The sequence below is a fragment of the Bufo bufo genome, chromosome 1 (genome assembly GCF_905171765.1).
Source record: "Bufo bufo chromosome 1, aBufBuf1.1, whole genome shotgun sequence".
In the NCBI taxonomy this organism is placed as follows: Eukaryota; Metazoa; Chordata; class Amphibia; order Anura; family Bufonidae; genus Bufo; species Bufo bufo.
Window position 1 is genome coordinate 19,382,528 of NC_053389.1, and position 72,089 is coordinate 19,454,616.

At 46.3% G+C, this 72,089-nt stretch overlaps 2 protein-coding genes across 2 annotated transcripts; one reads left to right on the forward strand and one right to left on the reverse strand.

Moving 5' to 3' along the window:
* The first annotated feature begins 14,414 nt into the window (after positions 1–14,414).
* LOC120992114 (hepcidin-1-like) lies at positions 14,415–39,565 on the forward strand. Its single transcript, XM_040420890.1, has 3 exons — positions 14,415–14,544; positions 28,198–28,254; positions 39,361–39,565. The coding sequence occupies exons 1-3, from the start codon at positions 14,467–14,469 to the stop codon at positions 39,460–39,462; spliced, it is 237 nt and encodes a 78-aa protein (XP_040276824.1). The 5' UTR covers positions 14,415–14,466; the 3' UTR covers positions 39,463–39,565.
* Positions 39,566–41,669: 2,104 nt separating this feature from the next.
* Positions 41,670–49,883, reverse strand: LOC120992123 (hepcidin-like). The gene is made up of 3 exons (XM_040420901.1): positions 49,681–49,883; positions 43,162–43,227; positions 41,670–42,202 (listed from the first exon to the last, which is right to left on the reverse strand). The coding sequence occupies exons 1-3, from the start codon at positions 49,756–49,758 to the stop codon at positions 42,101–42,103; spliced, it is 246 nt and encodes an 81-aa protein (XP_040276835.1). The 5' UTR covers positions 49,759–49,883; the 3' UTR covers positions 41,670–42,100.
* Positions 49,884–72,089: the final 22,206 nt, after the last annotated feature.

Below are 72,089 nucleotides of genomic sequence, written 5' to 3' on the forward strand. Positions count from 1 at the left end.
AGCAGTATTATAGTAGTTATATTCTTGTACATAGGAGCAGTATTATAGTAGTTATATTCTTGTACATAGGAGCAGTATTATAGTAGTTATCTTCTTGTACATACGAGCAGTATTATAGTAGTTATATTCCTGTACATAGGAGGCAGTATTATAGTAGTTATATTCCTGTACATAGGAGGCAGTATTATAGTAGTTATATTCTTGTACATAGGAGCAGTATTATAATAGTTATATTCTTGTACATAGGAGGCAGTATTATAGTAGTTATATTCTTGTACATAGGAGGCAGTATTATAGTAGTTATATTCTTGTACATAGGGGCAGTATTATAGTAGTTATATTCTTGTACATAGGAGCAGTATTATAGTAGTTATATTATTGTACATAGGAGCAGTATTATAGTAGTTATATTCTTGTATATAGGAGCAGTATTATAGTAGTTATATTCTTGTACATAGGAGGCAGTATTATAGTAGTTATATTCTTGTATATAGGAGGCAGTATTATAGTAGTTATATTCTTGTACATAGGAGGCAGTATTATAGTAGTTATATTCTTGTACATAGGAGCAGTATTATAGTAGTTATATTCTTGTACATAGGAGGCAGTATTATAGTAGTTATATTCTTGTACATAGGAGCAGTATTATAGTAGTTATATTACTGTACATAGGAGCAGTATTATAGTAGTTATATTCTTGTACATAGGAGGCAGTATTATAGTAGTTATATTCTTGTACATAGGAGCAGTATTATTGTAGTTATATTCTTGTACATAGGAGGCAGTATTATAGTAGTTATATTCTTGTACATAGGAGGCAGTATTATAGTAGTTATATTCTTGTACATAGGAGCAGTATTATAGTAGCTATATTCTTGTACATAGGAGGCAGTATTATAGTAGTTATATTCTTGTACATAGGAGCAGTATTATAGTAGTTATATTCTTGTACATAGGAGGCAGTATTATAGTAGTTATATTCTTGTACATAGGAGCAGTATTATAGTAGATATATTCTTGTACATAGGAGCAGTATTATAGTAGTTATATTCTTGTACATAGGAGCAGTATTATAGTAGTTATATTCTTGTACATAGGAGCAGTATTATAGTAGTTATATTCCTGTACATAGGAGGCAGTATTATAGTAGTTATATTCCTGTACATAGGAGCAGTATTATAGCAGTTATATTCTTGTACATAGGAGCAGTATTATAGTAGTTATAGTCTTGTACATAGGAGGCAGTATTATAGTAGTTATATTCTTGTCCATAGGAGACAGTATTATAGTAGTTATATTCTTGTACATAGGAGCAGTATTATAGTAGTTATATTCTTGTCCATAGGAGACAGTATTATAGTAGTTATATTCTTGTACATAGGAGCAGTATTATAGTAGTTATATTCTTGTACATAGGAGGCAGTATTATAGTAGTTATATTCTTGTCCATAGGAGACAGTATTATAGTAGTTATATTCTTGTACATAGGAGCAGTATTATAGTAGTTATATTCTTGTCCATAGGAGACAGTATTATAGTAGTTATATTCTTGTACATAGGAGCAGTATTATAGCAGTTATATTCTTGTACATAGGAGCAGTATTATAGTAGTTATATTCTTGTACATAGGAGGCAGTATTATAGTAGTTATATTCTTGTACATAGGAGCAGTATTATAGTAGTTATATTCTTGTACATAGGAGCAGTATTATAGTAGTTATATTCTTGTACATAGGAGCAGTATTATAGTAGTTATATTCTTGTCCATAGGAGACAGTATTATAGTAGTTATATTCTTGTACATAGGAGCAGTATTATAGTAGTTATATTCTTGTCCATAGGAGACAGTATTATAGTAGTTATATTCTTGTACATAGGAGCAGTATTATAGTAGTTATATTCTTGTCCATAGGAGACAGTATTATAGTAGTTATATTCTTGTACATAGGAGCAGTATTATAGCAGTTATATTCTTGTACATAGGAGCAGTATTATAGTAGTTATATTCTTGTACATAGGAGGCAGTATTATAGTAGTTATATTCTTGTACATAGGAGCAGTATTATAGCAGTTATATTCTTGTCCATAGGAGAGGATAGACAGGTGGTGCTGAGCTCCCTGCAGGGAGGGGGCATGGCTTCTGACCCAGGTGGAGGAGAGGGAAGCTGGGCTGATGATCCTGGGAAAGCCCAGAGCCTGGAGTGTGGCCTGCAGCATGGAGAGGAGAGTTTGGAAATGGTGGCTGGTGAGTCTTCTGAATGCAGCAATGTTTCTGACTTAAACTTGAAATGAAGATCCACAGATTAAGAGATGAAATTAGCAAAGAGTCTGATCCTAAAACAAAGCTGATGAAGTGTGAGTGTCTGGATGGTTGCACACGTGAGCTGGCTGTACTGAAGGGGAGTCTGGAGGAAGATAAAAGTATAATATCTAAAATACAAAACTGGGCAAGTGACAAAAAGAAAGAATCTAGAGCCCAAGTTGTGAAAAGGAGAGAAATTCTTAGAAAAAAAGAAACTGAATATGAGACTGGTCGCAATGTTGTGAAGCACAGGAGCCCTATGGTATATGGGGGTGCAGAGACTGGAGGATCACAGCTCTTGTGTGAACCATGTTTGGGGTCTGAGCCATCAACCTCTGCAAATGCTGCAGAACAAAGTGTGCCAGACAGCAAGGGGTTAAGCACAGTGGACTTTGTTTGTAGCACTGATGAATTGAATTCTAGTGTCAGTCCTGTGATTCAGCAAGAAAACTCTTTATGTGCTGATATGGTCAGTGAGACCGCGCTCAGTGCTGCGAGCGACAATTTACCCCTAATTGAACCAATGGCACAGCGTGCAGCAGAGGTTACAGACATTGTACAGGACCCTCAGCTCTCCACAGTGCAGACAGGACTATCTGCAGCTGAGGAGCGGCCGAGTACTGATCCATCTGCTGAAGAACCTCAGTACAGGAGACTGTTCTCTAATGTCACCAGACCGGTGAATCCCCCACCTCAGAGGAGGAACGCAGTCAGAATCAGGTTCACAGGACCAGAGGAGAACATCCCCTCCAGACTGTACATTGGGAAAGTTCTTCTGAAAGAGTTCATGAAGTTTAAGGCTTCTGAGGTGTACGCTCTGATCCATATTCCCTCCACCAGGAATTATGACGTCAGCTTTAAGCTTCAGTACAGTCTGGATTTATTCTGGAGCATTTATAATGATACTAAAGAGAACAAGATTTGGGAGCACCTCAGAGTGATCCAGCTGTCTAGGCCCCAGGTGGTCACGGCCACGGTCCTCTTCCAGTCAGAGGTGGTCGCGCTGGCAGATCTGGAGCTCCGGCTGAACAGACAGTGTATAGTAGAAAGCCGGCCAGCAAAAATCTATGATGGGGAGGGTATATGGAATGGGGGCTACACTGTCAGAGTTCAGCTCGTCCAGCACAAGGGGGTGACCAGCCATCTGCCGCACTCCTTCTACCTGGGCTCTGACAGAGGGATATGTTATTACCCTGGGCAGCCGCGCCTGTGCCATAGATGTGGGGGCAGACACTTCGCCCACAGCTACTCCTTCACCAAGTGCTCATTGTGTGGACAGTTGGGGCATGTAAAGGATGAGTGCACAGGCCCGGTCATCTGTAACCTGTGCTTAGGACAGGGCCACACGTTCCGGGACTGTCCGCACGCAGAACACAACAAGGTCACTGAGGAGATGTTCACAGAAAACATGGAGGAAGACCAGGAGGATGTCCCTACAACTACAGATGTAGTCCCAGAAACTGCCAATCCCAATGATGTTAGAAGGCAAGGAAACAGTGACCCTGCTGTAGAGACTGATGTGCCACCCATGGGTGCTGCTTCACAAATATCACCAGCCACCGAAGAGAAATTCCTTCCAAGAAGCAAAATATTAAAAAAAGTTATGAATGAATTACTAAAACAAAAGCAAAGAACGCCTGAAGAACCAGCTGCCACCAAACCACCTGAAGAAAGGCCCTGCGTGTCTACAGAACCAGCTAACCCTGCAGGGGTCACACGTGTAGAACCAACTGATCCAGCCACAGAGACCATGTCCACAGAGCCAGCTGCTCCAGCCATAGAGACCAGTGTGGATGATGATGGGTTCCAGACAGTAAAAAGGAAAAACAGCACAGTGAAGAGAACACCTGAGCTATCGGTGCTGGAAGTAGCTTCTGGACGTTACAGTGCACTGGGAGAAGAAGATCAGAAGGAAGAGGCACAAATGGAGCAAGTTCATTCACTCAATCCTGAGGATGACCCTCAGAAAGAAGATCTTGTTTCCTCAGTGTCCGCCAAAAGATGGGGCTCTACAGGTCACAGCAGTGGGAGGAGGAAAAAAAGGGCAAAGAAGTTTAAGTGACCTGAATAAGACTGTAAAAAAAAAAAAAAAATCTTAATGTGAACAGTGTAAAGACTAAGAACAGGCGGCAGGCGAGTTTCTTAGGAGAGATCTGATGTCTTCTCCATCCATACAGAAGATTTATCTGAAGAGCAATGCTCATGAGTTTGCAGCCGGGAGACAAGAGGCGTCTTTCTGGTTTTTGTGCTGGAGATAAATGATTGTGTGATAGGATAGAAGTTGAGAAAAATAACTGCAATAATGTGTAGTGGAGGAACATCCATGTGTCAGCATGTGTATAATGTTTGTGATGTAACTTTATTTCATTTATTTTCTATGACTTTATTGTAAATATATTGTAATATTTTGTTGCTTGATTTTAAATAAAAAGATCATTATAGTAGTTATATTCTTGTACATAGGAGCAGTATTATAGTAGTTATATTCTTGTACATAGGAGGCAGTATTATAGTAGTTATATTCTTGTACATAGGAGGCAGTATTATAGTAGTTATATTCTTGTACATAGGAGCAGTATTATAGCAGTTATATTCTTGTACAGAGGAGCAGTATTATAGCAGTTATATTCTTGTACATAGGAGGCAGTATTATAGTAGTTATATTCTTGTACAGAGGAGCAGTCATATAGTAGTTATATTCCTGTAAGGAGGAGCAGTATTATAGTAGTTATATTCCTGTACATAGGAGCAGTATTATAGTAGTTATATTCTTGTACATAGGAAGCAGTATTATAGTAGTTATATTCTTGTATATAGGAGGCAGTATTATAGTAGTTATATTCTTGTACATAGGAGCAGTATTATTATAGTAGTTATATTCTTGTACATAGGAAGCAGTATTATAGTAGTTATATTCTTGTATATAGGAGCAGTATTATAGTAGTTATATTCTTGTATATAGGAGGCAGTATTATAGTAGTTATATTCTTGTACATAGGAGGCAGTATTATAGTAGTTATATTCTTGTACATAGGAGCAGTATTATAGTAGTTATATTCTTGTACATAGGAGGCAGTATTATAGTAGTTATATTCTTGTACATAGGAGCAGTATTATAGTAGTTATATTACTGTACATAGGAGCAGTATTATAGTAGTTATATTCTTGTACATAGGAGGCAGTATTATAGTAGTTATATTCTTGTACATAGGAGCAGTATTATAGTAGTTATATTCTTGTACATAGGAGCAGTATTATAGTAGTTATATTCTTGTACATAGGAGCAGTATTATAGTAGTTATATTCTTGTACATAGGAGCAGTATTATAGTAGTTATATTCTTGTACATAGGAGCAGTATTATAGTAGTTATATTCTTGTACATAGGAGGCAGTATTATAGTAGTTATATTCTTGTATATAGGAGCAGTATTATAGTAGTTATATTCTTGTATATAGGAGCAGTATTATAGCAGTTATATTCTTGTACATAGGAGCAGTATTATAGTAGTTATATTCTTGTACATAGGAGCAGTATTATAGTAGTTATATTCTTGTACATAGGAGCAGTATTATAGTAGTTATATTCTTGTACATAGGAGGCAGTATTATAGTAGTTATATTCTTGTACATAGGAGACAGTATTATAGTAGTAATATTCTTGTACATAGGGGGCAGTATTATAGCAGTTATATTCTTGTCCATAGGAGAGGATAGACGTGTGCTGTTGAGCTCCCTGCAGGGAGGGGGCATGGCTTCTGACCCAGGTGGAGGGGAGGGGAGCTGGGCTGATGATCCTGGGAAAGCCCAGAGCTTGGAGTGTGGCCTGCAGCATGGAGATCTTGGAAGCGATAATCTGGAAATGGTGGCTGGTGAGTCAACTGAAACTTGTAGTGCTTCTGGATTGAGTACAACTGTGACAAAGAAAAGTTTATTTAAACTGGAAAGGCGCATTTCTAAGTTAAGAGATGAGATAAAAACAGAGGCTGATCCCAAGAAAAAGCTGATGAAGTATGAATGCCTGGATGACTGCACACGTGAACTTGATATATTAAAAGATAAACTAGATAAAGGTAAAAACACAATACCTAAAGTGGAAAGGTGGGCAATGGAGAAAAAGAGGGAGGGCAGAGCCCAGAATGTGAAGATAAAAGAAATTATAGAAATAAAAAATAAAAATTACGGCGATGTGCATAATATGGTGAAGGAAGGAACCCCTCAGAGATGTGTGGGTGCAGCGCCTGGAGGGTCACTGCTTTCAGGGTCACTATGTATGGGGTTTGAGCAGTCAGTCTCTGAAAATGCTGGGAATACTATGGAGCAAAGTGAGTCATCCAACAAGGGGTTAATTGCAGTGGACTCAGCTTGTAACTCTGGTGAAGTGAATGAGAACAGCAATCCTGTGTGTGAGCAGGAGAGTGCTTCATGTATGGACATTGTGATTGAGACCCCGCTCAGTGCTGTGGAGGAGACCCCGCTCAGTGCTGTGGAGGAGACCCCGCTCAGTGCTGTGGAGGAGACCCCGCTCAGTGCTGTGGAGGAGACCCTGCTCAGTGCTGTGGAGGAGACCCCGCTCAGTGCTGTGGAGGAGACCCTGCTCAGTGCTGTGGAGGAGACCCCGCTAAGTGCTGTGGAGGAGACCCCGCTCAGTGCTGTGATTGAGACCCCGCTCAGTGCTGTGGATGAGACCCCGCTCAGTGTTGTGGATGAGACCCCGCTCGATCAGCTCTCAGAGGAGACGACTACACAGACTGGAGCAGACATGGAGGTCAGTATACAGGACCCCCAGCCGTCCACAGTGACAGGTACACAGCAGTCTGGAGCAGACCCAGGTGGATCTGCAGGACAATCTGGAGTCAGTAAGCCTGTAGAGGAGAGGCCCAGCACTGATCCTCCTGCTGACCGTCCACAATTCAGGAGACTGTTCTCCAATGTTACAAGGCCGGCTAACCCTCCACCTCAGAGAAGGAACGCTGTACGGATTAAGTATACGGGTCCAGAAGATAGCCTCCCCTCCAGACTGTACATAGGGAAAGTTCTTCTGAAGGACTTTATGAAATTTAAGGCCTCTGAGGTGTACGCCCTGATCCATATCCCCTCCAGCAGGATCTATGACATCAGCTTTAAGCTTCAGTATGATCTGGACTTATTCTGGAACATATACAATGACACGAAAGAGCAGTCAATTTGGGAGCATCTACAGGTGATCCAGCTGTCCAAGCCTCAGGTAGTGAAGGCCACCATCTTGTTCCAGTCTGAGGTGGTGGCGCTGGCAGATCTGGAGCATTGGCTGAGCAGACAGTGTCTGGTGAAGAGTCATCCCGTAAAAATCTATGATGAGGAGGACATCTGGAATGGCGGATACACCGTGATGGTACAACTAGCGCAGAACAATGGTGTGACCAGACATCTGCCGCACTCCTTCTACCTGGGCTCAGAGAGAGGGATATGCTACTACCCCGGTCAGCCGTGGCTGTGTCACAGATGTGGGGGCAGGCACCTCGCCATCAACTGCTCCCGTATTAAGTGCTCATTTTGTGGACAGTTTGGTCATTCAAAGGACGACTGTACAGGTCCAGTCATCTGTAACCTGTGTTTAGGATCTGGTCATACGTTCCGGGAATGTCTGCATGCAGATCATAATAAAGGCAGTGTTGAGATCTTCTCAGAGGCCATGGAGGAAGGTCAGGAGGATGTCACTGCAAGCGCAGATACAGCCCCAGAAACTGGTAATCGTCCTGCTGAAGTAATGCAAAGTACTAGTGACCCTGCTGTAGAGAGTGTTGACCCTGCTGATGCACTACAAGTACCGGCAGAGTTGGAGACTGATAGCCAAACTACTCCATTACAAGTACCAACATCTGCTGAATCACAAGTACCAGCTATTGAAAAGACTTTGAAATCCAGAAATCCTGCTGTGGAAGCTAAAGTACCATCTGTAGCACTACAAGTACCAGCCACTGAAGAGAATTCTCATCTGCAGAGTAAAGTGACCAGTAAACTAGCTGTCAAACCACCTAAAGAACTGCCCTCTACGTCTACAAAGCCTGATGGTCCAGCTGCAGGGCTCAGGAAGCTCAGGAGGTCCTCTGTGGATGAAGACGGGTTTCAGACTATAAAAAGAAAGAACAGCACTACAGCAAAGAAAACCCCGGATCCGCCAGTGCTGGCCATAACCTCCGGGCACTACGGGGCGCTAGGGGAAGAAGAGTCCGAAGAAAAGGTTGAAATGGACTATGTTTCTTCACATAACCCTGATGGTGACCCTCTGGAAGATGAACCTGACCCTTCAGTGTCCACCAAAAGATGGGGTTCTAAAGGTCACAGTAGTGGAAAGAGGAAAAAGAATAAGAAAACCTAAGTGTCCTGGATGAGGCTGAGAATCAGCTCTATAAATGTGAATAGTGTGAAGACTAAGAAAAGGCGAAGGGCGATCTACCAGCGTCTGTCTCAGGAGAGATCTGACATCTTCTTCTAACAGGAGACTTATTTGAAGAGCAATGCTCAGGTGTTTGCAGCCAAGAGAGACTGGAGACATGGAGCATCTTTCTGGTCCTAAGGGCTGGAGAGAAATGATGGTGTGGCGATTCTCTTCAATAAGATAGAAGTTGAGGTGGAGAGAGTCCTGGAGATCTGTCCGGGCCGCTGCTTGATGCTGGATTTTATACTGGACACTGTGTACTATAGAGTCATTAATGTCTATGCTCCTCAGACTAGAAAGGAGAGGAGGGAATTATTCCAGCAGATGAAGCCATATTGTTTTACATCCAGGGTGTTTATAATGTGTGGGGATTTTAATAGTGTCTCCTGTAATGTGGACCGTTCCAGTAGTCATAAGCAACTTAGATATGATGTGAACTTCCTTAACAATATTGTCCAGCAGGCTCATTTAGTGGATCCTTATGGTTTGCGTGGCTCAAATAGAGCCTACACTTACCATAAGGCCGGTAACGCCAGTAGAATAGACCAGGTGTAGTGAAGTTAGGAGCTCTGACTACAGGACGAGTCCCATAGAGTTCTCTGACCATTGTATGGTGAGTGTCACGCTGGATCTGGCCGGGGCCGTGGTCTGTGGTAGGGGCTACTGGAAGGTGAATGGCTCGGTGCTGCAAGATCCAGGGTTTAGAGAGGCATTTACCACCTTCTATAATGACCGGAGGACCACCCAGTGTATGTGTGATGACACAGCGGAGTGGTGGGAGTGTATGAAGGGTGATATCAAGCAGTTTCTGATACGTGCTGCGAGGAGGCATAGTAATGTGGAGTATATGAGGTATTCTGCACTGAGGCTGAAGTTAAGCAGGTTATATGGTAAGATCAATAGTGGTGAGAAGATAGATGGTAAGTACGTCAGCCAGATAAAGCAGGAGATGCGAGAGCTGCAGTACGACCGCCTCAAGTCTCTCAAAGCAGAGGGGCAGTTCGATAATTGGGGGGTTCACAACCCAGACCCCTATATTGCCTGTAAGAACAGGGTTAATAAGAAGCTTATGACCAGCCTGTTAGATGAGGAAGGACAGAGCAGTCAGATCAAAGTAAACTCCACAAGATTATTGGAGATTATTACAAAAATCTGTTTAAAGGACGTCAGATAAGTGGTGACAGTATCAGAACTTACCTGAAAGGCGTCAAACTCCCCAAACTAGATCATGCACAAGCAGATGGCTTGGCTGAGCCCATAACTGAGGTGAAGAGGAGCATTGACTCCTTAAAAACCAAGAAGAGCCCGGGCTTTGATGGTCTGACCAGTGAATTCTATAAGGAGTTCAGAGATATATTAGCCCCAGACCTGGCGCAGGTCTATAATGATTGCCTCTCTGCCAGGGAACTTCTACAGTCACAGTATAAATCTGTTCTGGTTCTCCTGGCAAAGAAAGGAAATCTAAAAGACTTAAAAAACTGGCGTCCATTGTCTTTATTAAACACTGATTATAAAGTCTTGGCCAAGATCTTGTATCACAGGCTGAGTACGGTGGCAGATGACCTGATCATCTCCAACCAGACGTGTGGTGTGAAAGGCCGGACTATAGAGGACTCATTGCTGCTGGTGAGGGAAGCGGTGACCTACATCAGGCAGCACAGTGGAGGAGCATATGTGGTGGGGTTAGACCAGAGCAAGGCCTTTGACAGAGTCCATCATGACTACCTGTACCAGGTGTTGTTGGAGTACGGCCTTCCTGCACGCTTTGTACAATGGCTGCAGGTTCTCTATAAGGAGGCGGTAAGCCAGCCTCTGATTAATGGTCACTTGGCAGAGCCCTTTAGGATCATGTCTGGTGTAAGGCAGGGCTGCCCTCTAAGCCCATTATTGTACGTCTTCAGTCTGGATCCTTTTTTAAGAAAGTTGCAGGATAATAGAAATCTTTTGGGGTTGGAATGTCACCTACAGAGTAAAAGAGTGAACATAAAGTTCTGTGCTTATGCGGACGATGTGACGGTTCTGGTCTCGTCTAGTGAGGACTGTGTGGCCCTACAACAGGAGATAGCAGCTTTCTCTCTAGTGTCGAATTCTGCTGTAAATATGGAGAAGAGCGAGGCGTTGTGGCTGGGGGGTGACCGTGGGGTCTTCTCAGTGCCCTTTAGAACAGTGCAGGGCAAGATAAAGATTTTGGGGGTTCATTTTGGAACTGTAGATGATGGGAAGGTGAACTGGGAGGAGAAGCTGGCGGTGTGTGAGCAGAAGGTGCAGTGCTGGAGGCACTGGAAGCTGACTTATCAGGAGAAGATCCGCCTGCTGAAAAGCTTCCTTCTCCCGCTATTCCTCTATGTCAGTGTGGTGTTCCCAGTGCCCGATAAGTTACTTACCAGACTGACCAATATCTTCTTCCACTTCTTGTGGGGTAATAGGGTGAATATAGTCAGGAGGAACATTGTCTATCTCCCCCAGAAGGAGGGCGGCCTGTCCATGCCCTGCCCAGAGCTGTTCTTTAACCTAATGTTTCTGATGAAGAATTTCTCATTTTGTAAGAGTTTAGAGGTGAAGCCGTGGAGTCGTCTGTTTAAGAACCAGATCCAGCAGTTTGTGTCTGTGTGGTCGGTAGGTGACCCCATTAAGAGGATCTCGGGGCGCATTAAGAATAACGTTTCTTGGTATGCGGTACAAGCAATTAGCAAGATCATTAAATGGAAAATCTTATATGGTGAGGTAAAGCAGTTCAGTAGGAAAGAGATGTATAAGAACCTGCTGATATCTCAGTTTAGTGCCCATATCCAGCTGAGGAACGCCCCGAACCTGGATGTAAAACAGGCTGTGAAAATCCTGGAGGACCCCAGAGTCCCCGCTCACATGAAGGATGTGTCATGGCTGGCATTTCATGGAAAAATGTATGTCAGGGAAAATCTAAAGTGTAGAAATGTGCCAGACAGATCCTGCCCTAGAGAGCAATGCCATCAGGTACTGGAGACCATGGAGCATCTTCTGCTGGACTGTCCGTTCAGTGTCCAGGTATGGGAGGCCGTGTCACTGTCCCTTCAGTTACCACATCTAGTGGGACAGCCGTATAAACAGCTCTTGTATGGAGACTTCCCCCCAGATCTCAGACAATACAGCAGAAGTTCCCTGTATGTAGTGAATGTGGTGACCATGTACCATCTGTGGTGTGCGCGGTGCTGCCTGGTCATCAACAGAGAGCTCCTGACCTGTGATAAAATCTTATATAATATCCTGGAAAGTCTGAAGACGATATATAAGAAAGACATGAAAAATAACCGCAATAACGTCTACTGGAGGAACATCCATGTGTCAGCAATTGTATAATGTGTTGTGATGTCACTTTATATTTATTCTTTTCTATGATTTTATTGTAAGTGTACTGTAATATTTTGTTGCCTGTTTTAAAATAAAAAGATCATTATAGTAGTTATATTCTTGTACATAGGAGCAGTATTATAGTAGTTATATTCTTGTACATAGGAGCAGTATTATAGTAGTTATATTCTTGTACATAGGAGCAGTATTATAATAGTTATATTCTTGTACATAGGAGCAGTATTATAATAGTTATATTCTTGTACATAGGAGCAGTATTATAGTAGATATATTCTTGTACATAGAAGCAGTATTATAGTAGTTATAGTCTTGTACATAGGAGGCAGTATTATAGTAGTTATATTCTTGTACATAGGAGCAGTATTATAGTAGTTATATTATTGTACATAGGAGCAGTATTATAGTAGTTATATTCTTGTACATAGGAGCAGTATTATAGTAGTTATATTCTTGTACATAGGAGCAGTATTATAGTAGTTATATTCCTGTACATAGGAGTAGTATTATAGTAGTTATATACTTGTACATAGGAGCAGTATTATAGTAGTTATATTCTTGTACATAGGAGCAGTATTATAGTAGTTATATTCTTGTACATAGGAGCAGTATTATAGTAGTTATATTCTTGTACATAGGAGGCAGTATTATAGTAGTTATATTCTTGTATATAGTAGCAGTATTATAGTAGTTATATTCTTGTACATAGGAGCAGTATTATAGCAGTTATATTCTTGTACATAGGAGCAGTATTATAGTAGTTATATTCTTGTACATAGGAGGCAGTATTATAGTAGTTATATTCTTGTACATAGGAGCAGTATTATAGTAGTTATATTCTTGTACATAGGAGGCAGTATTATAGTAGTTATATTCTTGTACATAGGGGCAGTATTATAGTAGTTATATTCTTGTATATAGGAGCAGTATTATAGTAGTTATATTCTTGTACATAGGGGCAGTATTATAGTAGTTATATTCTTGTACATAGGAGTCAGTATTATAGTAGTTATATTCTTGTACATAGGAGCAGTATTATAGTAGTTATATTCTTGTCCATAGGACGCAGTATTATAGTAGTTATATTCTTGTACATAGGAGCAGTATTATAGTAGTTATATTCTTGTACATAGGAGCAGTATTATAGTAGTTATATTCCTGTACATAGGAGTAGTATTATAGTAGTTATATACTTGTACATAGGAGCAGTATTATAGTAGTTATATTCTTGTACATAGGAGCAGTATTATAGTAGTTATATTCTTGTACATAGGAGCAGTATTATAGTAGTTATATTCTTGTACATAGGAGGCAGTATTATAGTAGTTATATTCTTGTATAAAGGAGCAGTATTATAGTAGTTATATTCTTGTACATAGGAGCAGTATTATAGCAGTTATATTCTTGTACATAGGAGCAGTATTATAGTAGTTATATTCTTGTACATAGGAGGCAGTATTATAGTAGTTATATTCTTGTACATAGGAGCAGTATTATAGTAGTTATATTCTTGTACATAGGAGGCAGTATTATAGTAGTTATATTCTTGTACATAGGAGCAGTATTATAGTAGTTATATTATTGTACATAGGAGCAGTATTATAGTAGTTATATTCTTGTACATAGGAGGCAGTATTATAGTAGTTATATTCTTGTATATAGAAGCAGTATAATAGTAGTTATATTCTTGTACATAGGAGCAGTATTATAGTAGTTATATTCTTGTAAATAGGAGCAGTATTATAGTAGTTATATTATTGTACATAGGGGGCAGTATTATAGTAGTTATATTCTTGTACATAGGAGCAGTATTATAATAGTTATATTTTTGTACATAGGAGCAGTATTATAGTAGTTATATTCTTGTACATAGGAGCAGTATTATAGTAGTTATATTCATGTACATAGGAGCAGTATTATAGTAGTTATATTCTTGTACAGATTTTTTATTTGCAAGCATGAGAGGGTGTGTGGACGTTCAGCACTCACACTCTGTACCTGTTGCTCTGCTCCACCTCTAGTAGCAGACGCCTTATTCTGTTTAAGTCCTGGCCTCAGCAATATCATGATACCCGCTGAAGCGCAGTTTGCTCACCAAGGTCGACCTTCCTGACTCTTATCATCCATAGCATGACCTCAGCTCTGAAAATTTCCCAGTGTAAGACCTCGAAGAACTGTTACTGTAACTCTTTATTTCCTACTCAAGTGAAAATTTCTTCACCTGGGAAATATGAGATAAACAAAAACCACATGGATTACCGAAAACTGCGCTATGCGGGGGAAGGGGAAGATGCTCTGCAAAGGTGGACAAGGTCTTAAATAGGGCTCCGCTAATGGTGGTGCAGGAAAATCTGATCTTACAGACTGAAGTGAACATATCATCTTATAAACAAAGAGATAATGAAATCCTTTGCTCTCTGCATCATCCTCATCGTTTCCATGCTCTGTCACTGTAGTCAGAGCGTCAGTAAGAATGAGGTATGTCACCAGCACCAATAACATTGTATTCAATTTTATAGTATAATTGTACATAGGAGCAGTATTATAGTAGTTATATTCTTGTACATAGGAGCAGTATTATAGTAGTTATATTCCTGTACATAGAAGTAGTATTATAGTAGTTATATTCTTGTACATAGGAGCAGTATTATAGTAGTTATATTCTTGTACATAGGAGCAGTATTATAGTAGTTATATTCTTGTACATAGGAGCAGTATTATAGTAGTTATATTCCTGTACATAGGAGTAGTATTATAGTAGTTATATTCTTGTACATAGGAGCAGTATTATAGTAGTTATATTCTTGTACATAGGAGCAGTATTATAGTACAGGGAGTGCAGAATTATTAGGCAAGTTGTATTTTTAAGGATTAATTTTATTATTGAACAACAACCATGTTCTCAATGAACCCAAAAAACTCATTAATATCAAAGCTGAATATTTTTGGAAGTAGTTTTTAGTTTGTTTTTAGTTTTAGCTATTTTAGGGGGATATCTGTGTGTGCAGGTGACTATTACTGTGCATAATTATTAGGCAACTTAACAAAAAACAAATATATACCCATTTCAATTATTTATTTTTACCAGTGAAACCAATATAACATCTCAACATTCACAAATATACATTTCTGACATTCAAAAACAAAACAAAAACAAATCAGTGACCAATATAGCCACCTTTCTTTGCAAGCACACTCAAAAGCCTGCCATCCATGGATTCTGTCAGTGTTTTGATCTGTTCACCATCAACATTGCGTGCAGCAGCAACCACAGCCTCCCAGACACTGTTCAGAGAGGTGTACTGTTTTCCCTCCTTGTAAATCTCACATTTGATGATGGACCACAGGTTCTCAATGGGGTTCAGATCAGGTGAACAAGGAGGCCATGTCATTAGATTTTCTTCTTTTATACCCTTTCTTGCCAGCCACGCTGTGGAGTACTTGGACGCGTGTGATGGAGCATTGTCCTGCATGAAAATCATGTTTTTCTTGAAGGATGCAGACTTCTTCCTGTACCACTGCTTGAAGAATGTGTCTTCCAGAAACTGGCAGTAGGACTGGGAGTTGAGCTTGACTCCATCCTCAACCCGAAAAGGCCCCACAAGCTCATCTTTGATGATACCAGCCCAAACCAGTACTCCACCTCCACCTTGCTGGCGTCTGAGTCGGACTGGAGCTCTCTGCCCTTTACCAATCCAGCCACGGGCCCATCCATCTGGCCCATCAAGACTCACTCTCATTTCATCAGTCCATAAAACCTTAGAAAAATCAGTCTTGAGATATTTCTTGGCCCAGTCTTGACGTTTCAGCTTGTGTGTCTTGTTCAGTGGTGGTCGTCTTTCAGCCTTTCTTACCTTGGCCATGTCTCTGAGTATTGCACACCTTGTGCTTTTGGGCACTCCAGTGATGTTGCAGCTCTGAAATATGGCCAAACTGGTGGCAAGTGGCATCTTGGCAGCTGCACGCTTGACTTTTCTCAGTTCATGGGCAGTTATTTTGCGCCTTGGTTTTTCCACACGCTTCTTGCGACCCTGTTGACTATTTTGAATGAAACGCTTGATTGTTCGATGATCACGCTTCAGAAGCTTTGCAATTTTAAGAGTGCTGCATCCCTCTGCAAGATATCTCACTATTTTTGACTTTTCTGAGCCTGTCAAGTCCTTCTTTTGACCCATTTTGCCAAAGGAAAGGAAGTTGCCTAATACTTATGCACACCTAATATAGGGTGTTGATGTCATTAGACCACACCCCTTCTCATTACAGAGATGCACATCACCTAATATGCTTAATTGGTAGTAGGCTTTCGAGCCTATACAGCTTGGAGTAAGACAACATGCATAAAGAGGATGATGTGGTCAAAATACTCATTTGCCTAATAATTCTGCACGCAGTGTAGTTATATTCCTGTACATAGGAGCAGTATTATAGTAGATATATTCTTGTACATAGGAGGCAGTATTATAGTAGTTATATTCTTGTACATAGGAGGCAGTATTATAGTAGTTATATTCTTATACATAGGAGCAGTATTATAGTAGTTATATTCTTGTATATAGGAGCAGTATTATAGTAGTTATATTCTTGTACATAGGGGCAGTATTATAGTAGTTATATTCTTGTACATAGGAGTCAGTATTATCGTAGTTATATTCTTGTACATAGGAGCAGTATTATAGTAGTTATATTCTTGTCCATAGGAGGCAGTATTATAGTAGTTATATTCTTGTACATAGGAGCAGTATTATAGTAGTTATATTCTTGTACATAGGAGCAGTATTATAGTAGTTATATTCCTGTACATAGGAGTAGTATTATAGTAGTTATATTCTTGTACATAGGAGCAGTATTATAGTAGTTATATTCTTGTACATAGGGGCAGTATTATAGTAGTTATATTCTTGTACATAGGAGTCAGTATTATCGTAGTTATATTCTTGTACATAGGAGCAGTATTATAGTAGTTATATTCTTGTACATAGGAGCAGTATTATAGTAGTTATATTCCTGTACATAGGAGTAGTATTATAGTAGTTATATTCTTGTACATAGGAGCAGTATTATAGTAGTTATATTCTTGTCCATAGGAGGCAGTATTATAGTAGTTATATTCTTGTACATAGGAGCAGTATTATAGTAGTTATATTCTTGTACATAGGAGCAGTATTATAGTAGTTATATTCCTGTACATAGGAGTAGTATTATAGTAGTTATATTCTTGTATATAGGAGCAGTATTATAGTAGTTATATTCTTGTACATAGGGGCAGTATTATAGTAGTTATATTCTTGTACATAGGAGTCAGTATTATCGTAGTTATATTCTTGTACATAGAAGCAGTATTATAGTAGTTATATTCTTGTCCATAGGAGGCAGTATTATAGTAGTTATATTCTTGTACATAGGAGCAGTATTATAGTAGTTATATTCTTGTACATAGGAGCAGTATTATAGTAGTTATATTCCTGTACATAGGAGTAGTATTATAGTAGTTATATTCTTGTATATAGGAGCAGTATTATAGTAGTTATATTCTTGTACATAGGGGCAGTATTATAGTAGTTATATTCTTGTACATAGGAGTCAGTATTATCGTAGTTATATTCTTGTACATAGGAGCAGTATTATAGTAGTTATATTCTTGTCCATAGGAGGCAGTATTATAGTAGTTATATTCTTGTACATAGGAGCAGTATTATAGTAGTTATATTCTTGTACATAGGAGGTAGTATTATAGTAGTTATAGTCTTGTACATAGGAGCAGTATTATAGTAGTTATATTCTTGTACATAGGAGCAGTATTATAGTAGTTATATTCTTGTATATAGGAGCAGTATTATAGTAGTTATATTCTTGTACATAGGGGCAGTATTATAGTAGTTATATTCTTGTACATAGGAGTCAGTATTATCGTAGTTATATTCTTGTACATAGGAGCAGTATTATAGTAGTTATATTCTTGTCCATAGGAGGCAGTATTATAGTAGTTATATTCTTGTACATAGGAGCAGTATTATAGTAGTTATATTCTTGTACATAGGAGCAGTATTATAGTAGTTATATTCCTGTACATAGGAGTAGTATTATAGTAGTTATATTCTTGTATATAGGAGCAGTATTATAGTAGTTATATTCTTGTACATAGGAGGCAGTATTATAGTAGTTATATTCTTGTACATAGGAGCAGTATTATAGTAGTTATATTCTTGTACATAGGAGGCAGTATTATAGTAGTTATATTCTTGTACATAGGAGCAGTATTATAGTAGTTATATTCTTGTACATAGGAGCAGTATTATAGTAGTTATATTCTTGTACATAGGAGCAGTATTATAGTAGTTATATTCTTGTACATAGGGGCAGTATTATAGTAGTTATATTCTTGTACATAGGAGTCAGTATTATCGTAGTTATATTCTTGTACATAGGAGCAGTATTATAGTAGTTATATTCTTGTACATAGGAGCAGTATTATAGTAGTTATATTCCTGTACATAGGAGTAGTATTATAGTAGTTATATTCTTGTACATATAGGAGCAGTATTATAGTAGTTATATTCTTGTCCATAGGAGGCAGTATTATAGTAGTTATATTCTTTGTCAATTGTCTTTTTATTGAAAAGCATATCAAAAGAGATGTTTACATACATTGATGCACAAATCAGAGTTATTACAGACAAGTCTAAAGCGTACTTTGACAGTATAGTGCATAGTATACATATGACATATATAAAGTGCATGTCTTCAGAGCAAGGTCATCTAGAACCAACTAATTGACATTTGGTGTGTGACCTGATGTAGGTAGGTCAAACAAACATATAAAAAGGGGGGGGGGAGGATGGGGGATGGGGGGGGGGTGTCCTTAGAACTGGACAGATACGGTCTGAGGCTGTTAAGATAACCTTTGATGATTCCAAAGGGAGGAAGAAGGTTTAGCACCCTCCATTCTCACTAATGTGTCGTTCCTGTCTGCGGGGACATTTTCAAAGTTGTTTGTCTGTTGAAAATTGTTTAAGATGTTGGTGTACCATTCGCATATCTATATGTAATCCATGGGGCCCATAGCTTTTTGTGCTTCTCATGTGCCCTAAGTTCCCAGCCCGCTAGCTCTTCCATACGATGAACGTGATCTAGTTTGCTTAACCACTGAGAGGTGGTGGGGGGTTCTTTACTCAGCCACTTTTGGGGGATAAGTAGACGGGCAGCTTGAATCAAGTGTATAACAAGTTTGTTCCTTGATGGCGATAGTTCTTTTGTTGGAAGCCATAAAAGAACCAACTCTGGGGTTAATGTCAGGTTAGTGTTTAGAATTTCATTAATGGTCCGAGAGACGTCATCCCAGTATCCTCTTATTTTAGAACAGGACCAAAAAATGTGTAGAAGAGTGCCACTCTCTTCCCCACACCTCCAACACCTGTCATGATCACTCAGACCACTAAGAAATAGTTGTTTAGGGGTGAGGTACCACTGTGTGAGGACCTTATATGAGTGCTCTTGGATCTTCACGCAGCGGGAGAAGCCATGCGAGTGTGCGTGCATACGGAGAATATCTGTCTCCGAAAAGGTAACCTTAAGGTCATTAGCCCAGGTGTGGACATATTGTGGAGTAATGCGACGTTGTGGTGAGATCAAGGCCAAATATATAGTGGATATCAATTTGCGTTGAGGGGAAGGGGGGGTTGCTAATTTTTCAAACCATGTCGGGGTCATTACACATGACTTCTGAGTAGTTAGTTGTTTCCCAGCAGATTTTATAGTTATTAGGTCTAGAAAGTTAAATGTACTCCAGGCTAAGCTAAGGGGATGTTGATCCGGTAAAGTGCCGTTTACCTTTCCTATAAAGTCAGCTGTGGAGAAATCTCTTAATCTGTGCCAAATCTGTGAGACCTGAGATCCTGGAGGCTGAATCGAGTGTGGTATGAGATCTGCTGGCATTATACTAGGGGGGTTCTGTAGGAGCCCATGTGTCTTGTTGAGCTGTTTAATGACCAGGCTAGTGCCCTTTAAGAGGACATGTGAATGGAGTGATGCATTTGCCTGACCCCATAGTGCTGCTTTCTGTGGTTGGGTGAGCTGCATTAGTTCCAGTTCCGTGCCCAATGTGCGGTAGACAGGGGAATAAAGCTGCAACCACCTCCTCAGGTGAATAGCCCTGTAATATGTTTGGACATCCGGCAGTGCTATACCTCCATGACCACGCCCCAGTATCAGCCTCTGGTGAGGAGCCCTAGCCTTCTTGCCGCCCCATAGGTAAGTCATAAAAAGCCTGCGAATCCTTGTAAAATATGAGTTAGGTAAAAATATTGGCAACATCTGTAGTACGTACATAATTTTTGGGAGGACAAACGCTTTTAGTATATTCTTCCTTCCCATCCAAGAGGAATAAGGGAGGTGTAGCGATTGGAGCAGGTTTTGGACCTCTGATATTAGGGGAGTATAATTAAGCCGGAATAAATCTTCCGTGCAGGCGGAAATCTTAACTCCTAGATAGGAAACACAGGAGGACTGCCATTTAAATGGTGTATTTGATTTCAAAATGGCTATGGAGCTCGCCGGAGCATTAACGTTTAAAGCTTCTGACTTGGTATAATTCATTTTGTAGTTTGACAGCCTACCATACTCTTTAAACAATGTCAAAAGATGCGGGAAGGCCTCGACCGGGTTAGAAACCATGATCAGTAGATCGTCAGCATATGCCACGTTAATGTATTCTATGGCGTCATTTTCTGTTTTCACACCACGTATATTTACATGGTCTCTAATGGCCTGAAGAAGGGTCTCCATGACCAATATATATAAGGCAGGAGATAGGGGGCAGCCCTGACGTGTCCCGTTGCGAATAGGGAAGGATGGGGACAATGTGCCATTGACCCTGATTCTAGCACTCGGGTCCTTGTACAACGACATGACTGCCTCCTGAAATCTCGTCGGGATTCCAAACCTCAGTAGAGTCCTCCTCATAAAGTCCCAGCTCACCCGGTCGAAGGCCTTCTCCGCATCCACACTGAGCAGCGCCAAGGGGAGGTTTTTCTTTTTGGCCCACTGTATTGCTGTGATTAACCTACAGGAATTATGATTCCCTTCCCTCCCTGGAACAAAGCCAGATTGGTCAGGGTGGATAAGTTTAGGAAGTAGATTTCCCAGACGTGTCGCCAGAAGTTTGGCCCATATTTTTATATCTACGTTAAGTAACGAGATTGGCCTAAAACTACCGCAGAGAAGGGGATCTTTCCCCGGTTTGGGGAGGATGGTTACCGTGGCCTCCAGTGATTGTTTATGAAGGGTTTCACCATTTAGGAGTGCATTGCACCACGTTACCAGGTGGGGTATTAATATATCTGAGAATTTTTTATAATAGCCCACTGGAAAGCCATCTGGGCCAGGACTTTTACCCATGGGCATAGAGGCTAGTAACTTTTTCACTTCTAGTTCGGTGACTGGCTCTAATAATGTGTCACTTTCTTGGGAGGTTATCTGGGGTAGATTGAGGCCTTTTAAAAACAGGTCTGTTGCTTCTGGTATTGATGGATCTGGGTGATTAGGGTCTGACAGGCCGTATAGTTGCTTATAGAATTTTTGAAATTCTTCTGCAATGTCAGCTGTTTTATGCAGCATATTTCCAGTACTGGATTTGATATTGGGTATGAACATGGACTCTTTCCTTTGTTTAATAAGGGAGGACGTCAGTTTAGAACCTTTATCCCCGTGTGAGTAGTGTTTAAATTGGGCATATTGATAGGCCTTTGCGTTTTGAATGTTTAAATGGTCTTTTAGTTGTGATCTTAGCTGGGTCAGTTCAGTCTGGACTTTTATTGCTCTAGACCGTTTATGGACCGCTTCTTTATCTGCTATCTGAACCAAGAGATCGTGTAGGATCTTTTGTTTCTCTTTTTTAACCCTACTACCTAAGGCTATTAACTCTCCCCGGATAACCACCTTGTGCGTCTCCCACAGTGTCGTCTGGGGCATACCTGGTGTCGCATTATCTATAAAGAAGTCCTTTAATTTTTGCTCCAGGATTGAGGTATCTGCTTGTCTATCTAGCAGCGTCTCGTTTAAGCGCCACTGTCTAACTGAGTCAGGCAAGCTGGAAAATCTGAGGGCAGCAGAGACTGGGGCATGGTCAGAGACGGACACAACACCTATGTCAGCCGAGTCCACCATATCCACGGCATTGCTTGACAGTAGGATATAGTCTAATCTTTTATGTGATTTGTGTGGGGCCGAGAAGAAGGTGAAGTCCCTAGTATCTGGGTGGGCTAGTCGCCAGACGTCCAGCAGATTCATGTCTGATATGTACCTATTGATGCACCCCAGTGCTGATTGGGTCAATTGGGAGGAGCCGTCAGAAGCATCAATCAAAGGATTCAGTGTGACATTGAGGTCTCCCCCAATCAATCTAATCCCCTCTGCAAACAGATCTAGTTTACTTAGTGTGATCTTGATCCATTGTTTCTGGCCACGGTTAGGGCTGTACAAACTAGCGAGTGTAACCTTTTGTGTACCTATGAGGCCTTTCACGAAAATGAAGCGGCCCTCAGGGTCCGTCAGGGTAGATATCAATGTAAATGGTACTTTTCTAGAAATTGCAATACCCACTCCTCTTTTTGCTTTCTCAAAGGCACTGAAATACCAGTGTTGGAAGTATGGGTTCTGAATTTTAGGTACATTTGTTTCTCTAAAATGCAGCTCCTGAAAGAAGCAAATATCTGTATTGTTCTTTTTTAGCAGACGGATGACCTGAGAGCGCTTTTGTGGGGTGTTAAAGCCCCTTACATTATACGTTGTACATTTAATTGACGACATCATTGAGAAAATGGGGTGACTTTGGAACCGGAGAACTCCAGTTATTCACATCGACCGTATCTAGGGAGTGAACAAGTAACATCACAACTAAAGTTTCTGTCAACATGACAAGTATAACAGTGCAATGGCTCTCATGCCAGCAACACCGCAGCAGGTCACTTAGCTGCAGTGAAGCGGGCGCGAGCAGCCATTTAATCAGGCACATGTACCAGGTCTGTGCCAAGATAACCCTGGTAGGTAGGGGGGGTACAAAGTGGAACCATATCTTCATAATGGTGTCCACATTGCGCCACCTGCTGAACTGGTGCGGGATAGCACCTTACATATTATGGTCTAGGTTGAATGCAGTAAAATAACATTGCAAAGCAGAATGTCTGCTCTGCAGATTACAACAAGAACGGGAACAATTCAGGACTCATGACAGACAGGTATACTTGCAGACTTAAGATGTGATATAATCAAGTAAGAACCTGTCCCTCTATGATGTCTGTGGAGAACTTCATCTGAGGTAAGATAACTCCTCTGTATAGTCTCTAGGACTTCAAGTGTCTCTAGATCTGTGCTGGTTCCTCTTCTTCTGTGGAGCTTTAAGCCATCCTGAGGCCTCTGGGAGATCTGGCAGCTGTGTTCCCATCTCAGCAGACGGCAGCCATGATGGTACATCTAGTGGATCTGTTTGCAGCAGCTCCCAGGCCGCCTGGAGATCTTGTGGCAGGCGAATGGTGCAGCGCTTCCCATCTACAGCAAAAGTGAGGCCAAAGGGGAATAGCCATTTGTATGGCACCTTGTGATGGCGCAGATGGTCAGTGAGGGGCCGCAGCGCCCTCCTTTTATTCAATGTGGAGGATGCCAGGTCCTGGTAGATGGAGATTTTAGCCCCCTCATATATGATCTCCTTCATATTTCTGGCAGCCTGCATTAGGGCAGCAGTGTCCACATACCTCAGGAGACCGCATACCACGTCCCTGGGGTTCTCTCTCTCTTTTGGCTTCGGCCTGAGCGCTCTATGGATTCTTTCTATTTGAATCTCGGCCGCTCTGGAGCTTCCCAGGAGCAGGGAGAAGATGGCGCTGGCAGCTTCTGGTAAGCCTTCATGTGGGGTGCTTTCAGGCAGGCCGCGGATCCGGAGGTTTTTCCTCCTATTCCGATTCTCCTGGTCTTCTATGAGGGAGTATGCTGTGTCCAGTGAGGCTGCCAGAGCCATGGTGTGATCGCTTGCAGCTCTGATGTAATTCGAGATGGACGCCTGGTTACTTTCCAGTGTTTCCACCCTCGTGCCGATATGCTTCAGGTCAGCTTTAATCTCCTGCAGATCCTGAACCACTGGGGCCAGGGCTGCTGATAGAGCCTGCTGCAGGAACTGCCTGGATATCGGGGCAGCACTTTGTGATGTGGGGCCTGCTGTGTGCTCTGCAGCAGCTTCATCTTCTCCCTCCGAATCCCTGCCCCAGACATCTAGTTCCGGCAGCACCATCTTAGGACCGGCCGACACAGGAGCTGTAGTTTTCTTGTTGAGATATTTATCCATGTCGGAGGCACCACGCTCCGGTTTGCTGACTTCAGGTTTCTCTCTGGGTATATATCTACCGACTTTTCCCATTCTTGAGCAAATTAGACCGCTGAATTTACCAGTTAGCAGAGTGGTAAGGAGGAGAGCTCTCCTACATGTGTCCTGCTAGGTCTGCAGTCAGGCTCCGCCCCCATAGCAGTTATATTCTTGTACATAGGAGCAGTATTATAGTAGTTATATTCTTGTACATAGGAGCGGTATTATAGTAGTTATATTCTTGTACATAGGAGCAGTATTATAGTAGTTATATTCTTGTACATAGGAGCAGTATTATAATAGTTATATTCTTGTACATAGGAGCAGTATTATAATAGTTATATTCTTGTACATAGAGCAGTATTATAGTAGTTATATTCTTGTACATAGGAGCAGTATTATAGTAGTTATATTCCTGTACATAGGAGTAGTATTATAGTAGTTATATTCTTGTATATAGGAGCAGTATTATAGTAGTTATATTCTTGTACATAGGGGCAGTATTATAGTAGTTATATTCTTGTACATAGGAGTCAGTATTATCGTAGTTATATTCTTGTACATAGAAGCAGTATTATAGTAGTTATATTCTTGTCCATAGGAGCAGTATTATAGTAGTTATATTCCTGTACATAGGAGCAGTATTATAGTAGTTATATTCTTGTACATAGGAGCAGTATTATAGTAGTTATATTCTTGTACATAGGAGCAGTATTATAGTAGTTATATTCTTGTACATAGGAGCAGTATTATAGTAGTTATATTCTTGTACATAGGAGCAGTATTATAGTAGTTATATTTTTGTACATAGGAGGCAGTATTATAGTAGTTATATTCTTGTACATAGGAGCAGTATTATAGTAGTTATATTCTTGTACATAGGAGCAGTATTATAGTAGTTATATTCCTGTACATAGGAGTAGTATTATAGTAGTTATATTCTTGTATATAGGAGCAGTATTATAGTAGTTATATACTTGTACATAGGAGCAGTATTATAGTAGTTATATTCTTGTATATAGGAGCAGTATTATAGTAGTTATATACTTGTACATAGGAGCAGTATTATAGTAGTTATATTCTTGTATATAGGAGCAGTATTATAGTAGTTATATTCTTGTACATAGGGGCAGTATTATAGTAGTTATATTCTTGTACATAGGAGTCAGTATTATCGTAGTTATATTCTTGTACATAGGAGCAGTATTATAGTAGTTATATTCTTGTCCATAGGAGGCAGTATTATAGTAGTTATATTCTTGTACATAGGAGCAGTATTATAGTAGTTATATTCTTGTACATAGGAGGTAGTATTATAGTAGTTATAGTCTTGTACATAGGAGCAGTATTATAGTAGTTATATTCTTGTACATAGGAGCAGTATTATAGTAGTTATATTCTTGTACATAGGAGCAGTATTATAGTAGTTATATTCTTGTACATAGGAGCAGTATTATAGTAGTTATATTCCTGTACATAGGAGCAGTATTATAGTAGTTATATTCTTGTATATAGGAGCAGTATTATAGTAGTTATATTCTTGTACATAGGAGGCAGTATTATCGTAGTTATATTCTTGTACATAGGAGCAGTATTATAGTAGTTATATTCTTGTCCATAGGAGGCAGTATTATAGTAGTTATATTCTTGTACATAGGAGCAGTATTATAGTAGTTATATTCTTGTACATAGGAGCAGTATTATAGTAGTTATATTCCTGTACATAGGAGTAGTATTATAGTAGTTATATACTTGTACATAGGAGCAGTATTATAGTAGTTATATTCTTGTACATAGGAGCAGTATTATAGTAGTTATATTCTTGTACATAGGAGCAGTATTATAGTAGTTATATTCTTGTACATAGGAGGCAGTATTATAGTAGTTATATTCTTGTATATAGTAGCAGTATTATAGTAGTTATATTCTTGTACATAGGAGCAGTATTATAGCAGTTATATTCTTGTACATAGGAGGCAGTATTATAGTAGTTATATTCTTGTACATAGGAGCAGTATTATAGTAGTTATATTCTTGTACATAGGAGGCAGTATTATAGTAGTTATATTCTTGTACATAGGGGCAGTATTATAGTAGTTATATTCTTGTATATAGGAGCAGTATTATAGTAGTTATATTCTTGTACATAGGGGCAGTATTATAGTAGTTATATTCTTGTACATAGGAGTCAGTATTATAGTAGTTATATTCTTGTACATAGGAGCAGTATTATAGTAGTTATATTCTTGTCCATAGGAGGCAGTATTATAGTAGTTATATTCTTGTACATAGGAGCAGTATTATAGTAGTTATATTCTTGTACATAGGAGCAGTATTATAGTAGTTATATTCCTGTACATAGGAGTAGTATTATAGTAGTTATATACTTGTACATAGGAGCAGTATTATAGTAGTTATATTCTTGTACATAGGAGCAGTATTATAGTAGTTATATTCTTGTACATAGAAGCAGTATTATAGTAGTTATATTCTTGTACATAGGAGCAGTATTATAGTAGTTTTATTCTTGTACATAGAAGCAGTATTATAGTAGTTATATTCTTGTACATAGGAGCAGTATTATAGTAGTTATATTCTTGTACATAGGAGCAGTATTATAGTAGTTATATTCCTGTACATAGGAGCAGTATTATAGTAGTTATATTCTTGTACATAGGAGCAGTATTATAGTAGTTATATTCTTGTACATAGGAGGCAGTATTATAGTAGTTATATTCTTGTACATAGGAGCAGTATTATAGTAGTTATATTCTTGTACATAGGAGCAGTATTATAGTAGTTATATTCCTGTACATAGGAGTAGTATTATAGTAGTTATATACTTGTACATAGGAGCAGTATTATAGTAGTTATATTCTTGTACATAGGAGCAGTATTATAGTAGTTATATTCTTGTACATAGAAGCAGTATTATAGTAGTTATATTCTTGTACATAGGAGCAGTATTATAGTAGTTTTATTCTTGTACATAGAAGCAGTATTATAGTAGTTATATTCTTGTACATAGGAGCAGTATTATAGTAGTTATATTCTTGTACATAGGAGCAGTATTATAGTAGTTATATTCCTGTACATAGGAGCAGTATTATAGTAGTTATATTCTTGTACATAGGAGCAGTATTATAGTAGTTATATTCTTGTACATAGGAGCAGTATTATAGTAGTTATATTCTTGTACATAGGAGCAGTGTTATAGTAGTTATATTCTTGTACATTAGAGGCAGTATTATTGTATCTTTTTGTCTATAAGAGGCAGATTAATAGCAGGTATATTTATGGACATAGTGAACAGTACTTTTTTATACTTTTCTGTATCTGACGTTTTATTTAGGTAAGTATTTGGACAGCTCAGACAACAGATAAGAGATTCTACAGCAGTTTCATATTTCATTAGGTGCAAACACTTCGTTCTTACAAATTAAGGAATGGATTGGGTGTCAGGAAGGATTGGGTGTCAGGTCTGGTTCTTTCCTGTATTTTAAGGCTTTCTTCTCTATTTGTCTGCAGTGAATGGTGATGAGTGACACAAAGTCTTTCAAATTCCTGCATTGTAAGACAATGGTGATTTTCATTCTGATGAGTGGACCCTTCACACCATTGTCTTTATATTTGTGTATCACTGGATATGTTGTGAGAATCTGCATTGTACGCAGGACTGAATGGATTCCCTGCAGATTTCACACCCTAGTACTGTCCTCATATGATGACATTACTTATACATGGTGATAGGTTCTGATGTTTGATTTTTTGTTCTTGTGCAGAATCGTTCAATGATCTCTTCAGGGAACCTCCCACAGATGGAAGAATCATCTCTTCAGGTCAGATCTTCTATAATGTTCTATATCTGGAGATTTTATATTGCATTTTATAATATTGTAAATGATGATGATGATGATTATCAGGGCTGCACTTTGCCTTTCTGCTGCCTGAGGCAAAAACTGAAAAAATCCCCCCCCCCCCCCCCCCCATCTTCTGGCGACATTACGGAGCTGGTGGATGTTAGAGACCTTGTCCTCCTCCACCTTCCGTTTGAGGAGGCCCCACAGATGCTCCGTAAGGTTTAGGTCTGGAGACATGCTTGGCCAGTCCAGCACCTTTACTCTGTGTCTTTAGCAAGGCAGTGCTCATCTTGGAGGTGTTTGGGGTCATCATGTTGGATACTGCCCTGCGGCCCAGTTTCTGGAGGGAGGGGACCATGCTCTGCTTCAGTATGTCACAGGACATGTTGGCATTCATGGTTCCCTCAATGACCTGTATCCCCCCACAGCCGGCAGTGCTCATGCAGCCCCAAACCATGACACTGCCCCAAACCATGAAACTGACTGTAGGCAGGACACACGTGTCTTTGTCATCCTCACCTGGCTGCCGCCACACACACTTGACACCATCTGAACCAAATAAGTTTATCTTGATCTTATCAGACCCCAAGACATGGTTCCAGTAATAGTCTAGCAGGGTTTATTGTACATCTTCTTTAGAAGCAATGCTGGCAGCACTGGTACAACCTCTGGATATGACGCTGAGCACTGACTGGCTGACCCCCATCCCTGTAACCTCTGCAGCAATGCTGGCAGCAGTCATACAACCTCTGGATATGACGCTGAGCACTGACAGGCTGACCCCTCACCCCTGTAACCTCTGCAGCAATGCTGGCAGCACTCATACAGCCTCTGGATAGGACGCTGAGCACTGACGGGCCGACCCCCCCCCCACCCCTGTAACCTCTGCAGTAATGCTGGCAGCACTCATACAACCTCTGGATATGACGCTGAGCACTGACAGGCTGACCCCCCACCCCTGTAACCTCTGCAGCAATGCTGGCAGCACTAATACAACCTCTGGATATGACGCTGAGCACTGACAGGCTGACCCCCCACCCCTGTAACCTCTGCAGCAATGCTGGCAGCACTCATACAACCTCTGGATATGACGCTGAGCACTGACAGGCTGACCCCCCCCCCCACCCCTGTAACCTCTGCAGCAATGCTGGCAGCACTCATACAGCCTCTGGATAGGACGCTGAGCACTGACGGGCCGACCCCCCCCCACCCCTGTAACCTCTGCAGTAATGCTGGCAGCACTCATACAACCTCTGGATATGACGCTGAGCACTGACAGGCTGACCCCCCACTCCTGTAACCTCTGCAGCAATGCTGGCAGCACTCATACAACCTCTGGATATGACGCTGAGCACTGACAGGCTGACCCCCACCCCTGTAACCTCTGCAGCAATGCTGGCAGCACTCATACAACCTCTGGATATGACGCTGAGCACTGACAGTCTGACCCCCCACCCCTGTAACCTCTGCAGCAATGCTGGCAGCACTCATACAACCTCTGGATATGACGCTGAGCACTGACAGGCTGACCCCCCACCTCTGTAACCTCTGCAGCAATGCTGGCAGTACTCATACAACCTCTGGATATGACGCTGAGCACTGACAGGCTGACCCCCCACCCCTGTAACCTCTGCAGCAATGCTGGCAGCACTCATACAACCTCTGGATATGACGCTGAGCACTGACAGGCTGACCCCCCACCCCTGTAATCTCTGCAGCAATGCTGGCAGCACTCATACAATCTCTGGATATGACGCTGAGCACTGACAGGCTGACCCCCCACCCCTGTAACCTCTGCAGCAATGCTGGCAGCACTCATACAACCTCTGGATATGATGCTGAGCACTGACAGGCGGACCCCCCACCCCTGTAATCTCTGCAGCAATGCTGGCAGCACTCATACAATCTCTGGATATGACGCTGAGCACTGACAGGCTGACCCCCCACCCCTGTAACCTCTGCAGCAATGCTGGCAGCACTCATACAACCTCTGGATATGACGCTGAGCACTGACTGGCTGACCCCCCACCCCTGTAACCTCTGCAGCAATGCTGGCAGCACTCATACAACCTCCGGATATGATGCTGAGCACTGACAGGCTGACCCCCCACCCCTGTAACCTCTGCAGCAATGCTGGCAGCACTCATACAACCTCTGGATATGACACTGAGCACTGACAGGCTGACCCCCCACCCCTGTAACCTCTGCAGCAATGCTGGCAGCACTCATACAACCTCTGGATATGACGCTGAGCACTGACAGGCTGACCCCCCACCCCTGTAACCTCTGCAGCAATGCTGGCAGCACTCATACAACCTCTGGATATGACGCTGAGCACTGACAGGCCGACCCCCCCACCCCTGTAACCTCTGCAGCAATGCTGGCAGCACTCATACAACCTCTGGATATGACTCTGAGCACTGACAGCCTGACCCCCCCACCCCTGTAACCTCTGCAGCAATGCTGGCAGCACTCATACAACCTCTGCATATGACGCTGAGCACTGACAGGCTGACCCCCCACCCCTGTAACCCCTGCAGCCATGCTGGCAGCACTCATACAACCTCTGCATATGAGGCTGAGCACTGACAGGCTGACCCCCCCCCCCCCCACCCCTGTAACCTCTGCAGCAATGCTGGCAGCACTCATACAACCTCTGGATATGACGCTGAGCACTGACAGGCTGACCCCTCACCCCTGTAACCTCTGCAGCAATGCTGGCAGCACTCATACAACCTCTGGATATGACACTGAGCACTGACCGGCTGACCCCTCACCCCTGTAACCTCTGCAGCAATGCTGGCAGCACTCATACAACCTCTGGATATGACTCTGAGCACTGACAGCCTGACCCCCCCACCCCTGTAACCTCTGCAGCAATGCTGGCAGCACTCATACAACCTCTGCATATGACGCTGAGCACTGACAGGCTGACCCCCCACCCCTGTAACCCCTGCAGCCATGCTGGCAGCACTCATACAACCTCTGCATATGAGGCTGAGCACTGACAGGCTGACCCCCCCCCCCCACCCCTGTAACCTCTGCAGCAATGCTGGCAGCACTCATACAACCTCTGGATATGACGCTGAGCACTGACAGGCTGACCCCTCACCCCTGTAACCTCTGCAGCAATGCTGGCAGCACTCATACAACCTCTGGATATGACACTGAGCACTGACCGGCTGACCCCTCACCCCTGTAACCTCTGCAGCCATGCTGGCAGCACTCATACAACCTCTGGATATGGGGCTGAGCACTGACAGGCTGACCCCCCACCCCTGTAACCTCTGCAGCAATGCTGGCAGCACTCATACAACCTCTGGATATGACGCTGAGCACTGACTGGCTGACCCCCCACCCCTGTAACCTCTGCAGCAATGCTGGCAGCACTCATACAACCTCTGGATATGACGCTGAGCAGTGACAGGCTGACCCTCCACCCCTGTAACCTCTGCAGCTATGCTGGCAGCACTCATACAACCTCTGGATATGACGCTGAGCACTGACAGGCTGACCCCCCACCCCTGTAACCTCTGCAGCAATGCTGGCAGCACTCATACAACCTCTGGATATGACGCTGAGCACTGACTGGCTGACCCCCCACCCCTGTAACCTCTGCAGCCATGCTGGCAGCACTCATACAACCTCTGGATATGACGCTGAGCACTGACTGGCTGACCCCCCACCCCTGTAACCTCTGCAGCAATGCTGGCAGCACTCATACAACCTCTGGATATGACGCTGAGCAGTGACAGGCTGACCCTCCACCCCTGTAACCTCTGCAGCTATGCTGGCAGCACTCATACAACCTCTGGATATGACGCTGAGCACTGACAGGCTGACCCCCCACCCCTGTAACCTCTGCAGCAATGCTGGCAGCACTCATACAACCTCTGGATATGACGCTGAGCACTGACTGGCTGACCCCCCACCCCTGTAACCTCTGCAGCCATGCTGGCAGCACTCATACAACCTCTGGATATGACGCTGAGCACTGACAGGCCGACCCCCCCCACCCCTGTAACCTCTGCAGCAATGCTGGCAGCACTCATACAACCTCTGGATATGACGCTGAGCACTGACAGGCTGACCCTCCACCCCTGTAACCTCTGCAGCAATGCTGGCAGCACTCATACAACCTCTGGATATGACACTGAGCACTGACAGGCTGACCCCCCACCCCTGTAACCTCTGCAGCAATGCTGGCAGCACTCATACAACCTCTGGATATGACGCTGAGCACTGACAGGCTGACCCCCCACCCCTGTAACCTCTGCAGCAATGCTGGCAGCTCTCATACAACCTCTGGATATGACGCTGAGCACTGACAGGCTGACCCCCCGACCCCTGTAACCTCTACAGCAATGCTGGCAGCACTCATACAACCTCTGGATATGATGCTGAGCACTGACAGGCTGACCCCCCCCCCCCCCCACCCCTGTAACCCCTGCAGCAATGCTGGCAGCACTCATACAACGTCTGGATATGACGCTGAGCACTGACAGGCTGACCCCCCACCCCTGTAACCTCTGCAGCAATGCTGGCAGCACTCATACAACCTCTGGATATGACACTGAGCACTGACAGCCTGACCCCCCCACCCCTGTAACCTCTGCAGCAATGCTGGCAGCACTCATACAACCTCTGGATATGACGCTGAGCACTGACAGGCTGACCCCCCACCCCTGTAACCTCTGCAGCTATGCTGGCAGCACTCATACAACCTCTGGATATGACGTTAAGCACTGACAGGCTGACCCCCCACCCCTGTAACCTCTGCAGCTATGCTGGCAGCACTCATACAATCTCTGGATATGACGCTGAGCACTGACAGGCTGACCCCCCACCCCTGTAACCCCTGCAGCAATGCTGGCAGCACTCATACAACGTCTGGATATGACGTTGAGCACTGACAGGCTGACCCCCCCACCCCTGTAACCTCTGCAGCAATGCTGGCAGCACTCACACAACCTCTGGATATGACGCTGAGCACTGACTGGCTGACCCCCCACCTCTGTAACCTCTGCAGCAATGCTGGCAGCACTCATACAACCTCTGGATATGACGCTGAGCACTGACAGGCTGACCCCCCACCCCTGTAACCTCTGCAGCAATGCTGGCAGCACTCATACAACCTCTGGATATGACGCTGAGCACTGACAGGCTGACCCCCCCACCCCTTTAACCCCTGCAGCAATGCTGGCAGCACTCATACAACCTCTGGATATGACGTTGAGCACTGACAGGCTGACCCCCCACCCCTGTAACCTCTGCAGCAATGCTAGCCGCACTCATACAACCTCTGGATATGACGCTGAGCACTGACAGGCTGACCCCCCACCTCTGTAACCTCTGCAGCAATGCTGGCAGCACTCATACAACCTCTGGATATGACGCTGAGCACTGACAGGCTGACCCCCCACCCCTGTAACCTCTGCAGCAATGCTGGCAGCACTCATACAACCTCTGGATATGACGCTGAGCACTGACAGGCTGACCCCCCACCCCTGTAACCTCTGCAGCAATGCTGGCAGCACTCATACAACCTCTGGATATGACGCTGAGCACTGACAGGCTGACCCCCACCCCTGTGACCTCTGCAGCAATGCTGGCAGCACTTATACAACCTCTGGATATGACGCTGAGCACTGACAGGCTGACCCCCACCCCTGTAACCTCTGCAGCAATGCTGGCAGCACTCATACAACCTCTGGATATGACGCTGAGCACTGACAGGCTGACCCCTCACCCCTGTAACCTCTGCAGCCATGCTGGCAGCACTCATACAACCTCTGGATATGAGGCTGAGCACTGACAGGCTGACCCCCCACCCCTGTAACCTCTGCAGCAATGCTGGCAGCACTCATACAATCTCTGGATATGACGCTGAGCACTGACAGGCTGACCCCCCACCTCTGTAACCTCTGCAGCAATGCTGGCCGCACTCATACAACCTCTGGATATGACGCTGAGCACTGACAGGCTGACCCCCCCACCCCTGTAACCTCTGCAGCAATGCTGGCAGCACTCATACAACCTCTGGATATGACGCTGAGCACTGACAGGCTGACCCCCCACCCCTGTAACCTCTGCAGCAATGCTGGCAGCACTCATACAGCCTCTGGATATGACGCTGAGCACTGACAGGCTGACCCCCCACCCCTGTAACCTCTGCAGCAATGCTGGCAGCACTCATACAACCTCTGGATATGACGTTGAGCACTGACAGGCTGACCCCCCACCCCTGTAACCTCTGCAGCAATGCTGGCAGCACTCATACAACCTCTGGATATGACGCTGAGCACTGACAGGCTGACCCCCCCACCCCTGTAACCTCTGCAGCAATGCTGGCAGCACTCATACAACCTCTGGATATGACGCTGAGCACTGACAGGCTGACCCCCCACCCCTGTAACCTCTGCAGCAATGCTGGCAGCACTCATACAACGTCTGGATATGACGCTGAGCACTGACAGGCTGACCCCCCACCCCTGTAACCTCTGCAGCAATGCTGGCAGTACTCATACAACCTCTGGATATGACGCTGAGCACTGACAGGCTGACCTCCCCCCCACCTCTGTAACCTCTGCAGCAATGCTGGCAGCACTCATACAACCTCTGGATATGACGCTGAGCACTGACAGGCTGACCCCCCACCCCTGTAACCTCTGCAGCAATGCTGGCAGCACTCACACAACCTCTGGATATGACGCTGAGCACTGACTGGCTGACCCCCCACCTCTGTAACCTCTGCAGCAATGCTGGCAGCACTCATACAACCTCTGGATATGACACTGAGCACTGACAGGCTGACCCCCCACCCCTGTAACCTCTGCAGCAATGCTGGCAGCACTCATACAACCTCTGGATATGACGCTGAGCACTGACAGGCTGACCCCCCCCACCCCTTTAACCCCTGCAGCAATGCTGGCAGCACTCATACAACCTCTGGATATGACGTTGAGCACTGACAGGCTGACCCCCCACCCCTGTAACCTCTGCAGCAATGCTAGCCGCACTCATACAACCTCTGGATATGACGCTGAGCACTGACAGGCTGACCCCCCACCTCTGTAACCTCTGCAGCAATGCTGGCAGCACTCATACAACCTCTGGATATGACGCTGAGCACTGACAGGCTGACCCCCCCACCCCTGTAACCTCTGCAGCAATGCTGGCAGCACTCATACAACCTCTGGATATGACGCTGAGCACTGACAGGCTGACCCCCCACCCCTGTAACCTCTGCAGCAATGCTGGCAGCACTCATACAACCTCTGGATATGACGCTGAGCACTGACAGGCTGACCCCCACCCCTGTGACCTCTGCAGCAATGCTGGCAGCACTTATACAACCTCTGGATATGACGCTGAGCACTGACAGGCTGACCCCCACCCCTGTAACCTCTGCAGCAATGCTGGCAGCACTCATACAACCTCTGGATATGACGCTGAGCACTGACAGGCTGACCCCTCACCCCTGTAACCTCTGCAGCCATGCTGGCAGCACTCATACAACCTCTGGATATGAGGCTGAGCACTGACAGGCTGACCCCCCACCCCTGTAACCTCTGCAGCAATGCTGGCAGCACTCATACAATCTCTGGATATGACGCTGAGCACTGACAGGCTGACCCCCCACCTCTGTAACCTCTGCAGCAATGCTGGCCGCACTCATACAACCTCTGGATATGACGCTGAGCACTGACAGGCTGACCCCCCCACCCCTGTAACCTCTGCAGCAATGCTGGCAGCACTCATACAACCTCTGGATATGACGCTGAGCACTGACAGGCTGACCCCCCACCCCTGTAACCTCTGCAGCAATGCTGGCAGCACTCATACAACCTCTGGATATGACGCTGAGCACTGACAGGCTGACCCCCCACCCCTGTAACCTCTGCAGCAATGCTGGCAGCACTCATACAACCTCTGGATATGACGTTGAGCACTGACAGGCTGACCCCCCACCCCTGTAACCTCTGCAGCAATGCTGGCAGCACTCATACAACCTCTGGATATGACGCTGAGCACTGACAGGCTGACCCCCCCCACCCCTGTAACCTCTGCAGCAATGCTGGCAGCACTCATACAACCTCTGGATATGACGCTGAGCACTGACAGGCTGACCCCCCACCCCTGTAACCCCTGCAGCAATGCTGGCAGCACTCATACAACGTCTGGATATGACGCTGAGCACTGACAGGCTGACCCCCCACCCCTGTAACCTCTGCAGCAATGCTGGCAGTACTCATACAACCTCTGGATATGACGCTGAGCACTGACAGGCTGACCTCCCCCCCACCTCTGTAACCTCTGCAGCAATGCTGGCAGCACTCATACAACCTCTGGATATGACGCTGAGCACTGACAGGCTGACCCCCCACCCCTGTAACCTCTGCAGCAATGCTGGCAGCACTCACACAACCTCTGGATATGACGCTGAGCACTGACTGGCTGACCCCCCACCTCTGTAACCTCTGCAGCAATGCTGGCAGCACTCATACAACCTCTGGATATGACACTGAGCACTGACAGGCTGACCCCCCACCCCTGTAACCTCTGCAGCAATGCTGGCAGCACTCATACAACCTCTGGATATGACGTTGAGCACTTGCACTCGACTTCTCTGGTCGACCATGACTAGGCCTGTTCTGATGATACCTGTCTCGTTAAACCGCTGTATGGTCTGAGTGGTTTTGCCGCAGCTCAGTTTCAGGGTGTCAGCAATCTTCTTATAGCCTCGGCCATCTTTATCTAGAGCAACAATTCTTTTTTTTCGGATCCTCAGAGAGTTCTTGGCCATGAAGAGCCATGTTGGACTTCCAGTGACCAGTATGAGAGAGTGGGAGAGCGATAACGCCAAATATAACGCACCTGCTCCCAATTCACACCTGAAACCTTGTAACACTAACGAGTCACATGACACCGGGGAGGGAAAATGGTTGATTGGGTACAATTTGACCATTTTCAGTTAGGGGTGCACTCACTTTTATTACCAGCAGATTAGACATTAATGGGGGTGTGTTGAGTTATTTTGAGGGCTCGCCCAGGTTACACCGTTATACAAGCCGTACACTGAGTATTGTACATTGTATCAAAGGGTCAGATCCTCAGTGTTGTTCCAGGAAAAGATAGAAGAAAATATTTACAAAAATGTGAGGGGGGCACTGACTTTTGTAAGATACTGTATACACTGCTACTCATATCTAGCTATTTTGCACACTGATGCTATCACAGCTACATTCACACGCAAATTGTGGATCCGCAAAACACAGATAATGGCAGTGTGTGTTCCGCAGTGTGTGTTCCGCAGTGTGTGTTCCGCATTTTGCGTAGCGCACACAGCCAGCCCTATGACAGAAATGCCTATTCTTATCCGCGATTGCAGACAGGATTAGGACATGCTCTATCATTTATGCGGGGCTTCGGAATGGAATACCGTGTGCTGTCTGCGTCTTTTGCGGCTCCATTGAAATGAATGGGTCTGCACCCATTACGCAAAATTGCGGAACGGATGCGGACCCAGAAATACGGTCGTGTGAATGAGCCCTAAGCTGATGTTAACACAGATGAACACTCACACGCACAGATAGCTACTTACTTAAAGGCTGCAGGTTCTCAGTTCTCCTCCTTCTCCGATGGCGTCTGTGACATGATGACATCATCAAAGTTCCTTTGTAGGTATGTACACCTATGCGAATTGCGGCAAAAAAACCGCAGTAAAACCTTGATGTACAATAATTCCCAAAGACACAGATGTCTGCAGAGCTGAGGGCTAAATTGCCGCCCCCTGAGGCCACCGCCTCACATTGCCCCTGACGATTATATCATATTCTATATAGTAGCTTGGAAAAATATGAAACAAATATAGAACAGATCTTCTAGTGAGCATTGGGCAACAAGGAGAATCAAAATGTCAATTTTAAACATTTTGGAGGGTTTACATCGGCAGTGGCTGCCTCTGTGCGGCGAATTCCCTCGAGCAAAAATATCTTCATTTGTCTAGTTCAGTAAGGCCCCTTTCACACGGGCGAGTATTCCGCGCGGATGCGATGCGGGAGGTGAACGCATTGCACCTGCACTGAATCCCGACCCATTCATTTCTATGGGGCTGTGCACACGAGCGGTGATTTTCACGCATCACTTGTGAAAATCGCAGCATGCTCGTCTTTGTGCGTTTTTCACGTAACGCAGGCCCCATAGAAGTGAACGGGGCTGCGTGAAAATCGCAAGCAAGTGCGGATGCGGTGCGATTTTCACGCACGGTTGCTAGGAGACGATCGGGATGGGGACCCGATCATTATTATTTTTCCTTATAACATGGTTATAAGGGAAAATAATAGCATTCTGAATACAGAATGCATAGTAAAACAGCGCTGGAGGGGTTAAAAAAAAATAATAAAAATTGACGGGCCCACTTGATCGTGCAGCCCGTCATCTCTTCTGTCTCCTTCTTTACTGATTGCAGGAAAAGGACCTGTGGTGACGTCACTCCGGTCATCACATGATCCATCACATGATCTTTTACCATGGTGAACGATCATGTGATGGACCATGTGATGAGCGCAGTGACGTCACTACAGGTCCTTTTCCTGCAATCAGTAAAGAAGAAGACAGAAGAGAAGCCGGGCTGCACGATCAAGTGGACTAAGGTGAGTTAAATTATTATTATTTTTTTTTTAACCCCTCCAGCGCTATTGTACTATGCATTCTGTATTCAGAATGCTATTATTTTCCCTTATAACCATGTTATAAGGGAAAATAATAATGATCGGGTCTCCATCCCGATAGTCTCCTAGCAAGTTATAAGCAAAAATAATACAATCTACAGAACACCGATCCCAAGCCCGAACTTCTGTGAAGAAGTTCGGGTTTGGGTACCAAACATGCGCGATTTTTCTCACGCGCGTGCAAAACGCGTTACAATGTTTTGCACTCGCGCGGAAAAATTGCGCATGTTCCCGCAACGTACCCGGACATTTTCCCGCAACGCCCGTCTGAAAGATGCCTAAAGGATCCAAAATATTCTTTCTTCTTTAATTGCTCCCCTATTATAACCCTTTTATTATCTCTTTCCTCCAGGAGCCTCTCGCCCGAGGTAGACGACATCTGGGCCTTTCCCTCTGCATCTACTGCTGCAAATGCTGCAGATACAAGGGGTGTGGATACTGCTGCCGCACCTAGCGGACCCCGGGGCGACACCATAGCTGATACTATATATATATATATTTAATATAAATTTGTACACAATGTCATATTGATTTTTGATACTGTATTGTATTTGAGAATAAATGTAATGAATATATATGTGTGTGTGCTCAGTATTCATTCAGTCTGCGTGCAGCAGGACGACCACAGTGGCTGATAACGCAGAACAGTAAACCGCATTCAACTAACCAGTAAAATGAAAAAGTCCGGACTAATCACAAGATCATTCCATAGACCCAAAAGTGTTATCATTTCTAATCTTTATTGCCAGTTCCTTTCCAGGCAATGAATGAGATGAGAGCAGGCACCACCTGCTGGTGAAACGTGGTACTGCGTGCAAAATCTCTGTCCATCACAAACATGTTAAAGGGTTTCTATCACTTTGTTTCACCTATTTAGCTTTCAGACACTAGCGATCCGCTAGTGTCTGCTTTATCTAACCATCCTAATATAAGAGCTTATTGTCCTGCCGTTTAGCTAAAAAAATAACTTATATAGATATGCAAATGAGCCTCTAGGTGCTATGGGGGCGTGATTAGCACCTAGAGGCTCCGTCTACCTTAACAAACTGCCGCCGCCCAGCGCGTCCCTCCAGCCCGCCCATCTCCAGCTGAAGCGATCCTCTCCGTGCGCGTCTCTGTTCTGCGCATGCGCAGTGAATGTCTGATCGCTTCCCTGCTCAGACATCTCCACTGCGCCTGCGCCGATGACGTCATAGTGCTCCGAGGAACAGGCGCAGTGGAGATGTCTGAGCAGGGAAGCGATCAGACATTCACTGCGCATGCGCAGAACAGAGACGCGCACGGAGAGGATCGCTTCAGCTGGAGATGGGCGGGCTGGAGGGACGCGCTGGGCGGCGGCAGTTTGTTAAGGTAGACGGAGCCTCTAGGTGCTAATCACGCCCCCATAGCACCTAGAGGCTCATTTGCATATCTATATAAGTTATTTTTTTTAGCTAAACGGCAGGACAATAAGCTCTTATATTAGGATGGTTAGATAAAGCAGACACTAGCGGATCGCTAGTGTCTGAAAGCTAAATAGGTGAAACAAAGTGATAGAAACCCTTTAAAAGAGTTTTCCGATTTTTTTTTTATGATGAGTAGGGATGAGAGAATCGACTTGGGATGAAACATCCGAAGTCAATTCGCATAAAACTTTGTTAGAATACTGTGCCGTACAGTATTAGAATGTATTGGCTCCGATGAGCCGAAGTTATTAATTCGCGGAGTCTCGAGAGACTTCAGGTAAAAACTTCAGAAATCAATCTCTTCTGTTAGAAACCTTTTACTGAACTCAGTTTCGGTTCTAATTGGTACGTTGCAACCGAACCCGGGTTCGGTAACAGTTTTTTTTACAGTAGAAATTAATTTCTGAAGTTATTACCTGAAGTCTCGCGAGACTCCGCAAAGTAATGACTTCGGCTCATCGGAGCCAATACATTCTAACACTGTGCGGTGCTCCTGCTCCGTACAGTATTGGAACAAAGTTTTATGCTAATCGACTTCAGATGTTTCATCCGAAGTCGATTCGCTCATCCCTACTGATGATATATCCTCAGGATAGGTCATCAGCATCTGATCGGTGGGGGTCTGACACCGCGGACCCCCGCCGATCAGCTGTTTCAGCTGAGTTGCTCCTTGGCCACGTGATCGATGAACTTGCAAAATACGGAACGGCCGTGTGCATGAGGCCTTATATGGATGAAGAAAATCGTGCACCTCTATAGCCCTGAGAAGACCTGCGGAGGACTTCCACATGCCAATTGCTGCAGAGCAGGGATGCCAAACCTGCGGCTCTCCAGTTGTTGCAAAACTACAACTCCCAGCATGCCTGGACACCTACAGTTATTGGTCTACATTGTGGGAGTTGTAGTTTAACAACAGCTGGAGGGCTGAATATTGGGCATCCCTGCTGCAGAGAATGCAAACCCATTCTGTAAGATAGGGCAGTTCCTCCAGGTGCCACAAGATGGCGCCAAATGTGTCCTTTTTTTTACCTCCTACTCCTGCATATTACCTTCACTACACTCCTGGTTTCCACAGGTTACTAGAGCTCAGCCGCACTACCGCACACAGCCTGGAGACTAGCGCAGCGCTGTTTTGCAGCCATGTTGTTCTAGCCTCAATGCACCCCTTTAATTTGCAGCAATTCTTAAAAATCCATAAATAAATGAATGAGGCTTCTTGTTCTGAAGGTTTTATAGAAAAGTAATGATCCAGTCTAATAAAACGATTACATAAAAATACAAAAAACTATCTGTACAAACATATCATCATCATAATCAAAAACAGCTTATAAATACAGGGCTGGGGGAGGGGAGGCAGTGGCAAGGCCTAAGGCTCCGTACCAAAATGGTGGATGTAGATTCTGGAATAGGGCTTCCAATTGGGTAAATTTAAAAAAATGGAAATTTAATTTAAAAATGTTCATTGCTGGTTAAAACAACAAACTTTCCATTTTCGTGGCACAGATAATTTCCTTCCTATTATCGTTTTCTTCCATCACTTGCAGTACCCCATTTCTCCACTGGAGGCAGCATCTAATTTATATTAAAGCACCAGACATTGTGAATTCTGATATCGAGCCTCTTCATTCTGGGATGGAAATTGGGCATTTAGGTCTTGCAGCAAATTCCGCAGTCCTTAAAATTGCAGCAGTTGCAGCAGAAGCGGCAGATGGACAGGTGTGACCAGCGCTTTGTCCTTTGTCGAGCCTCCTGTAATGAGAAGAAACCAGTCAAGGAAACATTACATGGCTGCTCTGTGTCACTACAGTATCTCTGATTGCTGTACAGTACTGTATGTAATAAAAAGGTGGTCACCCAGGGAGAAGCCAAGTGGTTGCTAGGTAACCTAAAGAAATACACCCTAGAGAATAAGCTACAGGAGGCACGAGAAGAGAAATGAATATGGATTCTGCAGAAATTTATGATGACTAATTCATCTACGAGGGTGCAAGTACTGGATACATGGAGACCAATCTATGGGCATCCCAAGACCTGGAGCTACATGACTCCGTACTCTTCTACCTTAAGGCTTGTGTTGGTCATAGCTTGGTCCATAGCTTGGACGCAACCCATTATGACATTGTCATAGGAAGAAACATCCCCCTCTCCCATTTATCCATTGTTACTGTTGAATTTCCTCTTGGCTTTTGAAGAACCATTGACCTGTCTAGGATCACCCCAAGACTTGCAGGAGGTCTTGAGTTGGTTCTACCTTGGATTATCCTCTTATGGAACTGCTGGTCCTCAGTCGACGTGGGTAGTGGTTTTGAAGAACCATTGACCTGTCTATGACCACCCACAGTAAGGTGAAGAGTAACACCTGGAGAAACAAGGTTCTAGATTCTTAGACTTCAGGGCCTGGTTGGTCATAATTTAGATACTACTTAAAGTTGGATATTTTGGTCCATAGCTGGTCATTGGTGGAAACATCCCATCTCCCCCAATAATTCAGTGTGTGACTACACTCTCATAATGCTTATATTGGCATGGTGCAAACTGATGGAAGCCATCTTCCTTTTAGAAGCAGAATATCTGCCAGTTGTAAAGCTAGTCCATGATATGGAGAGATGGAAGCACTCTACAATGGTTGAAACATTTTGGTGGATGTAATAAGCATCCAATGGCCACAACTGAGCTAAGTTGAGCTACAAACTGAAAGACACACTCACCTCTAGATTTGACTCCACCATGTTTGTGCTGGCGAGATGATCTGCAGGATTGGCAACTTCATTGTGCTGTAAAATTAGATATTGAAGGTTAGTACTATTCATGTCTATTGAGCTCAGAGTCTTAGCACATACAGATATACTGTATACAACCAACACTAAGGGAAGCTTGCAGATCTATACAGTCACTACTAGAGGGAGCTCTATAGCTTACTACATACAGATATATACAGCCACCACTGGAGGGAGCTCAGGAGATTACTACATACAGATATATACAGCTACCACTAGAGGGAGCTCAGGAGATTACTACATACAGATATATACAGCTACCACTAGATGGAGCTCAGGAGATTACTACATACAGATATATACAGCTACCACTAGAGGGAGCTCAGGAGATTACTGCATACAGATATATACAGCCACCACTAGAGGGAGCTCAGGAGCTTACTGTATACAGATATATACAGCCACCACTAGAGGGAGCTCAGGAGATTACTGTATACAGATATATACAGCCACCACTGGAGGGAGCTCAGGAGAATACTGTATACAGATATATACAGCCACCACTGGAGGGAGCTCAGGAGATTACTACATACAGATATATACAACTACCACTAGAGGGAGCTCAGGAGATTACTACATACAGATATATACAGCCACCACTAGAGGGAGCTCAGGAGATTACTACATACAGATATATACAGCCACCACTAGAGGGAGCTCAGGAGATTACTGCATACAGATATATACAGCCACCACTAGAGGGAGCTCAGGAGCTTACTGTATACAGATATATACAGCCACCACTAGAGGGAGCTTAGGAGATTACTGTATACAGATATATACAGCCACCACTAGAGGGAGCTCAGGAGAATACTGTATACAGATATATACAGCCACCACTAGAGGGAGCTCAGGATATTACTACATACAGATATATACAGCCACCACTAGATGGAGCTCAGGAGATTACTACATACAGATATATACAGCCACCACTAGAGGGAGCTCAGGAGATTACTACATACATATATATACAGCCACCACTAGATGGAGCTCAGGAGATTACTACATACAGATATATACAGCCACCACTAGATGGAGCTCAGGAGATTACTACATACAGATATATACAGCCACCACTAGAGGGAGCTCAGGAGATTACTACATACAGATATATACAGCCACCACTAGATGGAGCTCAGGAGATTACTACATACAGATATATACAGCCACCACTAGATGGAGTTCAGGAGATTACTGCATACAGATATATACAGCCACCACTAGAGGGAGCTCAGGAGATTACTACATACAGATATATACAGCCACCACTAGAGGGAGCTCAGGAGATTACTACATACAGATATATACAGCTAGCACTAGAGGGAGCTCAGGAGATTACTACATACAGATATATACAGCCACCACTGGAGGGAGCTCAGGAGATTACTGCATACAGATATATACAGCCACCACTAGAGGGAGCTCAGGAGATTACTCCATACAGATATATACAGCCACCACTAGAGGGAGCTCAGGAGATTACTACATACAGATATATACAGCCACCACTAGAGGGAGCTCAGGGGATTACTACATACAGATATATACAGCCACCACTAGAGGGAGCTCAGGAGATTACTGCATACAGATATATACAGCCACCACTAGAGGGAGCTCAGGAGATTACTGCATACAGATATATACAGCCAGAACTAGAAGGAGCTCAGGAGATTACTGCATACAGATATATACAGCCACCACTAGAGGGAGCTGAGGAGATTACTGCATACAGATATATACAGCCACCACTAGAAGGAGCTCAGGAGATTACTACATACAGATATATACAGCCACCACTAGAGGGAGCTCAGGATATTACTACACACAGATATATACAGCCACCACTGGAGGGAGCTCAGGAGATTACTGCATACAGATATATACAGCCACCACTAGAGGGAGCTCAGGAGATTACTCCATACAGATATATACAGCCACCACTAGAAGGAGCTCAGGAGATTACTCCATACAGATATATACAGCCACCACTAGAGGGAGATCAGGAGATTACTCCATACAGATATATACAGCCACCACTAGAGGGAGCGCAGTAGATTACTCCATACAGATATATACAGCCACCACTAGAAGGAGCTCAGGAGATTACTCCATACAGATATATACAGCCACCACTAGAGGGAGCTCAGGAGATTACTCCATACAGATATATACAGCCACCACTAGAGGGAGCGCAGTAGATTACTCCATACAGATATATACAGCCACCACTAGAAGGAGCTCAGGAGATTACTCCATACAGATATATACAGCCACCACTAGAGGGAGATCAGGAGATTACTCCATACAGATATATACAGCCACCACTAGAGGGAGCGCAGTAGATTACTCCATACAGATATATACAGCCACCACTAGAAGGAGCTCAGGAGATTACTCCATACAGATATATACAGCCACCACTAGAGGAAGCTCAGGAGATTACTACATACAGATATATACAACCACCACTAGAGGGAGCTCAGGAGATTACTACATACAGATATATACAGCCACCACTAGAGGGAGCTCAGGAGATTACTCCATACAGATATATACAGCCACCACTAGAGGGAGCTCAGGAGATTACTCCATACAGATATATACAGCCACCACTAGAAGGAGCTCAGGAGATTACTCCATACAGATATATACAGCCACCACTAGAGGGAGCTCAGGAGATTACTCCATACAGATATATACAGTCACCACTAGAGGGAGCTCAGGAGATTACTCCATACAGATATATACAGCCACCACTAGAAGGAGCTCAGGAGATTACTCCATACAGATATATACAGTCACCACTAGAGGGAGCTCAGGAGATTACTACATATAGATATATACAGCTACCACTAGATGGAGTTCAGGAGATTACTGCATACAGATATATACAGCCACCACTAGAGGGAGCTCAGGAGATTACTACATACAGATATATACAGCCACCACTAGATGGAGTTCAGGAGATTACTGCATGCAGATATATACAGCCACCACTAGAGGGAGCTCAGGAGATTACTACATACAGATATATACAGCCACCACTAGAGGGAGCTCAGGAGATTACTACATACAGATATATACAGCTACCACTAGAGGGAGCTCAGGAGATTACTACATACAGATATATACAGCCACCACTGGAGGGAGCTCAGGAGATTACTGCATACATATATATACAGCCACCACTAGAGGGAGCTCAGGAGATTACTCCATACAGATATATACAGCCACCACTGGAGGGAGCTAAGGAGATTACTACATACAGATATATACAGCCACCACTAGAGGGAGCTCAGTAGATTACTCCATACAGATATATACAGCCACCACTAGAGGGAGCTCAGGAGATTACTCCATACAGATATATACAGCTACCACTAGAGGGAGCGCAGTAGATTACTACATACAGATATATACAGCCACCACTAGAAGGAGCTCAGGAGATTACTCCATACAGATATATACAGCCACCACTAGAGGGAGCTCAGGAGATTACTCCATACAGATATATACAGCTACCACTAGAGGGAGCGCAGTAGATTACTACATACAGATATATACAGCCACCACTAGAGGGAGCTCAGGAGATTACTACATACAGATATATACAGCCACCACTAGAGGGCGCTCAGGAGATTACTGCATACAGATATATGCAGCCACCACTAGAGGGAGCTCAGGAGATTACTCCATACAGATATATACAGCCACCACTAGAGGGAGCTAAGGAGATTACTACACACAGATATATACAGCCACCACTAGAGGGAGCTCAGGAGATTACTCCATACAGATATATATAGCCACCACTAGAGGGAGCTCAGGAGATTACTCCATACAGATATATACAGCCACCACTAGAGGGAGCTCAGGAGATTACTACATACAGATATATACAGCCACCACTAGAGGGAGATCAGGAGATTACTACATACAGATATATACAGCCACCACTAGAGGGAGATCAGGAGATTACTACATACAGATATATACAGCCACCACTAGAGGGAGCGCAGTAGATTACTCCATACAGATATATACAGCCACCACTAGAGGGAGCGCAGTAGATTACTACATACAGATATATACAGCCACCACTAGAGGGAGCTCAGGAGATTACTACATACAGATATATACAGCCACCACTAGAGGGAGCTCAGGAGATTACTACATACAGATATATACAGCCACCACTAGATGGAGCTCAGGAGATTACTACATACAGATATATACAGCCACCACTAGAGGGAGCTCAGGAGATTACTACATACAGATATATACAGCCACCACTAGAGGGAGCGCAGTAGATTACTCCATACAGATATATACAGCCACCACTAGAGGGAGCGCAGTAGATTACTCCATATAGAGCTCTCATTAGACTAATAAATAACCCCATCTCAGTGAGCTCCCCCTAGTAGCGGCTGCAGGCTGACAGAATTGTATCATTTAAAGGGGTTCTCTGGTAATGATATAGAATGGCTTCCAGCAAGCTGGCCTAGAATGTGAGGACTGGTTGCCACCACTTACAGAGGGGGTGAGGGGCGGGGGCTCACTACACTGGTCTACAATAGAAGGTAATGATGCGATCTTGCCTATGATATGTAGTCATGGCTGAGCAGCCTGACAGGAACACTCACCATTATGTTGTACATTTAGTGAAGCCCCGTCTTCTCCTTCCCCCCTCCCCCGCAGGTAGCTCTGGAACCAGTCCTACTCACATTCTAGGACAGGATGCTTGTGGCCATTTAACCTTATTTCCGGAGACCCCCTTTAATGCTAGGGCTGTATGAAGAGAAGCAGAGGATGCAGAGGTCTATATCAGAAGCAGGCCGTTGGTGGATGCGAGCTGCAGTCCCAGACAGAACCATTGGGCAGGTGTAGGAAGATCAGCTCTGGAGAACCAAGTGCAGCACTATCAGTCATGAGCGCTTGGAAGTTACTCTTTGGGAAGAGAATGACTACTGACCAGGCGGATGCTGGGTGTGATTGTTCCCCTGCTCAGTATCACTTCTTTGGCGCCAGTTTGTAATGTTACCGCCAGCTAACGACACACTGTTCCGAGTCTGCTGCTGTGTAATTGCGCTGCTGCTCCGGGGGCCGCGACAGGAGTCAGCAGGAAATGTGTTCTCCGGAAAACACAAATAGAAAACGTCGTTTACAAGCGGAAAGAGGCGACCGTCGCTTTAATTAACAGAGAAAAGAAATAATAGAAAGTGTTACAATGTTACCCAGAGCCTGATACATCACAATGGAAAGCTTCTTAAAGGAACAGTGCATGCTAAGATGAATTGGGAAGTACTACCTCTCCCCGGGGGGGAGAACGCCATAATCGGCGTGAGGAGCCTTATAGGCCATACATTCTCCTCTGGAATTCTGGGAAGAGATATATGCAAATTAGCTCTTTACAAGCTCCGCCTCTGATGCCACCTGATGTAAAGTAGTTATCCTAGAAGTCCACCATACACTGTGTTATGCTTAGCGCAGGGTGTGAGGGGGCGGAGCATGACACAGGGATAAACGCTGCAATGGGATTGGTTAATATGAGGACCAGTGGATTGGTTTTGTCTGGAAGGTTCCTTTAATTGTCTGAGAGGGAGCAAATTATAAATTTAAAGGGGCAGCAACAACCTCCCCTTGTAAATCACCTTTAAGGGTCTTTTGTGCAGCCCCCTAGGACTACAACGTGGATCACATAAAGGGGGTATCTTGTGTTTGGGTGCTGTGCATCCCCCTCCCCTATCACTAGGAGGAGAAAGCTGGGTGACAACTTCTGGATAGGCTGTAATAGAGGTAGTGCGGCCGGTCACCCAGCTTTCCCAGGAACAGATATCAGCAAACACAGGCTGAATGGACTTAATAAGTAACATTATTACTGGAAATGTTCATCTTAGATGCAGGTGACCCCAAAATCCTGCCTCGGTTGCCCCTTCTTTGAATCAACAAGAAAGTCGCTTTCCACTTTAAGTAAAGCTCATTCACTGTAGAGTGAAAAATTCAGTTCTGCTTGTTGTCAGTGAATGAGAACACAGTTGTTTACATGAGCCCTAACACAGGAGCAGAGATCCTAATTTTTCCGCTGTGGATGTCACCATAAATCTATGCCGAATCTACGTGGATTTTGCCACTGATTTGCGTCAAATTCGGCGTAGATCTCGCCCCCGTACACCGAAGGGGTGAAATCGGCAGCGTGGGCATTGTTACTCAACATGTTGTTGGCGTTTTCAAAAACCGACTCACAAGCCCTGTGCGGTTTTTACCCAGAGTTTTTCAATTTCTTGACAGCAATTAGAGATTTTGAAAATAGAATACAGCACAACTATTTACATAAAACCCCTTTCGTTTTATCAGGACCCGTCCGTCTCGCAGCCACAGGAAGCATCTCCATTATAAGGGCAGGACAGCGATTGTTATCTAAGCAATTTCCTTACAATGTGGACTCACCCCTTCAATGGAGGCTCCGAGCCCCTGGTGGAAGAGCAGGGAGAGGACGAGGATCAGGCAGAGCGTGAGGGGCTTCATGTTCTCAGGGAGATGATGGGTCTGAGCAGTGGGGTCCGGCTCTGATGCTGCTCCACCTGCCGACACGAAGCCGTATTTATGGGCAGTGTCCAGCGAGCACAAGGTCACCCCCGGCCAATAATCCCTTATCACCCGCTTCTATGTTGTCATCTATTTATTTTTTATATTTTGCCAGGAAATGAAAAAAATCATTCCCAAAAACCCAAACTTTCCAGTTTAAAAAAAATAAAAAAGATAAAAATAGTGATAAAAAAAAATCTGGAAATTGAGATTGTTCAAAAAAATCCCCCAAAATCTAATATGTGTAAATATTAATAAATAAGATTATTCTCTGGAGACAAATAACTGACGTGGATATAGAGACCCTGGGGGCTGAATATGGGGGCAGCATCTCAGGGGGCAGAATATGGGGGCAGCATCTCAGGGGGCAGAATATGGGGGCAGCATCTCAGGGGGCAGAATATGGGGGCAGCATCTCAGGGGGCTGAATATCGGGGCAGCATCTCAGGGGGCTGAATATGGGGGCAGCATCTCAGGGGGCAGAATATGGGGGCAGCATCTCAGGGGGCAGAATATCGGGGCAGCATCTCAGGGGGCAGAATATGGGGGCAGCATCTCAGGGGGCAGAATATGGGGGCAGCATCTCAGGGGGCAGAATATGGGGGCAGCATCTCAGGGGGCTGAATATCGGGGCAGCATCTCAGGGGGCTGAATATGGGGGCAGCATCTCAGGGGGCAGAATATGGGGGCAGCATCTCAGGGGGCAGAATATCGGGGCAGCATCTCAGGGGGCTGAATATGGGGGCAGCATCTCAGGGGGCAGAATATCGGGGCAGCATCTCAGGGGGCAGAATATCGGGGCAGCATCTCAGGGGGCAGAATATGGGGGCAGCATCTCAGGGGGCAGAATATGGGGGCAGCATCTCAGGGGGCAGAATATGGGGGCAGCATCTCAGGGGGCAGAATATGGGGGCAGCATCTCAGGGGGCAGAATATGGGGGCAGCATCTCAGGGGACAGAATATGGGGGCAGCATCTCAGGGGGCAGAATATGGGGGCAGCATCTCAGGGGGCAGAATATGGGGGCAGCATCTCAGGGGGCTGAATATGGGGGCAGCATCTCAGGGGGCAGAATATGGGGGCAGCAGCTCAGGGGGCAGAATATCGGGGCAGCATCTCAGGGGGCAGAATATTAGGGGCAGCATCTCAGGGGGCAGAATATGGGGGCAGCATCTCAGGGAGCAGAATATCGGGGCAGCATCTCAGGGGGCTGAATATGGGGGCAGCATCTCAGGGGGCAGAATATCGGTGCAGCATCTCAGGGGGCAGAATATCGGGGCAGCATCTCAGGGGGCAGAATATCGGGGCAGCATCTCAGGGGGCAGAATATGGGGGCAGCATCTCAGGGGGGAGAATATGGGGGCAGCATCTCAGGGGGCAGAATATGGGGGCAGCATCTCAGGGGGCAGAATATTAGGGGCAGCATCTCAGGGGGCAGAATATGGGGGCAGCATCTCAGGGGGCAGAATATCGGGGCAGCATCTCAGGGGGCTGAATATGGGGGCAGCATCTCAGGGGGCAGAATATCGGGGCAGCATCTCAGGGGGCAGAATATCGGGGCAGCATCTCAGGGGGCAGAATATGGGGGCAGCATCTCAGGGGGGAGAATATGGGGGCAGCATCTCAGGGGGCAGAATATGGGGGCAGCATCTCAGGGGGCAGAATATTAGGGGGAGCATCTCAGGGGGCAGAATATGGGGGCAGCATCTCAGGGGGCAGAATATTAGGGGCAGCATCTCAGGGGGCAGAATATGGGGGCAGCATCTCAGGGGGAAGAATATTAGGGGCAGCATCTCAGGGGGCAGAATATGGGGGCAGCATCTCAGGGGGCAGAATATTAGGGGCAGCATCTCAGGGGGCAGAATATGGGGGCAGCATCTCAGGGGGAAGAATATTAGGGGCAGCATCTCAGGGGGCAGAATATGGGGGCAGCATCTCAGGGGGAAGAATATTAGGGGCAGCATCTCAGGGGGCAGAATATGGGGGCAGCATCTCAGGGGGAAGAATATTAGGGGCAGCATCTCAGGGGGCAGAATATTAGGGGCAGCATCTCAGGGGGCAGAATATAGGGGCCGCATCTCAGGGGGAAGAATATTAGGGGCAGCATCTCAGGGGGCAGAATATAGGGGCAGCATCTCAGGGGGAAGAATATTAGGGGCAGCATCTCAGGGGGCAGAATATGGGGGCAGCATCTCAGGGGGCAGAATATTAGGGGCAGCATCTCAGGGGGCAGAATATTAGGGGCAGCATCTCAGGGGGCAGAATATCGGGGCAGCATCTCAGGGGGCTGAATATGGGGGCAGCATCTCAGGGGGCTGAATATGGGGGCAGCATCTCAGGGGGCTGAATATGGGGGCAGCATCTCAGGGGGCAGAATATTAGGGGCAGCATCTCAGGGGGCAGAATATGGGGGCAGCATCTCAAGGGGTAGAATATGGGGGCAGCATCTCAGGGGGCAGAATATTAGGGGCAGCATCTCAGGGGGCAGAATATGGGGGCAGCATCTCAGGGGGAAGAATATTAGGGGCAGCATCTCAGGGGGCAGAATATGGGGGCAGCATCTCAGGGGGAAGAATATTAGGGGCAGCATCTCAGGGGGCAGAATATTAGGGGCAGCATCTCAGGGGGCAGAATATTAGGGGCAGCATCTCAGGGGGAAGAATATTAGGGGCAGCATCTCAGGGGGCAGAATATAGGGGCAGCATCTCAGGGGGAAGAATATTAGGGGCAGCATCTCAGGGGGCAGAATATGGGGGCAGCATCTTAGGGGGCAGAATATTAGGGGCAACATCTCAGGGGGCAGAATATAGGGGCAGCATCTCAGGGGGAAGAATATTAGGGGCAGCATCTCAGGGGGCAGAATATGGGGGCAGCATCTCAGGGGGCAGAATATAGGGGCAGCATCTCAGGGGGCAGAATATAGGGGCAGCATCTCAGGGGGCAGAATATGGGGGCAGCATCTCAGGGGGCAGAATATTAGGGGCAGCATCTCAGGGGGCAGAATATGGGGGCAGCATCTCAGGGGGAAGAATATTAGGGGCAGCATCTCAGGGGGCAGAATATAGGGGCAGCATCTCAGGGGGCAGAATATGGGGGCAGCATCTCAGGGGGCAGAATATTAGGGGCAGCATCTCAGGGGGCAGAATATGGGGGCAGCATCTCAGGGGGAAGAATACTAGGGGCAGCATCTCAGGGGGCAGAATATCGGGGCAGCATCTCAGGGGGCAGAATATCGGGGCAGCATCTCAGGGGGCTGAATATGGGGGCAGCATCTCAGGGGGAAGAATATTAGGGGCAGCATCTCAGGGGGCAGAATATGGGGGCAGCATCTCAGGGGGCAGAATATAGGGGCAGCATCTCAGGGGGCAGAATATGGGGGCAGCATCTCAGGGGGAAGAATATTAAAGGCAGCATCTCAGGGGGCAGAATATTAGGGGCAGCATCTCATGGAGCAGCATCTCTGGGGGCAGCTCTACTATACCAGAAGATGTTGTCCTTGGTCGGATACAAACCCAGGACCCCATCACTGCAAGACACCAGTGCTAACCTACTCAGGGGCGGAAGCCTTTCTGAACTAACACCCCCAGTATTTATAATGGCCCATATAATACCCCCAGTATTGATATCAGTATGTAATGCCCCAGTATTTAGTATGGGCCCTTCTGTAGTGCCCTTAGTATTTATCATTGCACCCTCTGTAGTGCCCTTAGTATTTAGCATGGTTTCCTCTGTAGTGCCCTTAGTATTTAGCATGCCCCCTCTGTAGTGCCCCCAGTATTTAGTATGGCCCCTTTTTAGGCACCCAGTATTAAGCGTGGCTTCCTCTGCAGTGCCCCCAGTATTTATCATTGCCCCCTCTGTAGTGCCCCTAGCATTTTGCATGGTTTCCTCTGTAGTGGCCCAAGTATTTAGTATGGCCCCCTCTGTAGTGCCCCTAGTATTTAGTATGGCCCCCTCTGTAGTGCCCCCAGTATTGATAAAGTTGACAGGCTGCCAGTGAAACGCGTTGCATGTTACTATACCTTTTATATTCCACCTTTTATTTTGCCCCAATAAAGCAGTGAGACGAGCGCCCCTTCTTTCTTATTCCTACCATAGACTCCAGCTTCTAGGTGGTTTAATGACATTGTCACCTTGGCCTGCATCTCAGCACAGGTGGATGTGGGACATTGATGTGTCATTTAGGAGGCAGCGCAGGAGGTCGTGATGATGTCATAGTAAATGCCTGCACCACGTACTGCCTGGTGGCCTGAGGGCTATGAGCGTGAACGGTGGGGATGGGAGCTATAGGGCTCTCGAGCTTTGCCGTCAACTGCTGCCCCCCCATCCGCAGAGACAGGCTGGTGCCACATGAGGCGCAATGTTCACCTCGCCTCATGGCAGATGATGCAGCCCTGGATCTACTGAGCTGAGAGTCTAATCCTATCCTGTGCGATACAGTCTGCTGAGCTGTGTATCTAATCCTATCCTGTGTGATACTGTCTGCTGAGCTGTGTATCTAATCCTATCCTGTGTGATACTGTCTGCTGAGCTGTGTATCTAATCCTATCCTGTGTGATACAGTCTGCTGAGCCGTGTATCTAATCCTATCCTGTGTGATACTGTCTGCTGAGCTGTGTATCTAATCCTATCCTGTGCGATACAGTCTGCTGAGCCGTGTATCTAATCCTATCCTGTGTGATACAGTCTGCTGAGCCGTGTATCTAATCCTATCCTGTGTGATACAGTCTGCAGAGCAGTGTATCTAATCCTATCATGTGTGATACTGCCTGCTGAGCTGTGTATCTAATCCCATAATGTGTGATACTGTCTGCTGAGCTGTGTATCTAATCCTACCCTGTGTGACACTGTCTGCTGAGCTGTGTATCTAATCCTATCCTGTGTGATACTGTCTGCTGAGCCGTGTATCTAATCCTACCCTGTGTGATACTGTCTGCTGAGCTGTGTATCTAATCCTATCCTGTGTGATACTGTCTGCTGAGCTGTGTATCTAATCCTATCCTGTGTGATACTGTCTGCTGAGCCGTGTATCTAATCCTACCCTGTGTGATACTGTCTGCTGAGCTGTGTATCTAATCCTATCCTGTGTGATACTGTCTGCTGAGCTGTGTATCTAATCCTATCCTGTGTGATACTGTCTGCTGAGCTGTGTATCTAATCCTATCCTGTGTGATACAGTCTGCTGAGCTGTGTATCTAATCCTATTGTGTGTGATACTGTCTGCTGAGCTGTGTATCTAATCCTATCATGTGCAATACTGTCTGCTGAGCTGTATCTAATCCTATCATGTGTGATACTGTCTGCTGAGCTGTGTATCTAATCCTATCATGTGCGATACTGTCTGCTGAGCAGTGTATCTAATCCTCTCCTGTGTGATACAGTCTGCAGAGCCGTGTATCTAATCCTATCCTGTGTGATACAGTCTGCAGAGCAGTGTATCTAATCCTATCATGTGTGATACTGCCTGCTGAGCTGTGTATCTAATCCCATAATGTGTGATACTGTCTGCTGAGCTGTGTATCTAATCCTATCCTGTGTGATACTGTCTGCTGAGCTGTGTATCTAATCCTATCCTGTGTGATACTGTCTGCTGAGCTGTGTATCTAATCCTACCCTGTGTGATACTGTCTGCTGAGCTGTGTATCTAATCCTATCCTGTGTGACACTGTCTGCTGAGCTGTGTATCTAATCCTATCCTGTGTGATACTGTCTGCTGAGCTGTGTATCTAATCCTATCCTGTGTGATACTGTCTGCTGAGCCGTGTATCTAATCCTACCCTGTGTGATACTGTCTGCTGAGCTGTGTATCTAATCCTATCCTGTGTGATACTGTCTGCTGAGCTGTGTATCTAATCCTATCCTGTGTGATACTGTCTGCTGAGCTGTGTATCTAATCCTATCCTGTGTGATACAGTCTGCTGAGCTGTGTATCTAATCCTATTGTGGGTGATACTGTCTGCTGAGCTGTGTATCTAATCCCATCATGTGCAATACTGTCTGCTGAGCTGTGTATCTAATCCTATCATGTGCAATACTGTCTGCTGAGCTGTATCTAATCCTATCATGTGTGATACTGTCTGCTGAGCTGTGTATCTAATCCTATCATGTGCGATACTGTCTGCTGAGCAGTGTATCTAATCCTCTCCTGTGTGATACAGTCTGCAGAGCTGTGTATCTAATCCTATCCTGTGTGATACAGTCTGCTGAGCTGTGTATCTAATCCTACCATGTGTGATACTGTCTGCTGAGTTGTGTATCTAATCCTATCATGTGTGATACTGTCTGCTGAGCCGTGTATCTAATCCTATCATGTGTGATACTGTCTGCTGAGTTGTGTATCTAATCCTATCATGTGCGATACTGTCTGCTGAGCTGTGTATCTAATCCTATCCTGTGTGATACTGTCTGCTGAGCTGTGTATCTAATCCTACCCTGTGTGATACTGTCTGCTGAGCTGTGTATCTAATCCTATTGTGGGTGATACTGTCTGCTGAGATGTATCTAATCCTATCATGTGCAATACTGTCTGCTGAGCTGTGTATCTAATCCTATCCTGTGTGATACTGCCTGCTGAGCTGTGTATCTAATCCTATCATGTATGATACTGTCTGCTGAGCTGTGTATCTAATCCTATCATGTGTGATACTGTCTGCTGAGCTGTGTATCTAATCCTATCATGTATGATACTGTCTGCTGAGCTGTGTATCTAATCCTATCATGTGTGATACTGTCTGCTGAGCTGTGTATCTAATCCTATCATGTATGATACTGTCTGCTGAGCTGTGTATCTAATCCTATCCTGTGTGATACTGCCTGCTGAGCAGTGTATCTAATCCTATCATGTGTGATACTGCCTGCTGAGCTGTGTATCTAATCCTCTCCTGTGTGATACTGTCTGCTGAGCTGTGTATCTAATCTTATCCTGTGTGATACTGCCTGCTGAGCTGTGTATCCAGTCATCATATGGGACATCGTCTGCTGAGCTGTGTATCTAATCCTATCCTGTGTGATACAGTCTGCTGAGCAGTGTATCTAATCCTATCCTGTGTGATACTGCCTGCTGAGCTGTGTATCTAATCCTATCCTGTGTGATACTGCCTGCTGAGCTGTGTATCTAATCTTATCCTGTGTGATACTGCCTGCTGAGCTGTGTATCCAGTCATCATATGGGACATCGTCTGCTGAGCTGTGTATCTAATCCTATCCTGTGTGATACAGTCTGCTGAGCAGTGTATCTAATCCTATCCTGTGTGATACTGCCTGCTGAGCTGTGTATCTAATCCTATCCTGTGTGATACTGCCTGCTGAGCTGTGTATCTAATCCTATCATGTGTGATACTGCCTGCTGAGCTGTGTATCCAGTCATCATATGGGACATCGTCTGATGAGCTGATGTATCTAAGCCTATGAGGACCGCTCGGCACTACAGCCCCCATCATGGATACGTGACGTAGATTCCGGGCTCCCCGTACTCGATGTCCCCGACTGAAGTGCACATGAATCCGGCTCCTGAGAGTCGCCTGTACCCAGACCCAGGGGCGCCAGGAGAGGCGCTGACCTCGCTCCGGAGTATCACCGAGGTCCCGGCAAGGATCCTGTGACACAATATTAGCTAACCCTCCATGCTTATCTGATAAGGGTGGGGGGGCGTGGCGGCGCTGGGCGCGTCAATAACATGGAGGCCGCAGACACCTACAGCGCCCGTCACCGGGGTCCGAGGATGCTCCTGCCAAACCTGAACAAAACATTTATATATATGACATAACACAAGTCACTTCTTAAAGGGCCAGTAACCCTAAAAGAGGCACTTTATAATGGTACGGCAGCGTTATAAGAGGAGCGGCTGATATCAGTCACACGTGGATGTTTCTGAAGCAGAGATCACAGGGGGCAGCGGCTCCACTGGAGAACACTGCAGCCAGCCTGTGTCACTTTCCAATTCTACTTGATATCAGTGGAAACAGTCAGCAAGTTTGTCAGAAACATCCCTAACATCGCAGCTCCTACAATATAACAGGCAGTGAGATTTCCCTACATTACTTTTGAAAATCCCACTTCCCAGACTAAACATCATCACAACAAGCGGGGAATGCTGGGAGATTTCAGCTCTGAAGCCAGCAGAAGTGTAAATTTAGCTCCGGATTATTATACAGTTTATAATTGGGGGGATCTGACATCACTGTGCAGTATAACGGTCTGGCTAAATGTATGTGAACCCCTCATATCCCCTCCACTCCTCTGGGAAGGGTTACCACTTGATTCATGAAATTGGGCACTTATGTTGGGTGGTAGGTCTTGCCTCATGGTTGGCATTTCATGCCAGTGATATTGGATGAGAGGTCAGACCTCTGTACCGCCAACATTATCCATGCCCAAAAAAATACCTGGGGGCACGGTCTGCTGACACAGGAAAGGTTCTGCCCCAAACACTTAGCACAAAGTTGTCAGCCCACAACTAGGAAGTCATCGTGGGCCAGAAGTAAGGGCTCCAGACATGGGCAGAACGTGTTCTCCTGGTAGAGATCAACTCCACATTCCTCCATAAGGCTGGCACATGGTTATTGATGGCTCTGGAGAACGTATCTCCAATGGTGGTGGCTTCCATTACTCCATTTACCCCACCAGCTAGCCTATGGAACCATGAGCAGATGAAGCACCTAGAGGAACCCTACGTGGAGTTGACCTACTGGGCTTGAACTCAGGGTACCATGGCCAAAACCTAGATGCCAATTTGAAAATACAAGGCAGCATCTGTTTGGTTGATGTTTCTTTCTTATAGTAGATACAGTTGCAAGAAAAAGTATGTGAACCCTTTGGAATTATATGGATTTCAGCACAAATTGGTCATAAAATGTGATCTGATCTTCATCTAAGTCACAACAATAGACAATCACAGTCTGCTTAAACTAATAACACACAAAGAATTAAATGTTGCCATGTTTTTATTGCACACACCATGTAAACATTCACAGTGCAGGTGGAAAAAGTATGGGAACCCCTAGACTAATGACATCTCCAAGAGCTAATTGGAGTGAGGTGTCAGCCAACTAGAGTCCAATCAATGAGATGAGATTGGAGGTGTTGGTTACAGCGGCCCTGCCCTTTAAAAAACACACCAGTTCTGGGTTTGCTTTTCACAAGAAGCATTGCCTGATGTGAAAGATGCCTCGCACAAAAGAGCTCTCAGAAGACCTACGATTAAGAATTGCTGACTTGCATAAAGCTGGAAAGGGTTATAAAAGTATCTCCAAAAGCCTTGCTGTTCATCAGTCCACGGTAAGACAAATTGTCTATAAATGGAGAAAGTTCAGCACTGCTGCTACTCTCCCTAGGAGTGGCCGTCATGCATGAAGATCAGATCACATTTTATGACCAATTTGTGCAGAAATCCTTATCATTCCAAAGGGTTCGCATACTTTTTCTTGCAACTGTATGAGGCTTCACTTGTAGTCATTTAAAGGGAGATCATGGATGGAATGGATAACACATCAGAACTGGGTCCAGGATAGGAGCAACAGGCAGGTGACTGGTGGCACCAAAATAACATCCTGCAGCCAGGGCTTTAGCACTGGATGTCAATGGACAGCAGGGACCTGCAATCTGGTCCTGGAAGTACAACTCTCAGCATGCAGTGACCGTCTCAGCATGTGCTGGGAGTTGGCATTTCTCAACAGTTACAGGTTGGAATTCACTAACATACGGAGGAACGTCCTAGTGGGGTGGAGTTCAGGTGGGAACATCCATGTGTTGTCACAGCCTGCTCCCCATTCCTAGAGTAGAGGTGACCATCCATGTGCTCTCACAGCCTGCTCCCCATTCCTAGTGTAGAGGTCACCATCCATGTGCTGTCACAACCTGCTCCCCATTCCTAATGTAGAGGTCACACATCCATGTGCTGTCACAATCTTCTCCCCATACCTACCGTGGAGGTGACCATCCATGTGCTGTCACAGCCTGCTTCCCATTCCTAGTGTAGAGGTGACCATCCATGTGCTGTCACAGCCTGCTCCCCATTCCTAGTGTAGAGGTGACCATCCATGTGTTGTCACAGCCTGCTCCCCATTCCTAGAGTAGAGGTGACCATCCATGTGCTGTCACAACCTGCTACCCATTCCTAGTGTAGAGGTCACCATCCATGTGCTGTCACAACCTGCTCCCCATTCCTAGTGTAGAGGTCACCATCCATGTGCTGTCACAACCTGCTCCCCATTCCTAATGTAGAGGTCACACATCCATGTGCTGTCACAATCTTCTCCCCATACCTACCGTGGAGGTGACCATCCATGTGCTGTCACAGCCTGCTCCCCATTCCTAGTGTAGAGGTGACCATCCATGTGCTGTCACAGCCTGCTCCCCATTCCTAGTGTAGAGGTCACATCCATGTGCTGTCACAGCCTGCTCCCCATTCCTAGTGTAGAGGTCACCATCCATGTGCTGTCACAACCTGCTCCCCATTCCTAATGTAGAGGTCACCATCCATGTGATGTCACAGCCTGCTCCCCATTCCTAGTGTAGAGGTCACCATCCATGTGCTGTCACAGCCTGCTCCCCATTCCTAGTGTAGAGGTGACCATCAATGTGCTGCCACAGCCTGCTCCCCATTCCTAGTGTAGAGGTCACATCCATGTGCTGTCACAATCTTCTCCCCATAACTACCGTGGAGGTGACCATCCATGTGCTGTCACAGCCTGCTCCCCATTCCTATTGTAGAGGTGACCATCCATGTGCTGTCACAGCCTGCTCCCTATTCCTAGTGTAGAGGGGACCATCCATGTGCTGTTACAGCCTGCTCCCTATTCCTAGAGTAGAGGTGACCATCTATGTGCTGTCACAGCCTGCTCCCCATTCCTAGTGTAGAGGTGACCATCCATGTGCTGTCACAGCCTGCTCCCCATTCCTAGAGTAGAGGTGACCATCCATGTGCTGTCACAGCCTGCTCCCCATTCCTAGTGTAGAGGTGACCCTCCATGTGCTGTGACAGCCTGCTCCCCATTCCTTGTGAAGAGGTGACCATCCATGTGCTGTCACAGCCTGCTCCCCATTCCTAGTGTAGAGGTCACATCCATGTGCTGTCACAATCTTCTCCCCATAACTACCGTGGAGGTGACCATCCATGTGCTGTCACAGCCTGCTCCCCATTCCTATTGTAGAGGTGACCATCCATGTGCTGTCACAGCCTGCTCCCTATTCCTAGTGTAGAGGGGACCATCCATGTGCTGTTACAGCCTGCTCCCTATTCCTAGAGTAGAGGTGACCATCTATGTGCTGTCACAGCCTGCTCCCCATTCCTAGTGTAGAGGTGACCATCCATGTGCTGTCACAGCCTGCTCCCCATTCCTAGTGTAGAGGTGACCATCCATGTGCTGTCACAGCCTGCTCCCCATTCCTAGTGTAGAGGTGACCCTCCATGTGCTGTGACAGCCTGCTCCCCATTCCTTGTGAAGAGGTGACCATCCATGTGCTGTCACAGCCTGCTCCCTATTCCTCGTGTAGAGGTCACATCCATGTTCTGTCACAGCCTGCTCCCCATTCCTAGTGTAGAGGTGACCATACATGTGCTGTCACAGCCTGCTCCCCATTCCTAGTGTAGAGGTCACATCCATGTTCTGTCACAGCCTGCTCCCCATTCCTAGAGAAGAGGTGACCATCCATGTACTGTCACAGCCTGCTCCCCATTCCTAGTGTAGAGGTCACATCCATGTGCTGTCACAATCTTCTCCCCATAACTACCGTGGAGGTGACCATCCATGTGCTGTCACAGCCTGCTCCCCATTCCTATTGTAGAGGTGACCATCCATGTGCTGTCACAGCCTGCTCCCTATTCCTAGTGTAGAGGGGACCATCCATGTGCTGTTACAGCCTGCTCCCTATTCCTAGAGTAGAGGTGACCATCCATGTGCTGTCACAGCCTGCTCCCCATTCCTAGTGTAGAGGTGACCATCCATGTGCTGTCACAGCCTGCTCCCCATTCCTAGAGTAGAGGTGACCATCCATGTGCTGTCACAGCCTGCTCCCCATTCCTAGTGTAGAGGTGACCCTCCATGTGCTGTGACAGCCTGCTCCCCATTCCTTGTGAAGAGGTGACCATCCATGTGCTGTCACAGCCTGCTCCCCATTCCTAGTGTAGAGGTCACATCCATGTGCTGTCACAATCTTCTCCCCATAACTACCGTGGAGGTGACCATCCATGTGCTGTCACAGCCTGCTCCCCATTCCTATTGTAGAGGTGACCATCCATGTGCTGTCACAGCCTGCTCCCTATTCCTAGTGTAGAGGGGACCATCCATGTGCTGTTACAGCCTGCTCCCTATTCCTAGAGTAGAGGTGACCATCTATGTGCTGTCACAGCCTGCTCCCCATTCCTAGTGTAGAGGTGACCATCCATGTGCTGTCACAGCCTGCTCCCCATTCCTAGAGTAGAGGTGACCATCCATGTGCTGTCACAGCCTGCTCCCCATTCCTAGTGTAGAGGTGACCCTCCATGTGCTGTGACAGCCTGCTCCCCATTCCTTGTGAAGAGGTGACCATCCATGTGCTGTCACAGCCTGCTCCCTATTCCTCGTGTAGAGGTCACATCCATGTTCTGTCACAGCCTGCTCCCCATTCCTAGTGTAGAGGTGACCATACATGTGCTGTCACAGCCTGCTCCCCATTCCTAGTGTAGAGGTCACATCCATGTTCTGTCACAGCCTGCTCCCCATTCCTAGAGAAGAGGTGACCATCCATGTACTGTCACAGCCTGCTCCCCATTCCTAGTGTAGAGGTGACCATCCATGTGCTGTCACAGCCTGCTCCCCATTCCTAGTGTAGAGGTGACAATCCATGTGCTGTCACAGCCTGCTCCCCATTCCTAGTGTAGAGGTCACATCCATGTGCTGTCACAGCCTGCTCCCCATTCTTAGCGTACAGGTGACCATCCATGTGCTGTCACAGCCTGCTCCCCATTCCTAGAGTAGAGGTGACCATCCATGTGCTGTCACAGCCTGCTCCCCATTCCTAGAGTAGAGGTGACCATCCATGTGCTGTCACATCCTGCTCCCCATTCCTAGTGTAGAGGTCACATCCATGTGCTGTCACAGCCTGCTCCCCATTCCTAGTTTAGAGGTGACAATCCATGTGCTGTCACAGCCTGCTCCCCATTCCTAGTGTAGAGTACCCCATCCATGTGCTGTCACAGCCTGCTCCCCATTCCTAGTGTAGAGGTCACCATCCATGTGCTGTCACAGCCTGCTCCCCATTCCTAGTGTAGAGGTGACCATCTATTTGCTGTCACAGCCTGCTCCCCATTCCTAGAGTAGAGGTGACCATCCATGTTATGTCACAGCCTGCTCCCCATTCTTAGTGTAGAGGTCACATACATGTGCTGTCACAGCCTGCTCCCCATTCCTAGAGTAGAGGTCACATCCATGTTCTGTCACAGCCTGCTCCCCATTCCTATTGTAGAGGTGACCATCCATGTGCTGTCACAGCCTGCTCCCCATTACTAGTATAGAGGTGACCATACATGTGCTGTCACAGCCTGCTCCCCATTCCTAAAGTAGAGGTGACCATTCATGTGCTGTCACAGCCTGCACCACATTCCTAGAGTATAGGTGACCATCCATGTGCTGTCACAGCCTGCTCCCCATTCCTAGTGTAGAGGTCACATACATGTGCTGTCACAGCCTGCTCCCCATTCCTAGTGTAGAAGTCACCATCCATGTGCTGTCACAGCCTGCTCCCCATTCCTAGTGTAGAGGTGACCATGCATGTGCTGTCACAGCCTGCTCCCCATTCCTCGTGTAGAGGTCACATCCATGTTCTGTCACAGCCTGCTCCCCATTCCTAGTGTAGAGGTGACCATATATGTGCTGTCACAGCCTGCTCCCCATTCCTAGTGTAGAGGTCATATCAATGTTCTTTCACAGCCTGCTCCCCATTCCTAGAGTAGAGGTCACCATCCATTTGCTGTCACAGCCTGCTCCCCATTCCTAGAGTAGAGCTGACCATCCATGTGCTGTCACAGCCTGCTCCCCATTCCTAGTGTAGAGGTGACCCTCCATTTGCTGTCACAGCCTGCTCCCCATTCCTAGTGTAGAGGTCACATACATGTGCTGTCACAGCCTGCTCCCCATTTCTTGTGTAGAGGTCACATCCATGTGCTGTCACAGCATGCTCCCCATTCTTAGCGTAGAGGTGACCATTTATGTGCTGTCACAGCCTGCTCCCCATTCCTAGAGTAGAGGTGACCATCCATGTGCTGTCACAGCCTGCTCCCCATTCCTAGTGTAGAGGTGACCATTCATGTGCTGTCACAGCCTGCTCCCCATTCCAAGAGTAGAGGTGACCATCCATGTGATGTCACAGCCTGCTCCCCATTCCTAGTGTAGAGGTGACCATCCCTGTGCTGTCACAGCCTGCTCCCCATTCCTAGTGTAGAGGTGACCATACATGTGCTGTCACAGCCTGCTTCCCATTCCTAGTGTAGAGGTGACCATCCATGTGCTGTCACAGCCTGCTCCCCATTCCTAGTGTAGAGGTGACCATCCATGTGCTGTCACAGCCTGCTCCCCATTCCTAGTGTAGAGGTCACCATCCATGTGCTGTCACAGCCTGCTCCCCATTTCTAGTGTAGAGGTCACATACATGTGCTGTCACAGCCTGCTCCCCATTCCTAGAGTAGAGGTTACATCCATGTTCTGTCACAGCCTGCTCCCCATTCCTATTGTAGAGGTGACCATCCATCTGCTGTCACAGCCTGCTACCCATTCCTAGTGTAGAGGTGACCATACATGTGCTGTCACAGCCTGCTCCCCATTCCTAGTGTAGAGGTGACCATTCATGTGCTGTCACAGCCTGCTCCCCATTCCTAGTGTAGAGGTCACCATCCATGTGCTGTCACAGCCTGCTCCCCATTCCGAGTGTAGAGGTGACCATCCATGTGCTGTCACAGCCTGCTCCCCATTCCTCGTGTAGAGGTCACATCCATGTTCTGTTGCATGCTGCTCCCCATTCCTAGTGTAGAGGTCACATCCATGTGCTGTCACAGCCTGCTCCTCATTCCTAGTGTAGAGGTCACATCCATGTTCTGTCAAAGCCTGCTCCCCATTCCTAGTGTAGAGGTCACCATCCATGTGCTGTCACAGCCTGCTCCCCATTCCTAGTGTAGAGGTGACCATCTATGTGCTGTCACAGCCTGCTCCCCATTCCTAGTGTAGAGGTCACATACATGTGCTGTCACAGCCTGCTCCCCATTCCTAGTGTAGAGGTCACATCCATGTGCTGTCACAGCATGCTCCCCATTCTTAGCGTAGAGGTGACCATCCATGTGCTGTCACAGCCTGCTCCCCATTCATAGAGTAGAGCTTACCATCCATGTGCTGTCACAGCCTTCTCCCCATTCCTAGAGTAGAGGTGACCATCCATGTGCTGTTAGAGCCTGCTCCCCATTCCTAAAATAGATCTGACCATCCATGTGCTGTCACAGCCTGCTCCCCATTCCTAAATTAGAGCTGACCATCCATGTGCTGTCACAGCCTGCTCCCCATTCCTAGTGTAGAGGTTACCATCCATGTGCTGTCACAGCCTGCTCCCCATTCCTCGTGTAGAGGTCACATCCATGTTCTGTTGCAGCCTGCTCCCCATTCCTAGTGTAGAGGTGACCATACATGTGCTGTCACAGCCTGCTCCTCATTCCTAGTGTAGAGGTCACATCCATGTTCTGTCACAGCCTGCTCCCCATTCCTAGAGTAGAGGTCACCATCCATGTGCTGTCACAGCCTGCTCCCCATTCCTAGTGTAGAGGTGACCATCCATGTGCTGTCACAGCCTGCTCCCCATTCCTAGTGTAGAGGTGACCATCCATGTGCTGTCACAGCCTGCTCCCCATTCCTAGTGTAGAGGTGACCATCCATGTGCTGTCACAGCCTGCTCCCCATTCCTAGAGTAGAGGTGAACATCCATGTGCTGTCAAAGCCTGCTCCCCATTCCTAGAGTAGAGGTGACCATCCATGTGCTGTCACGGCCTGCTCCCCATTTCTAGTGTAGAGGTGACCATCCATGTGCTGTCACAGCCTGCTCCCAATTCCTAGTGTAGAGGTGACCATCCATGTGCTGTCACAGCCTGCTCCCCTTTACTAGTGTAGAGGTCACATCCATGTGCTGTCACAATCTTCTCCCCATACCTACCGTGGAGGTGACCATCCATGTGCTGTCACAGCCTGCTCCCCATTCCTAGAGTAGAGGTGACCATCAATGTGCTGCCACAGCCTGCTCCCCATTCCTAGTATAGAGGTCACATCCATGTGCTGTCACAATCTTCTCCCCATACCTACCGTGGAGGTGACCATCCATGTGCTGTCACAGCCTGCTCCCCATTCCTAGTGTAGAGGTGACCATCCATGTGCTGTCACATCCTTCTCCCCATTACTAGAGAAGAGGTCACATCCATGTGCTGTCACAGCATGCTCCCCATTCCTAGTGTAGAGGTGACCATCTATGTGCTGTCACAGCTTGCTCCCCATTCCTAGTGTAGAGGTGACCATCCATGTGCTGCCACAGCCTGCTCCCCATTCCTAGTGTAGAGGTGACCATCCATGTGCTGTCACAGCCTGCTCCCCATTCCTAGTGTAGAGGTGACCATCCATGTGCTGTCACAGCCTGGTCCCCATTCCTAGAGTAGAGGTGACCATCCATGTGTTGTCACAGCCTGCTCCCCATTCCTAGTGTAGAGGTTACCATCCATGTGCTGTCACAGCCTGCTCCCCATTCCTAGTGCAGAGGTCTCTATCCATGTGCTGTCACAGCCTGCTCCCCATTCCTAGTGTAGAGGTGACCATCTATGTGCTGTCACAGCCTGCTCCCCATTCCTAGTGTAGAGGTCACATACATGTGCTGTCACAGCCTGCTCCCCATTCCTAGTGCAGAGGTCACCATCCATGTGCTGTCACAGCCTGCTCCCCATTCCTAGTGTAGAGGTCACATACATGTGCTGTCACAGCCTGCTCCCCATTCCTAGAGTAGAGGTCACATCCATGTTTTGTCACAGCCTGCTCCCCATTCCTAGTGTAGAGGTGACCATCCATGTGCTGTCACAGCCTGCTCCTCATTTCTAGAGTAGAGGTCACATCCATTTGCTGTCACAGCCTGCTCCCCATTCCTAGTGTAAAGGTAACCATCTATGTGCTGTCACAGCCTGTTCCCCATTCCTAGTGTAGAGGTGACCATCCATGTGCTGTCACAGCCTGCTCCCCATTCCTAGTTTAGAGGTGACCATCCTTGTGCTGTTACAGCCTGCTCCCCATTCCTAGAGTAGAGGTGACCATCCATGTACTGTCACAATCTTCTCCCTATACCTATCGTAGAGGTGACCATCCATGTGCTGGCACAGCCTGCTCCCCATTCCTAGTGTAGAGGTGACCATCCATGTACTGTCACAGCCTGCTCCCCATTCCTAGAGTAGAGGTGACCATCAATGTGCTGCCACAGCCTGCTCCCCATTCCTAGTATAGAGGTCACATCCATGTGCTGTCACAATCTTCTCCCCATACCTACCGTGGAGGTGACCATCCATGTGCTGTCACAGCCTGCTCCCCATTCCTAGTGTAGAGGTGACCATCCATGTGCTGTCACATCCTTCTACCCATTACTAGAGAAGAGGTCACATCCATGTGCTGTCACTGCCTGCTCCCCATTCCTAGTGTAGAGGTGACCATCTATGTGCTGTCACAGCTTGCTCCCCATTCCTAGTGTAGAGGTGACCATCCATGTGCTGTCACAGCCTGCTCCCCATTCCTAGTGTAGAGGTGACCATCCATGTGCTGTCACAGCCTGCTCCCCATTCCTAGTGTAGAGGTGACCATCCATGTGCTGTCACAGCCTGGTCCCCATTCCTAGAGTAGAGGTGACCATCCATGTGCTGTCACAGCCTGCTCCCCATTCCTAGTGTAGAGGTTACCATCCATGTGCTGTCACAGCCTGCTCCCCATTCCTAGTGCAGAGGTCTCTATCCATGTGCTGTCACAGCCTGCTCCCCATTCCTAGTGTAGAGGTGACCATCTATGTGCTGTCACAGCCTGCTCCCCATTCCTAGTGTAGAGGTCACATCCATGTTCTGTCACAGCCTGCTCCCCATTCCTAGTGTAGAGGTCACATACATGTGCTGTCACAGCCTGCTCCCCATTCCTAGAGTAGAGGTCACATCCATGTTTTGTCACAGCCTGCTCCCCATTCCTAGTGTAGAGGTGACCATCCATGTGCTGTCACAGCCTGCTCCCCATTCCTAGTGTCGAGGTGACCATCCATGTGCTGTCACAGCCTGCTCCTCATTTCTAGAGTAGAGGTCACATCCATTTGCTGTCACAGCCTGCTCCCCATTCCTAGTGTAGAGGTAACCATCTATGTGCTGTCACAGCCTGTTCCCCATTGCTAGTGTAGAGGTGACCATCCATGTGCTGTCACAGCCTGCTCCCCATTCCTAGTTTAGAGGTGACCATCCTTGTGCTGTTACAGCCTGCTCCCCATACCTAGAGTAGAGGTGACCATCCATGTACTGTCACAATCTTCTCCCTATACCTATCGTAGAGGTGACCATCCATGTGCTGGCACAGCCTGCTCCCCCTTCCTAGTGTAGAGGTGACCATCCATGTACTGTCACAGCCTGCTCCCCATTCCTAGTGTCGAGGTCACATCCATTTGCTGTCACAGCCTGCTCCCCATTCCTAGTGTAGAGGTGACCATCTATGTGCTGTCACAGCTTGCTTCCCATTCCTAGTGTAGAGGTGACCATCCATGTGCTGTCACAGCCTGCTCCCCATTCCTAGTGTAGAGGTGACCATCCATGTGCTGTCACAGCCTGCTCCCCATTCCTAGAATAGAGGTGACCATCCATGTGCTGTCACAGCCTGCTCCCCATTCCTAGTGTAGAGGTCACCATCCATGTGCTGTCACAGCCTGCTCCCCATTCCTAGTGTAGAGTACCCCATCCATGTGCTGTCACAGCCTGCTCCCCATTCCTAGTGTAGAGCTCACCATCCATGTGCTGTCACAGCCTGCTCCCCATTCCTAGTGTAGAGGTGACCATCTATTTGCTGTCACAGCCTGCTCCCCATTCCTAGAGTAGAGGTGACCATCCATGTTATGTCACAGCCTGCTCCCCATTCCTAGTGTAGAGGTCACATACATGTGCTGTCACAGCCTGCTCCCCATTCCTAGAGTAGAGGTCACATCCATGTTCTGTCACAGCCTGCTCCCCATTCCTATTGTAGAGGTGACCATCCATGTTCTGTCACAGCCTGCTCCCCATTACTAGTATAGAGGTGACCATACATGTGCTGTCACAGCCTGCTCCCCATTCCTAGAGTAGAGGTGACCATTCATGTGCTGTCACAGCCTGCTCCCCATTCCTAGAGTATAGGTGACCATCCATGTGCTGTCACAGCCTGCTCCCCATTCCTAGTGTAGAGGTGACCATGCATGTGCTGTCACAGCCTGCTCCCCATTCCTCATGTAGAGGTCACATCCATGTTCTGTCACAGCCTGCTCCCCATTCCTAGTGTAGAGGTGACCATATATGTGCTGTCACAGCCTGCTCCCCATTCCTAGTGTAGAGGTCATATCCATGTTCTTTCACAGCCTGCTCCCCATTCCTAGAGTAGAGGTCACCATCCATGTGCTGTCACAGCCTGCTCCCCATTCCTAGAGTAGAGCTGACCATCCATGTGCTGTCACAGCCTGCTCCCCATTCCTAGAGTAGAGGTGACCATCCATGTGCTGTTAGAGCCTGCTCCCCATTCCTAAAATAGATCTGACCATCCATGTGCTGTCACAGCCTGCTCCTCATTCCTAGTGTAGAGGTCACATCCATGTTCTGTCACAGCCTGCTCCCCATTCCTAGAGTAGAGGTCACCATCCATGTGCTGTCACAGCCTGCTCCCCATTCCTAGTGTAGAGGTGACCATCCATGTGCTGTCACAGCCTGCTCCCCATTCCTAGTGTAGAGGTGACCATCCATGTGCTGTCACAGCCTGCTCCCCATTCCTAGTGTAGAGGTGACCATCCATGTGCTGTCACAGCCTGCTCACTATTCCTAGAGTAGAGGTGAACATCCATGTGCTGTCTAAGCCTGCTCCCCATTCCTAGAGTAGAGGTGACCATCCATGTGCTGTCACGGCCTGCTCCCCATTTCTAGTGTAGAGGTGACCATCCCTGTGCTGTCACAGCCTGCTCCCAATTCCTAGTGTAGAGGTGACCATCCATGTGCTGTCACAGCCTGCTCCCCATTCCTAGTGTAGAGGTCACCATCCATGTGCTGTCACAGCCTGCTCCCCTTTCCTAGTGTAGAGGTCACATCCATGTGCTGTCACAATCTTCTCCCCATACCTACCGTGGAGGTGACCATCCATGTGCTGTCACAGCCTGCTCCCCATTCCTAGAGTAGAGGTGACCATCAATGTGCTGCCACAGCCTGCTCCCCATTCCTAGTATAGAGGTCACATCCATGTGCTGTCACAATCTTCTCCCCATACCTACCGTGGAGGTGACCATCCATGTGCTGTCACAGCCTGCTCCCCATTCCTAGTGTAGAGGTGACCATCCATGTGCTGTCACAGCCTTCTCCCCATTAATAGAGAAGAGGTCACATCCATGTGCTGTCACAGCCTGCTCCCCATTAATAGAGAAGAGGTCACATCCATGTACTGTCACAGCCTGCTACCCATTCCTAGTGTAGAGGTGACCATACATGTGCTGTCACAGCCTGCTCCCCATTCCTAGTGTAGAGGTGACCATCCATGTGCTGTCACAGCCTGCTCCCCATTCCTAGTGTAGAGGTGACCATCCATGTGCTGTCACAGCCTGCTCCCCATTCCTAGTGTAGAGGTGACCATCCATGTGCTGTCACAGCCTGGTCCCCATTCCTAGAGTAGAGGTGACCATCCATGTGCTGTCACAGCCTGCTCCCCATTCCTAGTGTAGAGGTTACCATCCATGTGCTGTCACAGCCTGCTCCCCATTCCTAGTGCAGAGGTCTCTATCCATGTGCTGTCACAGCCTGCTCCCCATTCCTAGTGTAGAGGTGACCATCTATGTGCTGTCACAGCCTGCTCCCCAATTCTAGTGTAGAGGTCACATACATGTGCTGTCACAGCCTGCTCCCCATTCCTAGTGCAGAGGTCACCATACATGTGCTGTCACAGCCTGCTCCCCATTCCTAGTGTAGAGGTCACATACATGTGCTGTCACAGCCTGCTCCCCATTCCTAGAGTAGAGGTCACATCCATGTTTTGTCACAGCCTGCTCCCCATTCCTAGTGTAAAGGTGACCATCCATGTGCTGTCACAGCCTGCTCCCCATTCCTAGTGTCGAGGTGACCATCCATGTGCTGTCACAGCCTGCTCCTCATTTCTAGAGTAGAGGTCACATCCATTTGCTGTCACAGCCTGCTCCCCATTCCTAGTGTAGAGGTAACCATCTATGTGCTGTCATAGCCTGTTCCCCATTCCTAGTGTAGAGGTGACCATCCATGTGCTGTCACAGCCTGCTCCCCATTCCTAGTTTAGAGGTGACCATCCTTGTGCTGTTACAGCCTGCTCCCCATTCCTAGAGTAGAGGTGACCATCCATGTACTGTCACAATCTTCTCCCAATACCTATCGTAGAGGTGACCATCCATGTGCTGGCACAGCCTGCTCCCCATTCCTAGTGTAGAGGTGACCATCCATGTACTGTCACAGCCTGCTCCCCATTCCTAGTGTCGAGGTCACATCCATTTGCTGTCACAGCCTGCTCCCCATTCCTAGTGTAGAGGTGACCATCTATGTGCTGTCACAGCTTGCTTCCCATTCCTAGTGTAGAGGTCACATCCATGTGCTGTCACAGCCTGCTCCCCATTCCTAGTGTAGAGGTGACCATCCATGTGCTGTCACAGCCTGCTCCCCATTCCTAGTGTAGAGGTGACCATCCATGTGCTGTCACAGCCTGCTCCCCATTCCTAGAATAGAGGTGACCATCCATGTGCTGTCACAGCCTGCTCCCCATTCCTAGTGTAGAGGTCACCATCCATGTGCTGTCACAGCCTGCTCCCCATTCCTAGTGTAGAGTACCCCATCCATGTGCTGTCACAGCCTGCTCCCCATTCCTAGTGTAGAGCTCACCATCCATGTGCTGTCACAGCCTGCTCCCCATTCCTAGTGTAGAGGTGACCATCTATTTGCTGTCACAGCCTGCTCCCCATTCCTAGAGTAGACGTGACCATCAATGTTATGTCACAGCCTGCTCCCCATTCCTAGTGTAGAGG

Excerpts from the sequence above, each read along its gene's own strand:
- LOC120992114 (XM_040420890.1), top strand. The coding sequence starts at position 14,467 with ATGAAATCCTTTGCTCTCTGCATCATCCTCATCGTTTCCATGCTCTGT. Across the intron at positions 14,545-28,197 it reads AGAGCGTCAGTAAGAATGAG|AATCGTTCAATGATCTCTTC; the intron begins GTATGTCACCAG and ends GTTCTTGTGCAG. Across the intron at positions 28,255-39,360 it reads TGGAAGAATCATCTCTTCAG|GAGCCTCTCGCCCGAGGTAG; the intron begins GTCAGATCTTCT and ends TCTTTCCTCCAG.
- LOC120992123 (XM_040420901.1), bottom strand. The coding sequence starts at position 49,758 with ATGAAGCCCCTCACGCTCTGCCTGATCCTCGTCCTCTCCCTGCTCTTC. Across the intron at positions 43,228-49,680 it reads TCGGAGCCTCCATTGAAGGG|CACAATGAAGTTGCCAATCC; the intron begins GTGAGTCCACAT and ends CTAATTTTACAG. Across the intron at positions 42,203-43,161 it reads TGGTGGAGTCAAATCTAGAG|GAGGCTCGACAAAGGACAAA; the intron begins GTGAGTGTGTCT and ends TTCTCATTACAG.